A 72,089-nucleotide genomic window follows, 5' to 3' on the forward strand; every position below is an offset into this window, starting at 1 on the left:
TGAAAAAGCATCTGTACGCATCATTTTTTTTTGGCTTGATGAAGTCAAAAGAGTTGCTTTTTAAAATACATTTTATTATGATTATGTCTGGGCACTTTCAAAATAAATGTCCTGTTCTAGTTTAACACCTTGATAAAAAGCATGTACTTGACAGTAAGTTCCAGTAAACTGTTGGTATGTCAATTAAATTGGAACATTATGAAGTACAGTATATTTATATTTGTGACAGAAACCAGATTTCATCAATAATAAATAAATAATAATAATAAATAAATAAATAATAATAAATACATTTATTATTTATTATTTATAATAACCAGACAGACGTCGTTTTTTGTGTCGTACTTTTTATTTTATTCCATTCTTCTTCATAAATTAAATACATTTAATTAAATAAATTAAATTCATAAATTAAATAAATACATTTGGAACATTATGAAGTACAGTATATTTATATTTGTGACAGAAACCAGATTTCATCAGTAATAACCAGACAGACGTTGTTTTTTTGTGTCGTACTTTTTATTTCATACAATTATTCTTCATAAATTAAATAAAATAAATTAAATTCATAAATTAAATAAATTAAATTGGAACATTATGTATTACAGTTTATTTATATTTGTGACAGAAACCAGATTTCATCAGTAATAACCAGACAGACGTCGTTTTTTGTGTCATACTTTTTATTTCATACAATTCTTCTTCATAAAATATATTACTTCTCATACAAACATTATGAAGTCAATCTATCAAGGTTGATATAAAAAACAAAAGTGACAACAAGCAAAACAAACAAAAAACAAGTCAAACCTAAAAATATCTTTGGCTTGATTTAGTGAGCAGTAGAAACCACCTGACTAGTCAATTAAAACCACCTGACCAGTCAGTAGAAACCAACCTGACCCGTCAACATTTCCACGGTGCAATGTGGGGCATGCGCTCTTCTCGCTGCACACAAATGAATATTGATGTTCTGTCTTGGATTTGTTCCTGCAACTTTTCACATTCATATTTGCTCCCTTAGACATTCTGCCTCCGGCTGAAAGTATTGAAACATTGTTTTCTCCTGTGAGTTATTAGAAACATGCCACCATGTCAGTACACAATGATGTAGCTGTTTACTTCGTCAGCTGATGCACGATGCAATTATGCTGGCTGAAATATGCTTCCAATAGTTAGTGGTCATTAGACGCATTAAATAGAGAGCTAGTTAAATAGAGACCGCACATTCACTGCAACTCTTAGAGCACAGACCTCAAACCTAACAAGAACCTTAAATTTGTGTTTATCTGCACTCAGGACACCGCTTCATAGAGGGTGCAAATATCATATAAGAGGTTATGTAAGGCGCACTTAAAATCCCTTATGTACGTATAAATTCTGGTTGTGCTTATTGACCTCGAATCAATTTTTCATGATACATGGTGTAATGATGAGTGTGACCAGTAGATGGCAGTCACACATAAGGGATACGTGTGGACTGCAGGTGGACGCCTGTTCAATAAATGACGCTAGCAAGCAACACTGAAACTTTGATGCGCCTTATGCATGTATTAATTCTGGTTGTGCTTATTGACCTCAAACCAATTTTTCATGGTACATGGTGTAATGACGAGTGTGACCAATAGATGGCAGTCACACATAAGAGATATGTGTGGACTGCAAGTGGACGCCTGTTCAATAAATGACGCTAGCAAGCAACACCGAAACTTTGATGCGCCTTATGCACGTATTAATTCTGGCTGTGTTTATTGACCTCAAACCAATTTTTCATGGTACATGGTGTAATGATGAGTGTGACCGGTAGATGGCAGTCACACATATGAGATACGTGTGGACTGCAGGTTGACGCCTGGCCAATAAATGACGAGAGCAAGCAACACCCAAAACTCTGATGTTTCATTGAGAATATAGCACATTACACATGGCGCTCAAAAATATGTCAGAATGTTTTAGTACGACTTTGGTAAGCTATGAGGTTGCACCGCTTGATGGAACGCAGAGCAGTACGTCTACCATAGTCAGACGTACTGTGCTTCAACATACAGTATTATTATGCTGTGTGTATAGGGACCGCAAAATAGCACCTATTAGCAGACATTATCTGGCGTTTTGTTTCATAATATTATGCAAAACCAACTTTTCTTACCTTCTGGTACCTGCTGATGTGCATTTGAGATCTGCATAAGTCCTGAAAATTTGCACACGTCCGCCACAGTCAATCATTTCTCTATTGTCTCGTTGTGGGACATTCATCCCACGCTGTTGCCATTTCTAATTAAAAAGTAGCGTACAGTTCAAACTTATATCTGTCGGTAGACTCGCTATGGAAGTGCTAAAAACTACCGGCACTCCAAAGATGAAGTCGCTGTCAAAGTGGAGGCACATCAATAAGACCTGAAGAGACTGTCAGAAAGCGACTTGAAGATGATGTATAAAACATCATCTATGCAACATTTTGAGCAAAGAACCACCATTACATGTTATGTAGACCACAAGGAAGTCTTTTGCATGTAGAAATAAATCATAATATGTCCCCTTTAATGCGCCTTATGTTCTGAAAAATAAGGTAATAACAATTTCCTTGAAATATGTGTTGTATTCTTTGGTTGCGCAGCAAGTAAATCCTTTGTAACAAAACAAAGTATTGAATCATCAGCACCCCTGCTGGTGGATCCAAGTAGTGCACTTCAAGACAGGGAAGATCAATCAAAAGCAGTCAGGTCATGTGACACTTTTGCCTGTTTTGCCATAATTACACTTTAGCACTTTAGCATCATCTGCGTAGCTGCGGCCCCAACATGACCTTGTTGATGAAATTGACGATGGCCACGGCCGGTTGCTCCGGGTCCATCTCGGCAAAAAGGTGACACACGTTCTCCGTGCTGCTGCTGGTCCGCCGGGCCACGAAGCCAAACATCCTGCAGCCCACAGCGAAGACACGTTAGAACTCATGTAATGGGTTACAAAACTCATGTAGTGGGTAACAAAACTCATGTCGTGGGTAACAAAACTCATTTAGTGGGTTATACAACTCATGTAGTGGGTAATACAACTCATTTAGTGGGTAATGGTGGTGTGGTGAGGGTTAGTTGCCGTGCGGATTTTGGGAGAAGAAGACAGGAAGTCAAGCACTTACTTGCTGCGAGCATACTTAGTCCACCTGACCACGGAACACGGTGAAGAAGACATGCAGGAAGGTGTGAGAATAAGGAGGTCAGATGTGGAATCATCTTCATATTTTCATCTTACAGAAAGACGGCAAGAGGCTGTTATGGACGTTCGTTTGTCTCTTTAGTTCTTAAGCTATTTTTGGACACTGAATTTATGGAACTGTTTGAATTTTGTGAACTGAATTTTATTTATTATGTTGAAAATTTCTTTGGAAAAAATTCAGTGTTTTAAAATTCAGTGTAAAAAAATTTAGTTTCTAAAAATTCAGTGTATAAAAATGTCATTTTATAAACAATCTGTGAAAAAAATGTAAGTCTTAAAAAATTAGGGTGGAAAAAAATTCTGTTTCTAAAATTCAGTGTAAAAAAATTATATTTGTAAAAATTCAGTGTATAAAAAAATTCAGTGTAAAAAATTCAGTGTAACAAAATTCAGTTCATACAAATTCAATGTAAAAAAAAAAAAGTTTGTAAAAATTCAGTGTAAAAAAATAAAATGTATAGAAATTATGTGAAAAAAAATTAGGTCTTTAAAAAGTAGGGTTAAAAAAATAAATAAATGTATAAATATCAGTGTAAAAAAATTCAGGTTATAAAAATTCAGAGTAAAAAAATGTAGTGGAAAAAAATTCAGTTCCTAAAAATCCAGCGTAAAAAAAAATTCAGTGTAAAATATTAATGTAAAATAATTCAGTCTATGAAAATTCAGGGTAACAAATGCAGTCTTTATAAATTAGGGTGTATACAAATTCAGTGTAAAAAAATTCAGTTTATAAAAATTAATTGTAAAAAATTAAATGTAAAAAATATTCAGTGTAAAAAAAAATCAGTGTATAAAATTTAGTGTGTGTAAAATTTCAGGGTGAAAAAAAATCAGTTTGGGAAATCAGTGTCAAAAAATGTGCTGCTTCAAAAAGCAAGACTCACTTCCGGTAAATTAAGACTGCTGTGTCAGAAGCAGCCAATGAGGTGTCACGCTTGAAGTCACGTGACACGGGTCTTGCAAGACAGCAAATTATTCTGCACTGAATTTTTCAGCACTGAATTTGTTTTACACTGAATTTTTACACCCTGAATTTTTTACACACTGAATTTTAAAGGCCTACTGAAACCCACTACTACCGACCACGCAGTCTGATAGTTTATACATCAATGATGAAATCTTTCAATTGCAACACATGCCAATACGGCCGGGTTAACTTATAAAGTGAAATTTTAAATTTCCCGGGAAATATCCAGCTGAAAACGTCTTGGTATAATGACGTTTGCTCGTGACGTCACGGGTTGAAGCAGACATTTTGGAATAGCACTGTGGCCAGCTTAAGTCGTCTGTTTTCATCGCAAAATTCCACAGTATTCTGGAAATCTGTGTTGGTGAATCTTTTGCAGTTTGTTTAATGGACAATGAAGACAGCAAAGAAGAAAGTTGTAGGTGTGATCGGTGTATTAGCGGCCGGCTGTAGCAACACAACCAGGAGGACTTTGAGTTGGATAGCAGACGCGCTATCTGATGCTAGCCGCCGACCGCACCGATGATCGGGTGAAGTCCTTCGTCGCGCCGTTGATCGCCGGAACGCAGGTGAGCACGGGTGGTGATGAGCAGATGAGGGCTGGCGTAGGTGGAGAGCTATTGTTTTTAGCATAGCTCTGTCGAGGTCCCGTAGCTAAGTTAGCTTCAATGGCGTCATTAGCAACAGCATTGCTAGGCTTCGCCAGGCTGGACAGCATTAACCGTGTGGTTACAGGTCCAGGGTTTGGTTCGGTGTCTCCTGATAGTAGAAGTAATAATAGTATTGTTGATCTTCTGTCTATCCTTCCAGTCAGGGGCTTATTTCTTCTGTTTCTATCCGCAGTTAAGCACGATGCTATCACGTTAGCTCCGAAGCTAAAGTGCTTCACCGATGTATTGTCGTGGAGATAAAAGTCACTGTGAATGTCCATTTCGCGTTCTCGACTCTCATTTTCAAGAGGATATAGTATCCGAGGTGGTTTAAAATACAAATCCGTGATCCACAATAGAAAAAGGAGAAAGTGTGGAATCCAATGAGCCCTGGTACCTAAGTTACGGTCAGAGCGAAAAAAGATACACCCTGGCGTCCTGCACTGCACTCTAATCCTTCACTGTCACTTTCCTCATCCACAAATCTTTCATCCTCGCTCAAATTAATGGGGTAATCATCTCTTTCTCGGTCCGAATCGCTCTCGCTGCTGGTGTAAACAATGTGCAGATGTGAGGAGCTCTTCAACCTGTGACGTCACGCTACTTTCGGTACAGGCAAAGCTTTTTTTATCAGCGACCAAAAGTTGCGAACTTTATCGTCGATGTTCTCTACTAAATCCTTTCAGCAAAAATATGGCAATATCGTGAAATGATCAAGTATGACACATAGAATGGATCTGCTATCCCCGTTTAAATAAGAACATCTCATTTCAGTAGGCCTTTAAACACTGTTTTTTCCCAATGAAATTGTCAGCATAATTTGATGTAAAAAAAATTCAGTTCACAAAATTCAAATGCAAAAAAGTCAGTTACATAAATTCAGTGTAAAAAAATGCAGTCTTTAAAAATTACGGTGTATAAAAATTCAGTGTAAATAAAAATCAGTGTATAAAAATTCAGTGTAAAAAATTCAATGAAAAAATAAAAAATTCAGTGTCAAAAAAATCAGTCTATAAAATTTAGGGTGTGCAAAAATTCAATGTAAAAAAAATTGGTCTATAAAATATAGGGTGTATAAAAATTCAGTGTAAAAAATTAAATGTAAACAAAATTCAGTCTATAAAATTAAGGGTGCCTAAAAATTCAGTGTAAAAAAATTTCAGGGCAAAAAATATTCAGTTTATACAGTGACATTTTATACACTTGAGGTTTTTTTTTTACACTGCATTTTTTATACACTGAAATTTAAAACAATGTTTTTTCTCAATGAAATTGTCAGCATAATTTAGTGACATAAATTAAGTGTCCAAAAAGGTTTGGCAACAAAGAGAACCTCCATGGGTGTGAGCAGCAAGCAAGCCCAGATGTTTGGTGAGAGACAAGTACTATTGCAAGTGACCTCTGGTCTTGGGGGTCCAGACTGCTGAAGGTGACACTGCTGATGGGGTAGTGCCTCCTGAAAAACAACCTGACAAACACAAAGGTGTGAGGGGGGGGGGGCTGGTGGTCCTGATGATGCAGATCTACCTCCTCTTGCTGTCCGTCAGAGTGATGCCCTGACAAGAAACCTTGAAATGGACCACGGTCGCAGACGGACGCGGACTCAGAGCCAGGGTGCACTTGGTGGCCTTGGAGACGGCCTCGGGCCCCGTTAAGGACTCCGTCTCCACAGAGTTCAGGTAGAGGACGCTGCAGGCTTTGGAGAGAAGCAAGTTTAGTGATGTTGGTGATGAGGCTTTGGCAACCTCTGCTGGTCAATAGTAGGAACTGCAACCAACCATGACGTTCCTTTCTGCTACCTGGGACTCGATACCAGGACTTAAAGGCCTACTAAAATGATTTTTTTAATTTAAACGGGGATAGCAGATCCATTCTATGTGTGATACTTGATCATTCCGCGATATTGCCATATTTTTGATGAAAGGATTTAGTAGAGCACAACGACGATAAAGGTCGCAACTTTTGGTCGCTGATAAAAAAAAGCCTTGCCTATACCGGAAGTACCGTGATGTCACTGGAGGAAGGACTCCTCACATTGCCCCATTGTTTACAATGCAGCGAGAGAGATTCGGACCGAGAAAGCGACGATTACCCCATTATTTTGAGCGAGGATGAAAGATTTGTGGATGAGGAAAGTGAGAGTGAAGGACTACAGTGCAGTGCAGGCCGTATCTTTTTTCGCTCTTACCGTAATTTAGGTACAAGGGTTCATTGGATTCCACACTTTCTCCTTTTTCTATTGTGGATCACGGATTTGTATTTTAAACCACCTCGGATACTATATCCTCTTGAAAATGAGAGTCGAGAACGCGAAATGGACATTCACAATGACTTTTATCTCCATGACAATACATCGGCGAAGCTCTTTAGCTACTGAGCTAACGTGATAGCATCGGGCTTGAATGCAGATAGAAACAAAATAAATAAATCCCTGACTGGAAGGATAGACAGAAGATCAACAATACTATTAAACCATGGACATGTAACTACACGGTTAATAATTCCCAGCTTGGCGAAGCTTAAAAATGCGGTTGCTAACGACGCCATTGAAGCTAACTTAGCAACGGGACCTCACAGAGCTATGATAAAAACATTAGCGCTCCACCTACGCCAGCCAGCCCTCATCTGCTCATCAACACCCGTGCTCACCAGCGTTCCAGGGATCGACGGAAGGATGAAGGACTTCACCCGATCATCCGTGCGGTCGGCGGCTAGCGTCGGCTAGCACGTCTGCTATCCAAGTCAAAGTCCTCCTGGTTGTGTTACTACAGCCAGCCGCTAATACACCGATCCCACCTACAACTTTCTTCTTTGCAGTCTTCATTGTTCATTAAACAAATTGCAAAAGATTCACCAACACAGATGTCCAGAATACCGTGGAATTTTGAGATGATAACAGAGCTTTTTTGTATTGGATTCAATGGGGTACCAATACTTCCGTTTCAACGATTGACGTCACGCGCATACGTCATCAAACATAGACGTTTTCAACTGGAAGTTTAGCGGGAAATTTAAAATTGCACTTTATAAGTTAACCAGGCCATATTGGCATGTGTTGCAATGTTAAGATTTCATCATTGATATATAAACTATCAGACTGCGTGGTCGGTAGTAGTGGGTTTCAGTAGGCCTTTAAAAGTACCAATGGTTGGTATATATGTGTGTTCATCTGTTAGTAACTGTTCATTTGTTTTATAATAATAATACAAATAACATTTTACAGTGAGCTGATAATGATAACTGTTATGTATCGACTTCTTACACATGTGCAAGTATGCTATTATAGAGTTTGCTTGCAGGTGCAATTCCAAGACGTTACGTGCAGACATGTGAGGGAAAACAAGAGGGAAATTAAAGAAAAAAAGTCTGCCCAGGAGAACATTTAGAAAAGCAAGACTACATTTCCTGCAATTGGGTGCATTTCTACAATATATTTGACCTTTAGATTTATTACCAACCTCTTTTTGACATGTCTCATGTGATGTACCACACTTTTTTTTAGTTTTTAGTAGGTCATTTGCTAACATAATTATAATTAAAAATGTCATGTCAAATTCTGTAACATGCATGCAAAGAACTGAGAAAATGTTGGCAACTCTATCCTGTTGCCCCGCCCCCTGAGGTAATATACTTCTCTCTGGTTGCTAATGAATATAATAAAATACTTTTTACACCGTGGATTTTTTTATACACTGAATTTTAAACACTGTTTTTTCCAATGAAATTGTCAGCATTATTTGATGTAAAAAAATAAATAATTCAGTTCACAAAATTCAAATGCAAAAAAAGTCTGTTACATAAATTTAGTGTTAAAAAAATGCAGTCTTTAAAAATTAGGGTGTGTAAAAATTCAGCTGATAAAAATTCAGTTTATACAAATTCAGTGTGAAAAAATTCAATGTACAAGAAAAAATGTATTGTAAAAAAAATCAGTCTATAAAATTCAGGGTGTGCAAAAATTCAGTGTAAAAAATTAAATGTAAAAAAAATGTGTCTATAAAATATAGGGTGTATAAAAATACAGTGTAAACAATTCAATTAGGGCAAAACATTAGGGACAGGCCAATCAGAGGCATGATTGGGCGGGTCATGGATTATAAAAACTAGTGGAAGATAACAGAGGGATTCTCTTCCTTAGAATGTTTCTTTTAGCCATGTAGACCACGTCCAGGAAACACACAATTTGTCTACTTGGACACATTTGGACAAATGTATGATAAAACATTCATTTGACTTGTTTACCATGTAAGCCCAAATCTAATGTGTTCTCCACATGGAAGATGTGGAATACACCTTTAAGAACACGTGATTTTGCTACAGTATAGCCTGTCTAAATGCTAACTTTCATTTTCACTGCTGTTTTACAACAAGACAGTAGCTGACACGTTGTTCATTATTTCTACTCTTTAGATTTTGACATTGAATAGTCAAATCATTTTGAAACATAAACAACAAGATATTTGTTATTTCATGCTACAAAGCACACATGGCTTTGCAGATAAAGGAGGTTAGCTCATAGAATACACATTGTTTGTACTCTTTATGACCCCCGGCTTATTTATTAAGTTCAAATCACATGCCTGTTTCACATTCCTGCAGGTGGCAGTAGAATTTGTCAGGAATTTTGTTACACCCAAAAAAGTGTTGATACTGTTAGTATTGTACTTATGACACACCAGCTGATTGATCTTAGTTGTAGTTTTCGTTTCTAAATTTGGAGGCTTTGCAAACGCCATGTAAAATCGCTAATGCTAATCACTAATCAGTAGCACGTGTATGGCAAATCCGATGCATCGGTGCTGGCGCCTTTTGAAAAGGGGAGCCTTACTTTACGTTTGAGTGTTCTCCTACCAGGCAGGCTCGCTTTGTTGGCATGGAAAATTGCAACATTACCTAGAAGCAGTTACTTGTTTACCGACCAAGTGTAGGAGCCCATGCCAAGTCTGCAACCGGACAGTGCGTCACATGCATTAATGGTATCAACATATGGCACCATGAAAGGATACTTGGTAGTACCAACGGAATTCGGACGGTGCCTATTAAAATACAGAATTCGATACCCATCCCTCGTTTCCACCAATCAGTACCGTTGAATTCAGTTAAGTTAAACGTACAGTGCATCCAGAAAGTATTCACAGCGCTTCACTATTTCCTCATTTTACAGCCTTGTTCCATAATGGAATATATTCATTTTGTCCTCAAAATTCTACACACTATACCCCATACTGACAATGTAAACATTTTTTTTTTCATATTTGCAACTTGATTTAAATAAAATAATCACACGCACATAAGTATTGACAGCCTTTGATCAATACTTAGTTGATGCCCCTTTGGCAGCAATTACATCCTCAAGTCTTTTTGAATACCATGCCACAAGCTTGGCACACCTATCTTTGAGCAGTTTACCCCATTCCTCTTTGCAGCACCTCTCAAGCTCCATCAGGTTGGATGGGAAGTGTTGGTTTTCATCCAGGATGTCTCTGTACATAGCTGCATTCATCTTTCCCTCTATCCTGACGAGTCTCCCAGTTAGTTTTCATCCAGGATGTCTCTGTACATTGCTGCATTCATCTTAGTACAGTCAGGGAGGTGACCAAGACCACGGTCACTCTGTCAGAGCTACAACATTCCTCCGTGGAGAGAGGAGAACCTTCCAGAAGGACAACAATCTTTTCTTAGTCAAAAGTTTGCCAAAATGCACCTGAAAGACTCTCAGACCATGAGAAAGTAAATTCTCTGGTCTGATGAGACAAAGATTGAAGTCTTTGGCGTGAATGTTTGGAGGAAACCAGACACCGCTCATCACCACCAATACCATCCCTACAGTGAAGCATGGTGGTGGCAACATCATGGTGTGGGGATGCTTTTCAGCATCAGGAACTGGGAGACTAGTCAGGATAGAGGGAAAGATGAATGCAGTAATGTACAGAGACATCCTGGATGAAAACCAACGCTTTCCATCCAACCTGATGGAGCTTGAGAGGTGCTGCAAAGAGGAATGGGCGGAACTGTTCAAAGATAGGTGTGCCAAGCTGGTGGCATGGTGTTCAAAAAGACTTGAGCCTGTAATTGCTGCCAAAGTTGTATCAACTAAGTATTGAGTAAAGGGTCTGAATACTTATGTACTTGCATTTCTTAGTTTTTCATTTTTAATTCATTTGCAAACATGTAAGTAAACAGCATTTACTTACATGACCCACTGCAAACAACCTTCCCGAATCATGGTGCAAAATAAAAATAAATCAAACCAACACAAAATGCCAACAGACACGGTCACACTTTTCACACAATTTGTGGATATTATGAAAAAACGTCCCCGCAGCATAAAAAAATTCAGGATGAAACCCATTTAAATCCATTACAAAGCATGATGGAAAAATGCAAAACACTCTCTCCACACTTTGGTACATTTTAGCTGCTTGATATTTCTGATTAATTAAAAACTTTCAAAACTTTAAAGAGGTCGTCACGGATGTAAACAAGGTAGGAATCTAACTTTCACATACTCTTAATATACAATTATATATATATATATATATATATATATATATATATATATATATATATATATATATATATATATATATATATATATATATATATATATATATATATATATATATATATATATATATATATATATATATATATATATATATATATATATATATATATACATATATATATATATATATATATATATATAATTGTATATATATATATATATATATATACAATTATATATATATATATATATATATATATATATATATATATATATATATATACAATTATATATATATATATATATATATACAATTATACAGTATGTACATATATATATATATACACAATTATATATGTATTAGAGATGCGCGGAAAGGCTATTATTTCATCCGCAACCGCATCACAAAAGTCGTCATCCACCCGCCATCCACCCGAACCAACATTTTATCAAAACCACACCCACCCGCCACCGGCCCGTTGTTATATATCTAATATAGACGATGCAAGGCATTAGTGAGGTTAAAGAATATATGTATGTCGTCCCTATTTAAACAAAAATAAATAATAACAATAGAATTATAATGAAAATAGACGGTCGCAACGAACAAAGCAAGCTAAATAGCTTTACATTGTAGCCAATCGGAGATGCGCTTCACTTGAAAGCGAGGCCAAATAATTAACACACAGTAGTATATCTCCAATGGAAAAAAAACACAATAAACAACGCAATTGCCTTAATTCCTTTGCATTGTAGTGCGCCCAAACAACACGTAACCATCAAAATTATTCAGCTGACCTAACTCAATATAGGTTAGACATGGGCTTATTTGGTATAGCCTAGGTAACGTAGACTAATTTGTTTAACATATCCAACCGTATGTCTACTTACTTTTTTTTAGCACTATGCAGGAATAAAATGGCATTTACAGTGCCAGGATTCAGGCAAGAGCGCCTGGCCTCTAAAATGCGCCCTGCTGCGCTGAAGGAGCGCTCACTTGCGGCACTTGTTGCTGGGACGCATAGGAAGGATTCTCTTTATACATTTATCTATGTATATATATTTCCCAATTGGTTCAACCGCCACCCGCCCGAATCTATTTAAAATCTATTTAAAATCTATTTTTTTCGTCATTCATCCGCCCGACCCGCGGATTACCCGCGGACACCGCGAGTGTGTCCGCAGACCCCACATCTCTTATATATATATATATGTATGTATATATATGTATGTATATATATGTATGTATATATATATATATATATATATATATATATATATATATATATATATATATATATATATATATATATATATATATATATATATATATATATATATATATATATATATATATATATATATATATATATATATATATATGTATATATATATATATATATATATATATATATGTATGTATATATATATATATATATATATATATATATATATATATATATATATATGTATATATATATATATATATATATATATATATAATTGTATATATATATATATATATATATATATAGTATGTATACTATATATATATATATATATATATATATATATATATATATGTATGTATATATATATATATATATATATATATATATATATATATATATATGTATATATATATATATATATGTATATATATGTATATATATATATATATATATATATATATATATATGTATATATATATATATATGTATATATATATATATATATATATATATATATATATATATATATATATATATATATATATATATATATATATATATATATATATATATATATATATATATATATATATATATATAGTATACATATATACATACTAGACAATTTGATATATATATATATATATAGTATACATATATACATACTAGACAATTTGTCTTTTAGTAGTAAGTAAACAAACAAACACTCCTAATTAGTCTGCTGACGTATGCAGTAACATATTGTGTCATTTATCTACCTATTATTTTGTCTACATTATGAGGGACAAACTGTAAAAATTGATTATTAATCTACTTGTTCATTTACTGTTAATATCTGCTTATTTTCTGTTTTAACATGTTCTATCTACACTTCTGTTAAAATGTAATAATCACTTATTCTTCTGTTTGATACTTTACATTAGTTTTGGATGATACCACACATTTAGGTATCGATCCGATACCAAGTAGTTACAGGATCATACATTGGTCATATTCAAAGTCCTCATGTGTCCAGGGACATATTTACTGAGTTTATAAACATATTATGAATTTTAAAAAAAAGGAACACATTTTTGTGATGCTAAAAAATATCGATGTAATCATAGTAGTATCAACGAGATACACTATTGTACTTGGTATCATTACAATGGATGTCAGGTGTAGATCCACCCATGGCGTTTGTTTACATTGTGACGCCGGTGAGCTATTGTATCCTCCTACGGTGTGTAGTGAAGCCTGTTTAGCTATTCCTCGTCCTCCAGTGATAATGATACTTGTAAAAAACATACTTTATTTGTCACCATGGAGGCCAGGATTAGTGATTTAGAAGTAGCTAAAACACTGCGGATGTACGTTAGCTGCTAGCTGGCTAGCCATGTCTTAAAGCACCTCTTCCTGAGGGTGTTTCAGTGTTATAACTTCACCTTTATCTTTACTTTTTACACCAAAATGCGTCCATTCTCCCTTTTCTGTCTACACACTGTGTCTGCTTGTAAGTACTCTGTGTGTGTGCGCACTGCCGAACATGCTCCTCTGCTTGTAAAACCAGCAATGTCATGACGTGACGACATTAAAAAAATAAACAAATAAAATTAGAGAACCGGTACTTTTCAAACAGAGTACAGTACCAGTTTTGATTCATTAGTACGGCGATATATACTAGTACCGGTATACCGTACAACCCTAGTATACACACATGCATGCAGTTGGCTTTCAGCCCTCGATCAATTTCTTTATCCCAATGCTGTAACAAAACAAAATGTGTAAAAAGGGAAGCGCTGTGAATACTTTCCGGATGTCTGTCCTAACATTTCTCTGTTGTTCATTCCTGGACATGTTCCCAAAGTGGACTGCTCCTCTCGGTGGACTCACCTGCTCCCTGTTTGAGGAGGTCCGCCGCCGTGCTCGCGTTTGTTGCGGTCCGCGTCTCCTGCAGCTCGCCAAGCAGATCTAAAAGGTTGCACACTTGCGTTAGACGACATGGCCTCATAAAGGACTCGTTCTCTTCTGCTGGCATGACCACCTCTCTCTGGGACACGGAGGGCACAGGGCAGAGAGATGGGTGTGATGGAGTGCTGGTACACCAGGGCGGACAGACTCCCTGAAGGCAGAGAGGGCAGGTAAGGTCAGAGAAGATTCTACTGGAGAGCAACTTTGTTTGCATGATGACAGTTATAGCAAAGTACAAATGATAGAACATGACTGACCAAAGTAGGACTCGTTCTGACAACCCTTGATCTTGACCCCCCGGGGCCCTGTCTCGATGAGGAAGTGTCTGACCAGCTGTTCCTGGACATCTGCTGAGAGATGGTCAATAGTGTAAGAACTGGCTCGTTACAAAATACATCCTCCTACTGCCAGGAAGTACTTGATTACACCGTGTATGCTTGCAGTACAACACACGTGTATAATAACAATACACACATCTGTACACTTTACAATGTACAAAAGCAGTGAAGTTGTCACGTTGTGTAAATGGTAAATAAAAAGAGAATACAATGATTTGCAAATCCTTTTCAACTTATATTCAATTGAACAGACTGCAAAGACAAGATATTTAACGTTCGAACTAGTAAACTTTGTTATTTTTTGCAAATATTAGCTCGTTTGGAATTAGATGCCTGCAACATGTTTCAAAGAAGCTCGAAAAATTGGCAAAAAAGACTGAGAAAGTTGAGGAATGTTCATCAAAGACTTATTTGGAACATGCCACAGGTGAACAGGCTAATTGGGAACAGGTGGGTGCCATGATTGGGTATAAAAGCCGCTTCCATGAAAAGCTCAGTCGTTCACAAACAAGGACGGGGCGAGGGTCACCACTTTGTCAACAAATGCTTGAGAAAATTGTTTAAGAACAACATTTCTAAACCAGCTATTGCAAGGAATTTAGGGATTTCACCATTTACGCTCTGTAATATCTTCAAAAGGTTTAGAGAATCTGGAGAAATCACTGCACGTAACAGAGGTGGGACCAAGTCATTGCTTTGCAAGTCACAAGTAAGTCTCAAGTCTTTGCCCTCAAGTCTCGAGTCAAGTCCCGAGTCAAGACAGGCAAGTCCCGAGTCAAGTCCAAAGTCAAGACTAGAAAGTCTCAAGTCAAGTCCCAAGTCCTGCATTTTGAGTTTCGAGTCCTTTCAAGTCCTTTTAACCACAGACTAATATATTTGCACAGATTGTGTATGCTTTTAAAACGCTGTATTTATTTATTAAAACAAGTGCATTTGAAATTGCAGGAAAAAAAATAGTGCTGACATTGCACTTCATAATAACACTAATAACCATTCATTTTAAACATTTAACTCATTCCTTTACAGAATAAACACTTGAAAAAACAAGTGCAACTATACTTATTTGTACAAAAGTGTTAACATTGTACAAACCCCGTTTCCATATGAGTTGGGAAATTGTGTTAGATGTAAATATAAACGGAATACAATGATTTGCAAATCCTTTTCAACCCATATTCAGTTGAATGCACTACAAAGACAAGATATTTGATGTTCAAACTCATAAACTTTATTTTTTTTTGCAAATAATAATTAACTTAGAATTTCATGGCAGCAATACGTGCCAAAGTAGTTGGGAAAGGGCATGTTCACCACTGTGTTACATGGCCTTTCCTTTTAACAACACTCAGTAAATGTTTGGGAACTGAGGAGACACATTTTTTAAGCTTCTCAGGTGGAATTCTTTCCCATTCTTGCTTGATGTACAGCTTAAGTTGTTCAACAGTCTCCGTTGTGGTATTTTAGGCTTCATAATGTGCCACACATTTTCAATGGGAGACAGGTCTGGACTACAGGCAGGCCAGTCTAGTACCCGCACTCTTTTACTATGAAGCCACATTGATGTAACACGTGGCTTGGCATTGTCTTGCTGAAATAAGCAGGGGCGTCCATGGTAACGTTGCTTGGATGGCAACATATGTTGCTCCAAAACCTGTATGTACCTTTCAGCATTAATGGCGCCTTCAAAGATGTGTAAGTTACCCATGTCTTGGGCACTAATACACCCCCATACCATCACAGATGCTGGCTTTTCAACTTTGCGCCTATAACAATCTGGATGGTTCTTTTCCTCTTTGGTCCGGAGGACACGACATCCACAGTTTCCAAAAACAATTTGAAATGTGGACTCGGCAGACCACAGAACACTTTTCCACTTTGTATCAGTTCATCTTAGATGAGCTCAGGCCCAGCGAAGCCGACGGTGTTTCTGGATGTTGTTGATAAACGGTTTTCGCCTTGCATAGGAGAGTTTTAACTTGCACTTACAGATGTAGCGACGAACTGTAGTTACTGACAGTGGGTTTCTGAAGTGTTCCTGAGCCCATGTGGTGATATCCTTTACACACTGATGTCGCTTGTTGATGCAGTACAGCCTGAGGGATCGAAGGTCACGGGCTTAGCTGCTTACGTGCAGTGATTTCTCCAGATTCTCTGAACCCTGTGATGATATTATGGACCGTAGATGGTGAAATCCCTAAATTCCTTGCAAATGCTGGTTGAGAAAGGTTTTTCTTAAACTGTTCAACAATTTGCTCACGCATTTGTTGACAAAGTGGTGACCCTCGCCCCATCCTTGTTTGTGAATGACTGAGCATTTCATGGAATCTACTTTTATACCCAATCATGGCACCCACCTGTTCCCAATTTGCCTGTTCACCTGTGGGATGTTCCAAATAAGTGTTTGATGAGCATTCCTCAACTTTATCAGTATTTATTGCCACCTTTCCCAACTTCTATGTCACGTGTTGCTGGCATCAAATTCTAAAGTTAATGATTATTTGCACAGAAAAAAAAGTTTATCAGTTTGAACATCAAATATGTTGTCTTTGTAGCGTATTCAACTGAATATGGGTTGAAAATGATTTGCAAATCATTGTATTCCGTTTATATTTACATCTAACACAATTTCCCAACTCATATGGAAACGGGGTTTGTATTTCCATGGCATATTGCATTGTAACTAATTCCACAGCAGTTTCTATCCTGTTCTTACCTTATCTCATTGATCTCATCTCATACTGTATGTGTGTTGATGTGTGCGTACACATGAAAAATATAACAAATACATGAACAAAACAATGAACAGAGTTGTACTTTTTAGATGTCAGGGCCCTATGCAATATGTACACATATTCTTAATATAGTATACATTTTAACTGACCTTTATTTGACTATTTGACTATGTTTGTCTTTTTGTAGGTGGCTAAAATATGCGGTGCTGCTGACCGCCGTCTAACGTTACGTTACTGTGTGTGATACAATGACTAACGTAACGTTATTTGTAGGTACCTCATGCAACCTTGCTTAAAAAAAATCACTTGACAAAAAGTATGAATAAGGTAGCGAACTGCAGTGGACGCAACAGATTGTCGTGTTTGCAATGACGTTATAACCATAGACATCTAATAACTAGACGCATCATTGGTTGCTGTGACGCGAGCAATTTGGCTGCCATCTTGAAGTTGTGATGAGGAGCCGGCGAGCAGCCTAAACTGACAGTTAGAAAACAAAGATGTTGTTCAGCGTTTTCCTACTCAAATGAGCGGACTGTTGAAAATAGGAATCGGGGGATTACTTTTCACAAGTAAGATTTAACATTAACGTACTATTGGTTGTATTTTATGAAAATAATATTACCACAGAGTTGAGAAGGAGCAAAGATCTTCAATATTTGTATGTGAACATCACAAAGAAATCTTCTGGGGGAGGATGACGCCCCTACAGGGGTTTGGTTTACAAACTTTCAGCCCCACCTAAAACAAAATTCACCAGCCGCCACTGATTATGATGCATTCTCATTTTAGGCAAAATATAAGACAATACTTTCTTAACAGTATAATTGTAACCAGGAATAAGTCTTCAAGTAACAATATTCAAATACTAACATTATTGGGTAAGACAGCATTTGGTTTTATTCTGAATCCAGTGAAACAGATTGGTGGTTTTAGCTGATATAAAGACTTTCAGGTGTTTATATATGTTTAAGTATTTGGCAGACGCTTTTATCCAAAGCGACATACATAAAAAATACATATATAACAATCACTGTAAAGTGTAAACATTATCATTTAAGGGAAGAATGTAATACAAAATATCAATACAAAGTGTGAAGACAGAATAAACTCTCTGCTGCTGCAGCAACAGAGATACAGTCTATAAGATATATATATATATATCTAATGTATGCATACATTGTTTATGTAGCATATACGCATGCATATATAACCTAATCATATTGTTTCTTCAATTTAAAAATAGCTGACCGTTTTTTTCCCCCTTCTCTGGGATTATATTCCCAGTTTTGATCTCGGACGTCTGGTCACTTATAGCGTATAAGACTATTATATTACTGTTAAGCAAACTATGAATAATAAAACACACCAAAACATGTGTCCTTTATCATAGCTACGCGTATGACAAAAAAGCGCGTGAAAATCAGTGGTATTCAGTGAGGTAAAATTAATTAAATGCGCTGACAGTTCATTGCTCCTGCCAAATAAATTGCGCTGAGTGGAGCGGATCACCACTCCAAGATGGCGGCCCCGCGTCTCGTCTGCGCCAGTAGGCAGTAGCGCTCGATGCTGCGTACCCTTATAAGATGTCTATGGTTATAACGTTAGCAGTGAGTTTGCAGCCTCACTGATTTAACTACACAACAAATAAAAGTCACGTTACTTAGCCAATAAACGTTATCTTACATTCAAAACTTACCCTTCTTTGTGCAACTTCAAATGTCGAACGAAGTTGGAAGTTGTTGCGTCTCCGTCTGTAATATTCGAACTGCGTGATTTGCATACGGAAATTCGTTTTTTTGTTGACCAAGTCGGAGTTTTTATACCCGAACGAAACCAACTTTGGCATACTTGTTTCTCACTGGCGCGTTGTTTGACAACTCTTCTTCATTGGTTCTCCTGCAATTTGATTGGCTGAATGCTGTGTGATGAAAACAACGTAGATCTAATTTGATTGGCTGTTGTACTGAGAGCACACACGCTGACAGGAACAACACGCTGATAGACGCAGGCGAAGAAAATGAAAAATACGGAGCGCTCCCAAATAACTTTTTACGCTTTGGGTTTTGGGGAAAGTAGCAAGTCTTGTCAAGTCAAAAGGCTCAAGTCCAAGTGAAGTCACAAGTCATTGATGTTAAAGTCTAAGTCGAGTTGCAAGTCTCTTTACATTTTGTCAAGTCGAGTCTAAAGTCATCAAATTCATGACTCGAGTCTGACTCGAGTCCAAGTCATGTGACTCGAGTCCACACCTCTGGCACGTAAGCCATGATATTACATACCTTGGATCCCTCAGGCGGTATTGCATTAAAAAGCGACATCAGTGTGTAAAGGATATCACCACATGGGCTCAGGAACACTTCGGAAAACCACTGTCAGTAACTACAGTTGGTCGCTACATCTGTAAGTGCAAGTTAAAACTCTACAATGCAAAGCCAAAGCCATTTATCAACAACACCCAGAAGCGCTTCGCTGGGCCTGAACTCATCTAAAATGGACTGATGCAAAGTGGAAAAGTGTTCTGTGGTCTGATGAGTCCACATTTCAAATTGTTTTTGGAAACTGTGGACGTCGTGTCCTCCGGACCAAAGAGGAAAAGAACCATCCGGACTGTTCTAGGTGCAAAGTGTAAAAGGCAGCATCTGTGATGGTATGGGGGTGTATTAGTGCCCAAGGCATGGATAACTTACACATCTGTGAAGGCGCCATTAATGCTGAAAGGTACATACAGCTTTTGGAGCATCATTTGTTGCCATCCAAGCAACGTTATCATGGACGCCCCTGCTTATTTCAGTAAGACGATGCCAAGTCACGTGTTACAACAGCGTGGCTTCATAGTAAAAGAGTGCGGGTACTAGACTGGCCTGCCTGTAGTCCAGACATTGAAAATGTGTGGTGCAATATGAAGGCTAAAATAGCAGAAGGGAGACTGTTGAACAACTTAAGCTGTACATCAAGCAAGAATGGGAAATAATTCCACTTCAAAAATGTGTCTCCTCAGTTCCCAAACCTTTACTAAAAGGAAAGGCCATGTAACACAGTGGTAAAAATGCTCCTGTGAGAACTTTTTTGCAATGTTTTGCAGCCATTAAATTCTATTTGCAAAAAATAACAAAGTTTCTCAGTGTGAAAATAAAATATCTTGTCTTTGCAGTCTATTCAATTGAATATAAGTTGAAAAGGATTTGAAAATCATTGTATTCTCTTTTTATTTACCATTTACACAATGTGACAACTTCACTGCTTTTGGCTTTTGCAACAATATCCAACACAATAACTTTATGCAGCTTCAATCTGGGCTCTCTCATGTTGTGAAAAAGGGAAACAAAAATATAGAAGTGGGTCATTTGAGAATGTCTACACCCGTGCAAGCTCCAAGTACAATAAGAATATTTTAATCAAGTATCTATCTTTTAGGGCCGGACAATTAATCACATTTTAAGTACGATTATGGCGTCTCACGATTATGGTAACAAAATAATCGAAACAAACGACGGGACTGGTACATTTTAGAGGCGGTATAGTACCGAATAGGATTCATTAGTATCGTGGTACTATACTAGTACCCAGTGACGTGCAGTCAGGGGAGGCAGGTGAGGCGGGGCCTCACGTGCCATCATGGAAAGAAAAAAAATGTAAAAAGAAAAAAAATGAATTAAATTGTTATATGTATCCAGTGATTATACTATAAAGTTATTTTCCATTTAACTTCACCAGTTTTAGATTATTTGTATTCAAAATCGCTGAATTTTCACATTTGCCATTCAAATACTGAGAAGAGACTTGCGGTGAGTCACCAACCAGTTGAGCCTCACATGGATCGCGCAATGACTCGGCTAACTGCTGTGCAGTGAGACCGTATTGCTATATGAATTATATTACACATTTCCATAGTTTAGTTAGCTGAGGTATATAATGTACAGTGCATTTTGTCAACAACTGTATGTGTGTAACGTATTTCTTGTGCTGAGCAATCATAAAACTGCTGCGAAGACGCACTGGCTGAGGCTCGCAGTAATCCCGCCTCCTGGTGGTAGAGGGTGCTAGTGATCCCAGGGATCATTTTGGCGACTACTCGGCTGCAGAATAAGTGACAACAAGCAGCAACAGTTAGCGATCGTTTATTTTTTCCTCTCGCCTGGACTTTTAACATGGAGGATTACATATCTAAAATAAAACAGTTTTCTAAACTGGACTTTCAATCGAAGCAGGAGGTAATAATTAAAGGATCATCTCCATCGAGACAGAGAGACTTTTAAAACTGAAGAAAGATAAGGAAGACTTCTATAAACAAGTTATCGATGCTTTTGTTCAGAAGGAGCAGCGCATGGACTTCTTTTATAAGTAAAGGTAAGATCAAAACTCTACACAAAATACCCCATATTGACAAGGTGATTTATTTCTTTATCTTTTTTTTATTTAAAAAAATAAAATGAAATAATAAATTGTTGTCCACAAAATTCTACACAAAATACCTCATAATGACAACGTGATCCATCCATCCATTTACTACCGCTTGTCCCTTTTGGGGTCGCGGGGGGTGCTGGAGCCTATCTCAGCTGCATTCAGGCGGAAGGTGGGGTACACCCTGGACGCCACCTCATCGCAGGGCCAACACAGACAGACTGTTGCCAATCAACATGATTTTATTTTTATTTTTTATTTCGCATTTAAAAAAATAAAATAAAATAAATCAATTGATGTCCTCAAAATTCTACACAAAATACCCCATAATGACAACGTAATTAATTTTTTAAAATTGATTTCGTATTTAAAAAAATAAAATGAAATAATACATTTTTGTCCTCAAAATTCTACACAAAATACCCCATAATGACAACGTGATTATTTTTTTAAAAATTTATTTTGTATTTAAAAAAATACAATAAAATAATACATTTTTGTCCTCACAATTCTACACAAAATACCCCATATTGACAATGTGATATTTTATGTATTTATTTTGCATTTAAAAACATAAAATTAAATAAATCCATTTTTGTCCTCAAAATTCTACACAAAATACCCCATAATGACAATGTGATTAATTTTTTTTAATTTATTTTGTATTTAAAAAAATTTAATGAAATAATCAATTTTTGTCCTCAGAATTCTACACAAAATACCCCATAATGACAACGTGATTTATTTTTAAAATTTATTTTGTATTTAAAAAAACAAAATGAAATAATCAATTTTTGTCCTCAAAATTCTTCACAAAATACCCCATATTGACAACGTGATATTTTTTAATTTTTTAATTTTGCATTTAAAAAGATAAAATTAAATAAATCCATTTTTGTCCTCAAAATTCTACACAAAATACCCCATATTGACAACGTGATTTATTTTTTAAATTTATTTTATATTTTAAAAAAAATAAAAAAATTAATCCATTTTTGTCCTCAAAATTCTACACAAAATACCCCATAATGACAACGTGATATTTTTTAATTTTTAATTTTGCATTTAAAAAAATAAAATAAATACATTTTCTCCTCAAAATTCTACACAAAATACCCCATATTGACAATGTGCTTGTTTTTATTTTTTACTTTGTACTTAAAAAAACAATAACACATTTATTCCATTTACTTTCCGCATGTACTGTAAGTGTTTTAATGGATTAAAATAGTTTCCTATTGGAACAATTATTTTAGTTTTTTATACGATACGGTTTTCCTTTGGAACGAATAAATAACAAAAACTGAGCAATCTAAAAACAATTTTTGGAACGTGGATCAAATAATTTCGGATAATGAATAGTGGACAAATAATGCACCATCCTAATGATTGAAATAAAAACAAGACTATATCGAAACAAGTTTGGATGAATACCTTTGCTACCTGTGGCGTTGGCACTAGCAGGAGGTGTGGCTACCTTGAGGGCCAGCCCATACGCGCCTTGGAAGGAGGTACTGTCTCTGATGAGGAAGGTTCCTGGTTCCTTGTCCTTCAGCGCTGCAATGGCTGCCGGCAGAGAAGACACGTAGGAAGTGTGATCCAAACTCAGAGGTTTAAACTCACCTTGGTCTCGAGAGATCCTGGCTTTGTACCAGAACTTGGAGCCATCTTGGACAAACTTGCCGTTGACCCCCACGTCCTCCCTGCTGCTAAACTTCCTCAGCTCTCCAGCAGAGGGAGACAAAGTGGCGTTGTGCGTGGGTGAAGGGACGGGAAGCGAGGCGTGCCCGTTGAGGGGTCCCGGCGTTGAAGAAAGTCGTTTCTTCTCAGGGAGTGGCGGCTGGATGGTGACTGCGGTGTAGCCGGTGTACGGCATCTGGGGCACGCTCAGCACGTAGTAGGACGCCGTAGGGAACGTGGGCGTGTGATAGCCGTCGGGAGTGGGCGACGGCGGCTTGATGTCGTCTCTTTCAGGGCTCTGTCTACTTCCCGGGCTCGGTCTACTTCCCGGGGGCTCTGGAGCCGACAGTGAGCGCTTTGTGGAGGAATGATGGTTTGGGGTGGTGTTGGAAGACCCAGGACTGGTACTGGCTGAAAGGTTGACACTTCTCATGTTCTCCGCTGGGTCCTCGCATGGAAGATCTGAGCCCCTGACTTGGTCTTGGACGGGGGTGATGATAATAGTGGTACTCTGAGATCGGTCGGTGTCCTCTTCGCTTCCTTTGACCTTTGCATCAGACGGTGACCTTGAAGGCTGGGTGATGTTGGAACTTCCCACTTCTGTCTTGGCTGCTGGACTTGGAGTGGTAGCAGCATTGACACTGCAAGTCAAACAAAATGTGTTTAGGCATCGCTACAAGGCAGCGGTCTCAAGCTCGTGGCCCTAAGACCATATTTTTTAACTTCATAGTTTAGCGCAATTAAAACCGTGTTAAATGATTTTCTTTTTGAGGAAGTTAGGTTTTGTGTTTTTTTTGTTTTCATTGCTGCTATTTTAACTGCTTTTTTAATACATAAACAATATTAATTGTTGTTTTTTTAGCACATTGTCTTTCTTTTCTTTTAACTGGACAACATTTTAATTATCATTTTAAAGTTTGTAACATTGGAATGATCAGCACAGTTACAGTAGAATTACATATTTATGAATACATTAGTCATCTTTGTTTGTAAGAACATGCCTAAAATAAGTTAAGCTGCATTTAGAAGAAAATGACAGCCATTAAATATGTGTACGCTTTATTATCCGATTAGTCGACTAATCATTAAGATAATTGTTGACTAATTGACTATCAGATAGTCGACTAATCGCTAAGATAGTCATTGACTAATCAACTGTCAGAATAGTCAACTAATTGTTAAGATAGCCGTTGACTAATCGACTATCAAAATAGTAGACAAATCGTTAAAATAGCTGTTGACTAATCATCTATCATAATAGTTGACTAATCGTTAAGATAGTCGTTAACTAATCGACTATCAGATAGCCGACGAATCGTTAAGATAGTCTTTGACTAATCGACTATCAGAATATTCAACTAATCGTTAAGATAGCCGTTGATTAATTGACTATCAGAATAGTCGAATAATTGTTAAGATAGCCGTTGACTAATCGACTATCAAAAAAGTTGACTAATCGTTAAGATAGCCGTTGACTAATCGACTATCAGATACTAGACTAATAGTTAAGATAGTCGACTAATCGTTAAGATAGTCATTGACTAATCGACTATCAGAATAGTCAACTAATTGTTAAGATAGCCGTTGGCTAATCGACTATCAAAATAGTCGACTAATCGTTAAGATATATGTTGACTAATCGACTATCAGATAGTCGACTAATAGTTAAGATAGTCGACTAATTGTTAAGATAGTCGTTAACTAATCGACTATCAGAATAGTCAACTGGTCGTTAAGATAGTCGTTGACTAATCGACTATAAAATTAATCAACTAATCATTAAGATAGCCGTTGAATTATCGACTATCAAAATAGTCGACTAATTGTTAAGATAGTCGTTGACTGATCGACTATCAAAATAGTTGACTAATCATTAAGATAGTCATTCACTAATTGACTATCAGAATAGTCAACTAATCGTTAAGATAGCCGTTCACGAATCGACTATTAAAATAGTCGACTTAACGTTAAGATAGCCGTTGACTAATCAACTATCAAAATATTCGACTAATCGTTAAGATAGCCGTTGACTAATCGACTATCAAAATAGTTGACTAATCGTTAAGATAGCCGTTGACTAATCGACTATCAGATAGCAGACGAATCGTTAAGATAGTTCTTGACTAATCGACTATCAGAATAGTCAACTAATCGTTAAGATAGTTGTAGACTAATCGACTATCAGAATAGTCAACTAATAGTTAAGATAGCCGTTGACTAATTGACTATCAGAATAGTCGACTAATCGTTAAGATAGCCGTTGACTAATCAACTATCAGATAGTCGACTAATCGTTAAGATAGTCGACTAATCGTTAATATAGTCATTGACTAATCAACTATCAGAATAGTGAACTAATTGTTAAGATAGCCGTTGACTAATCAACTATCAGATAGTCGACTAATCGTTAAGATAGTCATTGACAAATCAACTATTAGAATAGTCAACTAATCGTTAAGATAGCCGTTGACTAATCGACTATCAAAATAGGCGACTAATCGTTAAGATATTCCTTTACTAATTGACTATCGGAATAGTCAACTAATCGTTAAGATAGCCGTTGACTAATCGACTATCAAAATAGTTGACTAATTGTTAAGATAGTCGTTGACTAATCGACTATCAGAATAGTCGAGTAATCGTTAAGATAGCCATTGACTAATCGACTATCAACATAGTCAACTAATCGTTAAGCTAATCGTTGACTAATCGACTATCAAAATGGTCTACTAATCGTTAATAAAGTTGTTGACTAATTGACTTTTAAAATAGTCGACTAATCGTTAAGATAGTCATTGACTAATTTGATATCAAAATAGTAGACAAATCGTTAAGATAGTCGTTGACTAATCGACTATCAAAACAGTCGACTAATTGTTAAGATAGTCATTGACTAATCAACTATTAAAATAGTCGACTGATTGTTAAGATAGTCATTGACTAATCGACTATCAAAATAGTCCACTAATCGTTAAGCTAATCGTTGACTAATCGACTATCAAAATAGTATACTGATCGTTAATATAGTTGTTGACTAATCGACTATCAAAATAGTCGACAAATCGTTAAGACAGTCATTGACTAATTGACTATCAAAATAGTAGACAAATCGTTAAGATAGTCGTTGACTAATCGACTATAAAATAGTCGACTAATTGTTAAGATAGTCATTGACTAATCAACTATCAAAATAGTCGACTAATCGTTAAGACAGTCATTGACTAATCAACTATTAAAATAGTCGACTGATCGTTAAGATAGTCATTGACTAATCAACTATTAAAATAGTCTACTAATCGTTAAGATAGTCGTTGACTAATCGACTATCAAAATAATAATCGTTATTTGTAGTACTATACTGTAGGGTAAATTCCTTTTCTTCTGGTGTCACAATCCTACAACGTTTTACCTTCAATCAACAACAACACAACACAATTTCAATCGTTACAACAATTATATACCAATAATACAAATATACATTGTTACAACAATTATATACCAATAATAAAAATTTTAAGTAAAATGTGTGCCTTTGAAAATGAATAAACTAGCTCAGTAACAATTACCCAGCTCAGTTATTCTCAAACTGTGGTACTAGTGGTACGCAGGCTCCATCTGGTGGTACGCCAAACAAGTCTGGAAATATGTATTGTCTTTGTTGATGTTTGTGTAGTGTGTGTAATGATACTATGGCCAAAAGTATTAAATATATGTGTTAAATAAAACATCTGCTTTGGTTTTAATGAATACTTAGGTCTGCTACACTACTATATTTTAATGTTGTCATTATGGTGGTACTTAATGAATAATTAGGTCTACTACACTACTGTATTTTAATGTTGTCATTATGGTGGTACTTAATGAATACTTAGGTCTACTACACTACTGTATTTTAATGTTGTCATTATGGCGGTACTTAATGAATACTTAGGTCTACTACACTACTGTATTTTAATGTTGTCATTATGGCGGTACTTAATGAATACGTAGGTCTACTACACTACTGTATTTAATGTTGTCATTATGGTGGTACTTAATGAATACTTAGGTCTACTACACTACTGTATTTAATGTTGTCATGATGGTGGTACTTAATGAATACTTAGGTCTACTACACTACTGTATTTTAATGTTGTCATTATGGCGGTACATAATGAATACTTAGGTCTACTACACTACTGTATTTAATGTTGTCATGATGGTGGTACTTAATGAATACTTAGGTCTACTACACTACTGTATTTTAATGTTGTCATTATGGCGGTACTTAATGAATACTTAGGTCTACTACACTACTGTATTTTAATGTTGTCATTATGGCGGTACTTAATGAATACGTAGGTCTACTACACTACTGTATTTAATGTTGTCATTATGGTGGTACTTAATGAATACTTAGGTCTACTACACTACTGTATTTTAATGTTGTCATTATGGTGGTACTTAATGAATACTTAAATCTACTACACTACTGTATTTAATGTTGTCATGATGGTGGTACTTAATGAATACTTAGGTCTACTACACTACTGTATTTTAATGTTGTCATTATGGTGGTACTTAATGAATACTTAAATCTACTACACTACTGTATTTAATGTTGTCATGATGGTGGTACTTAATGAATACTTAGGTCTACTACACTACTGTATTTTAATGTTGTCATTATGGCGGTACTTAATGAATACTTAGGTCTACTACACTACTGTATTTTAATGTTGTCATTATGGCGGTACTTAATGAATACGTAGGTCTACTACACTACTGTATTTGATGTTGTCATTATGGTGGTACTTAATGAATACTTAGGTCTACTACACTACTGTATTTAATGTTGTCATTATGGTGGTACTTAATGAATACTTAGGTCTACTACACTACTGTATTTTAATGTTGTCATTATGGTGGTACTTAATGAATACTTAGGTCTACTACACTACTGTATTTAATGTTGTCATTATGGTGGTACTTAATGAATACTTAGGTCTACTACACTACTGTATTTTAATGTTGTCATTATGGTGGTACTTAATAAATACTTACATCTACTACACTACTGTATTTTAATGTTGTCATGATGGTGGTACTTAATGAATACTTAGGTCTACTACACTACTGTATTTTAATATTGTCATTATGGTGGTACTTAATGAATACTTAAATATACTACACAACTGTATTTAATGTTGTCATGATGGTGGTACTTAATGAATACTTAGGTCTACTACACTACTGTATTTTAATGTTGTCATTATGGCGGTACTTAATGAATATGTAGGTTTACTACACTACTGTATTTAATGTTGTCATGATGGTGGTACTTAATGAATACTTAGGTCTACTACACTACTGTATTTTAATGTTGTCATTATGGTGGTACTTAATGAATACTTAAATCTACTACACTACTGTATTTAATGTTGTCATGATGGTGGTACTTAATGAATACTTAGGTCTACTACACTACTGTATTTTAATGTTGTCATTATGGTGGTACTTAATGAATTATTAAATCTACTACACTACTGTATTTAATGTTGTCATGATGGTGGTACTTAATGAATACTTAGGTCTACTACACTACTGTATTTTAATGTTGTCATAATGGTGGTACTTAATGAATACTTAAATCTACTACACTACTGTATTTAATGTTGTCATGATGGTGGTACTTAATGAATACTTAGGTCTACTACACTACTGTATTTAATGTTGTCAATTTGGTGGTACTTAATGAATACTTAGGTCTACTACACTACTGTATTTTAATGTTGTCATTATGGTGGTACTTAATAAATACTTACATCTACTACACTACTGTATTTAATGTTTTTATGATGGTGGTACTTAATGAATACTTAGGTCTACTACACTACTGTATTTTAATATTGTCATTATGGTGGTACTTAATGAATACTTAAATCTACTACACTACTGTATTTAATGTTGTCATGATGGTGGTACTTAATGAATACTTAGGTCTACTACACTACTGTATTTTAATGTTGTCATTATGGTGGTACTTAATGAATACTTAGGTCTACTACACTACTGTATTTTAATGTTGTCATTATGGTGGTACTTAATGAATACTTAGGTCTACTACACTACTGTATTTTAATGTTGTCATTATGGTGGTACTTAATGAATACTTAAATCTACTACACTACTGTATTTAATGTTGTCATGATGGTGGTACTTAATGAATACTTAGGTCTACTACACTATGTCCCATATTGAGATTTGAAGTAGAGGAAATCAGACGTTCCAAACAAAAGTGACAGTTTAGAGAAGATGCACCCACCTGTCTTCTGTGTGCGGGGGGCTGATAAGTGTGTAGTCGTGGTCAGAGTCCAGAGTCTGGGTGCTGGAGCGGTCAGGTTTTCCCTTTGAACCCTGAGACAAGTCAACCTCTGCACTGGGTTTGGACCTCTCTGCGATGTCAAGTGAGATGCATTTAAATGAAGAACAACAACTTTGCTTACTTCTGTTTACCTTTGAGATCAGGATTCTGCTGGTCTCCACACCCCAGAGGGGTCTCTGGAAGTCCGCCTCTCCCAGGCGAGGGGCTGCTGGCAGGCAACCAAGAGAGGTAACCTCGACTCTCGTGGCTCTCCACAGGCGATGCCTGGTGAGGAGAACAAGGGCAAGACTGGCGTGGGAGTGGAGGCGTGTGGTACCCACTGCTCGCACCGTCCCGCATGTCCACCAGACACTGTGGGCTGGGAAAGCTCTGCCGAGGTCCAAGAAAGAACCGTGGCTGCTCAGGGTTTGCACCCTGGTCCAAGGTGGCAGCGTGGCAGATGTGGAATGGCGGCATGGCTGATTGCCAAAAGTCAGGACTTCTGCTTTCCCACAACGCCGCCGCCTGTTCCGGATGCATCGGGTGGAACGCTCTCACCTGGTGCTCCCGCCTGCCGGAACACTCCCGGCAGGGACAGCCGGGGGACGGAGGGCCGAAGAACATCTCTCGGTACGGGCCGGAAGGCAGCGCTTGGTGGGAGACGTGAGTGGGCGGGGCTTGGCCGGAACAATGGAAGACTTGGCGTTCTTCGTGTCTGCCGGGGGCCGGCAGGGTGTGGCTGTGTGGATGCGGCAGTTCAGGAGGGGAGTAAGGGTAGCAGGGTCCATGGAGGCAGGACAGAGAGCGTTGCCATGGTAACTCCGGCAAAGGGTGGAGACTGTGGCGATGACAGAGGTCCAGGCGGGTCAGGTGAGGCGGAGGGGAGATGGGTTCCAAAGGCACTGCGGGAAAGGTTTGACTGTTTTTGCCAGCGTTCAGACATCCTGCACAGTGACTGTTAGACGGGCAGGGCTCCCCCTGGGCCACACCTCCACACCTGGGACCACACCTGTGTTCTCGCCTTAGTCCTCCCACACTTGACAGGTCTCCACCTTCTAAAACCTCCGTCTCTCTCTCCTTTTCTCGCCCTCCCAATTTCTGCCTGGTCTTCGCCATCGGACATTCAGCGTTCTTTCTTTCGGGGTGAGCCGCGGGGGCGGTGGGGTTCTCTGGACGGTCACCGGGGACGCGGCCGGACGTCCCGCCGAGAGGCTCGACCGTGGGGCTGCGGGCGAGGCAACCGTTGGCCGAGGAGGTGCGGCTTGCTCCGCGTCGCTTTCTCACCTGGGCGTACAGACTGCCATCCACAGGGCCTCTTGTGTGAGAGATATCTGTGGGGAACAAAACTGTACGAGTCACCTTATGGCGCTTCACACAGGTAAGTAGAAGATGCATGGCTGCAGACAACCGCAATGTACAAAACCCAAAACCAGTGAAGTTTTCACGTTGTGTAAATGGTAAATAAAAAGAGAATACAATGATTTGCAAATCCTTTTCAACTTGTATTCAATTGAATAGACTGCAAAGACAAGATATTTAATTTGATGCCTGCAACATGTTTCAAAAAAGCTGGCACGAGTGGCAAAAAAGAGTGAGAAAGTTGAGGAATACTCATCAGAGACTTAATTGGAACATTACCACAGGTGAACAGGCTTATTGGGAACAGGTGGGTGCCATGATTGGGTATAAAAGCAGCTTCCATGAAATGCTCAGTCATTCACAAACAAGGACGGGGCGAGGGTCACCACTTTGTCAACAAATGTGTGATCAAATTTTTTAAGAACATTTCTCAACCAGCTATTGCAAGGAATTTAGGGATTTCCCCATCCACGCTCCGTAATATCATCAAAAGGTTCAGAGAATCTGGAGAAATCACTGCACGTAAGCCATGATATTACGGACTTTGGATCCCTCAGGCGGTACTGCATCAAAAACGGACATCAGTGTGTAAAGGATATCACCACATGGGCTCCGGAAAACTTCAGAAAACCACTGTCCTACAATTGGTCGCTACATCTGTTAGTGCAAGTTAAAACTCTCCTATGCAAAGCCAAAGCCATTTATCAACAACACCCAGAAACGCTTCGCTGGGCCCGAGCTCAACTAAGATGGACTGATGCAAAGTGGAAAAATTATCCGTGGTCTGATGAGTCCACATGTCATATTGTTTTTGGAAACTGTGGACGTTGTGTCCTCCGGAACAAAGAGGAAAAGAACCATCCGGACTGTTCTAGGTGCAAAGTGTAAGAGGCAGCATCTGTGATGGTATGGGGGTGTATTAGTGCCCAAGGCATGGGTAACTTACACATCTGTGCAGGCACCATTAATGCTGAAAGGTACACACAGGTTTTGGAGCAACAAATGTTGCCATCCAAGCAACGTTATCATGGACGCCCCTGCTTATTTCAGCAAGACGATGCCTAGCCACATGTTACAACAGCGTGGCTTCATAGTAAAAGAGTGCGGGTACTAGACTGGCCTGCCTGTAGTCCAGACATTGAAAATGTATGGTGCAATATGAAGGCTAAAATATCAGAAGGGAGACTGTTGAACAACTTAAGCTGTACATCAAGCAAGAATGGGAAATAATTCCACTTCAAAAATGTGTCTCCTCAGTTCCCAAACCGTGTGTTGTTAAAGGAAAGGCCATGTAACACAGTGGTAAAAATGCCCCTGTGACAACTTTTTTGGAATGTGTTGCTGCCATTATATTCCAAGTTCATGATTATTTGCAAAAAAAAAAAGAAGTTTCTCAGTGTGAATGTGAAATATCTTGTCTTTGCAGTCTATTCAATTGAATATAAGTTGAAAAGGATTTGCAAATCATTGTATTCTGTTTTTATTGACCATTTACACAACGTGGGTAAAACAAAAACTACAGCATCTTACTTTCTGTGCTGTCTTGGTGGTGAAGGTGAAAGTTCTCATAAGAATCCCATCTGACCACTGGATCTGAGGTGTTGTCGTCCACTTTGACCGAGGCATCCGGCTTCTGGTCTTCTTAAAAGCAGATATTTTGACGTCTCAATCACGAGCAAAAAGACAAAGCGCACTTGAAACAACACAAGACGACTAAAAATAGTCACCGTTTAATTTTTCCGGCCCGCTGGAGAAGATAAACTCCACGGCAGCATCAAGGGGGAACCTGTCATCTGGAGGAAGAAGCTTATGAAATATTGCTGCGACGCCAGGAAATGATAAAATAGTCAGAAATACACAACAGACTTGGGTAAATAGCATCATGTCATGTATGCATTGTAAACAGGAGCGAGCACTTTAAATAACTTTCCAAATGACTGAAACATGCTAAAGAGTCTGAGCTTTACTGCAAGTAGGAATACTGTCCAGTAACAAATACTTGTATATTTGTATCAGCATAGGAAATGACGAGTACAACTTTTCTCCAAAGGAGTTTAGTCACCATACACCAGACCCGGGCAAATTAAGACCCCGGGGCCACATGGACAATGACCCCAAACACACGTCAAAAGTGGTAAAGGAATGGCTAAATCAGGCTAGAATGAAGGTTTTAGAATGGCCTTCCCAAAGTCCTGACTTAAATGTGTGGACAATGCTGAAGAAACAAGTCCATGTCAGAAAACCAACATATTTAGATGAACTGCTGAATTAAGCTTTTCAATCTGGCCCGCCGGACATTCCCAAATATTTTTTTTTAGATGTTTAAGATGGAAAGTGTAGCTGCCATTATGATGTGCAGTGATGTTTTCTAATGAGCCTAAGTCTTCAACTACACTAAGTCTTTCAATGCTTGGAATCTGCATGATATAATAGTTACTATGGTCATCAAATTAGTTACTATGGTAATCTAATGAGTTACTATGGTCATCTAATTAGTTACTATGGTCATCTAAAGAGTTACTATGGTCATCTAATTAGTTACTATGGTCATCTAATTAGTTACTATGGTAATGTAAGTCACAGCAGCTCAGACGAGGCACCAAGCAGTGTGGGTGAGGAGTGTTTCCACAGAGTGTTTCCAGAGCCTGAAATGTGGGTGTCAGGGACAGACGTGGAAGGAGATTTTTACAACAAAGTTTCTAAAGCTTAGTGATATATCTGATGTATCAGATTGTAGGTGGGTTTTTTTTTTTACCCTTCACGTTCATATTTCACTGTTTGTTGCAATTTTGTAGTGTTTCGCGTGATTGTAAAATATGTGGATGGAGAGTGGGTGTGACGTTCATATGTTGTCAATATTCAGTGTTTTATTCTTCATAGTTGATATTGTAAATCCCACTTTCTTTATTTTCATGTACATTCAGGGTGTCTCATTCAGTAAAAAATTTTTTAATTCCATTCCGTTTTTAAGGCGGTCTGTCATAACGTTTTTACATTCAATCAGACATTATTGTGAGGTTTTGTATTAGGACCCAAGCACACATACTGTACAGCAGATTTTCACAGCTTACATATTTCACAGCTTACATATATATATATATATATATATATATATATATATATATATATATATATATATATATATATATATATATATATATATATATATATATATATATATATATATATATATATATTACATATATATTACATATATATTACATATATATATATATATATATATATATATATATATATATTACATATATATTACATATATATTACATATATATATATATATATATATATATATATATATATATATATATATATATATATATATATATATATATATACATATATATATATATATATATATATATATATATACATATATGCATATGTATATATATGTGTATATATACACACACACATATGTATACATATATATATACATACACACACATATTTATACATATATACACACACCCACATATATATATATATATATATATATATATATATATATATATATATATATATATATATATATATATATATATATATATATATATATATATATATATATATATATATATATATATATATATATATATGTGTGTATATATGTATACATATGTGTTTGTATATAGAAGTATATATATATGTATACATACATATACAGTCGCGATCAAAAGTTTACATACACTTGTACGGAACATAATGTCATGGCTGTTTGAAGTATATATATATATATATAACACATTATTTTCCTCTAAATTTGCCCCCCGGAGTGGAAATAACTGCCCAGGCCTGCCATAGCCGCTAGTGGACAAGCGTTGTTCTACCTGAGCAGGCGACGTCCAGTTCATTCTTGCCAAACCAGAGCTGGGCTCCATGGATGGTGCAGGTGTGGAACTGGATCCTGAACACCACCTCCCTCTCTGCTGCTTGGCTGCGTCGATGATAGCACTTCACCTGAGGTGAGGACCAGAAGTGCATGAACACATAACATCCCTGATGATGATAGCGCTTCACCTGAGATGAGGACCAGAAATGCATGAACACATAATATCTCTGATGGACAACTGTAGTGAAACATGTTTCTTTTATTCCTACGCTGGTGAAAGGAAAGTCATTTTAACAATATATCGCCAAACATGTCAGAAGTCATTCATTGGTTTTTGAGCAATCTGCATCATCAGTTTGTTCCTAAATAGCCTGACGTATCAGATCAGACACACGCATTACACGTATAATCCACATGAGGGCAGTAACTGACTTAATAGAGGACTGTCCCAGGTACAGTATGTCACATAGTATTCACGTACATGTACAGTACGTCACATAGTATTTACATCATGTATACATAGAGGTACAGTATGTCACATAGTATTTACATAATTTTTACATACATGTACAGTATGTCACATAGTATTTACATAATGTTTACATACAGGTACAGTATGTCACATAGTATTTACGTACATGTACAGAATGTCACATAGCATTTACATACACGTACTGTATGTCACATAGTATTTACATAAAGTATACACACAGGTACAGTATGTCACATAGTATTTATATAAAGTATACATACAGGTACAGTATGTCACATAGTACTTACATAAAGTATACATACAGGTACAGTATGTCACATAGTATTTACGTACATGTACAGTATGTCACATAGTATTTACATACAGGTAAAGTATGTCACATAGTATTTACATAAAGTATACATACAGGTACAGTATGCCACATAAAATTTACATACATGTACAGTATGTCACACAGTATTTAGATACATGTACAGTATGTCACATAGTATTTACGTACAGGTACAGTATGTCACATAGTATTTACATACATGTACAGTATGTCACGTAGTATTTACGTACAGGTGCAGTATGTCACATAGTATTTACATCACGTATGCATACAGTTACAGTATGTCACATAGTATTTACGTACAGGTACAGTATGTCACATAGTATTTACATACATGTACAGTATGTCACGTAGTATTTACGTACAGGTGCAGTATGTCACATAGTATTTACATCACGTATGCATACAGTTACAGTATGTCACATAGTATTTACATCACATATACGTACAGGTAAAGTATGTCACATAGTATTTACATACAGGTAAAGTATGTCACATAGTATTTACATAAAGTATACATACAGGTACAGTATGCCACATAAAATTTACATACATGTACAGTATGTCACACAGTATTTAGATACATGTACAGTATGTCACATAGTATTTACGTACAGGTACAGTATGTCACATAGTATTTACATACATGTACAGTATGTCACGTAGTATTTACGTACAGGTGCAGTATGTCACATAGTATTTACATCACGTATGCATACAGTTACAGTATGTCACATAGTATTTACGTACAGGTACAGTATGTCACATAGTATTTACATACATGTACAGTATGTCACGTAGTATTTACGTACAGGTGCAGTATGTCACATAGTATTTACATCACGTATGCATACAGTTACAGTATGTCACATAGTATTTACATCACATATACGTACAGGTAAAGTATGTCACATAGTATTTACGTACATGTACAGTATGTCACATAGTATTTACATACAGGTAAAGTATGTCACATAGTATTTACATAAAGTATACATACAGGTACAGTATGCCACATAAAATTTACATACATGTACAGTATGTCACACAGTATTTAGATACATGTACAGTATGTCACATAGTATTTACGTACAGGTACAGTATGTCACATAGTATTTACATACAGTATGTCACATAGTATTTACATCACGTATGCATACAGTTACAGTATGTCACATAGTATTTACGTACAGGTACAGTATGTCACATAGTATTTACATACATGTACAGTATGTCACGTAGTATTTACGTACAGGTGCAGTATGTCACATAGTATTTACATCACGTATGCATACAGTTACAGTATGTCACATAGTATTTACATCACATATACGTACAGGTACAGTATGTCACATAGTATTTACATACATGTACAGTATGTCACATAGTATTTACGTACAGGTGCATTATGTCACATAGTATTTACATCACAAAAACATACATGTACAGTATGTCACATAGTATTTACGTACAGGTGCATTATGTCACATAGTATTTACATCACAAAAACATACAGGTACAGTATGTCACATAGTATTTACATACATGTACAGTATGTCACATAGTATTTACGTACAGGTGCATTATGTCACATAGTATTTGCATCACAAAAACATACAGGTACAGTATGTCACATAGTATTTACAGCATGTTCTCACCATAATGTCCCCCTTCAGCAACAACGCAGGTTCCATTGTCACGCACAACTTTCTTGCCCGAGAAGACTGAGGGTTGCTATGGAAACACACACAAGTGTTAGACCAAACACACCTTTGTCGAGTAAACAATGTGAACGTTGAACATAAGCCCAGCAGATGGAGAAGATGGAGAAAATGGAGACGATAGAGAAGATGGAGACTACTCACTAGACACAGATGGAGAAGATGTAGAAGATGGAAACTACTCACTAGACACAGATGGAGAAGATGGAGACTACTCACTAGACACAGATGGAGAAGATGGAGACTACTCACTAGACACAGATGGAGAAGATGGAGACTACTCACTAGTCACAGATGGAGAAGATAGAGAAGATGGAAACTACTCACTAGACACAGATGGAGAAGATGGAGACTACTCACTAGACACAGATGGAGAAGATGGAGACTACTAACTAGACACAGATGGAGAAGATGAAGACTACTCACTAGTCACAGATGGAGAAGATAGAGAAGATGGAAACTACTCACTAGACACAGATGGAGAAGATGGAGACTACTCACTAGACACAGATGGAGAAGATGGAGACTACTCACTAGACACAGATGAAGAAGATGGAGACTACTCACTAGACACAGATGGAGAAGATGGAGACTACTCACTAGTCACAGATGGAGAAGATAGAGAAGATGGAAACTACTCACTAGACACAGATGGAGAAGATGGAGACAACTCACTAGACACAGATGGAGAAGATGGAGACTACTCACTAGACACAGATGAAGAAGATGGAAACTACTCACTAGACACAGATGGAGAAGATGGAGACTACTCACTAGTCACAGATGGAGAAGATAGAGAAGATGGAAACTACTCACTAGACACAGATGAAGAAGATGGAAACTACTCACTAGACACAGATGGAGAAGATGGAGACTACTCACTAGACACAGATGGAGAAGATGGAAACTACTCACTAGACACAGATGGAGAAGATAGAGAAGATGGAAACTACTCACTAGACACAGATGAAGAAGATGGAAACTACTCACTAGACACAGATGGAGAAGATGGAGACTACTCACTAGACACAGATGGAGAAGATGGAGACTACTCATTAGACACAGATGAAGAAGATAGAAACTACTCACTAGACACAGATGGAGAAGATGGAGACTACTCACTAGTCACAGATGGAGAAGATAGAGAAGATGGAAACTACTCACTAGACACAGATGGAGAAGATGGAGACTACTCACTAGACACAGATGGAGAAGATGGAGACTACTCGCTAGACACAGATGGAGAAGATGGAAACTACTCACTAGACACAGATGGAGAAGATGGAGACTACTCACTAGACACAGATGGAGAAGATGGAGACTACTCACTAGACACAGATGAAGAAGATGGAGACTACTCACTAGACACAGATGAAGAAGATGGAGACTACTCACTAGACACAGATGGAGAAGATGGAGACTACTCACTAGTCACAGATGGAGAAGATAGAGAAGATGGAAACTACTCACTAGACACAGATGGAGAAGATGGAGACAACTCACTAGACACAGATGGAGAAGATGGAGACTACTCACTAGACACAGATGAAGAAGATGGAAACTACTCACTAGACACAGATGGAGAAGATGGAGACTACTCACTAGTCACAGATGGAGAAGATAGAGAAGATGGAAACTACTCACTAGACACAGATGAAGAAGATGGAAACTACTCACTAGACACAGATGGAGAAGATGGAGACTACTCACTAGACACAGATGGAGAAGATGGAGACTACTCACTAGACACAGATGAAGAAGATAGAAACTACTCACTAGACACAGATGGAGAAGATGGAGACTACTCACTAGACACAGATGAAGAAGATGGAAACTACTCACTAGACACAGATGGAGAAGATGGAGACTACTCACTAGACACAGATGGAGAAGATGGAGACTACTCACTAGACACAGATGGAGAAGATGGAAACTACTCACTAGACACAGATGGAGAAGATGGAGACTACTCACTAGACACAGGAGGTGTAGATCAGCTGCAGTGACTGGTAGATCTTTACAAAGGGAAAGTAACCTGCCGAGAGAAAACATTCTCTACCATACAATATTAGTTAACTGTACATAAAACTGACCTCCTCCTGTCTGAAAATTGGTCAGGGATGGAATGAGGATGTGGTGCAGGAACAGAGGACTGCTGTTCATCTTGATGGTGCCTGACAGCAGACCAGCAAAGTAGTAGATGTACCTGAGGTGACACAATGTTGATGCACTTAGGGCCTGCTTAACTACTAAGAAATATTTGGTTTTTCATGGTGAGCAAAACCCAGGAAAAAAAAAATGCTACCGGGAAGACACCAGGAAAGAAAGATAAAATACGGGAAGTATGGGCTTCATGGTGTCCATCTGTACTGTACAACAGTAGTCATAACAGTAATACTATACTATATATATGCAGTCCCTCTTCGTAGTAGCTGCCTCGTACTACAACATAGAAAAGTAATTTGCTGTGAAACTCCCGACGGTTATTATAACTCTATTAAATTAAAGTGATCTAAAACCCCTGATTGCACTTTGACAAACTTATAGGAGGACTAGTGTTAGCTTGCTAGCTGGCTTAAATGCTAACATTAAAGTATTTTCCAATTACGGAACGTCATACCCTAATCTAAACGAGTATGAACACATTACTGTCTAAACCAGGGGTGTCAAACTAATTTCAGCTCGGGGGCCACATGGAGGAAACTCTCTTCCTAAGTGGGCCACACTGGTAAAATCATGGCATGACAAATGAAAAATAAAGACAACTTCAGATTGTCTGCTTTGTTTGAAAATAGAACAAACAACACATACTGAAAATGTACAAATCATAATATATACATGCATATACATATATACATAATATACATATATATAATAATGTATAAACTATGATATACATTATCAAGTAGAAACAGACGGACACAGGCTGCACTCCGTTCAACAGGAAGTGAACTTGCGTGACATCACGTAAAGCGGAAGTGAAACTAATCAACCAATTTGCATTTATTACAAAACGCTCTAAAAGGTTTACAAATGAAAATAGAAGAAGATAGACATATTTAAACACACAAATACAAATGGTATGGCTTAATATTTCCTCTGCCAAGAAAGGATAAAATACTTTAGTACATTCAGAGCACATTTAACATTTAATTTTGGTCACAATAACTTGATTTAGCCATTTTATTCATTGTTTTGGTTGACAGAAACATAAACTATTGTATTGCTTTCGGTTGTGATGTTTATTCACGTGCAACATTTTGCTAATAGAGAATATTTATTGATTTTATTTCACTTGGATATTTAAAAGTTTACGTTCACGTTAAGATAAAGAAGAAATACATATACATATTGCATTTGAAAAGGGTATACTTGCATTGTTGTTATGTTTTATCATTTGGTCTCCAAAAAATAATGTCAATAATATCGTTTATGGGCATTAATTAGTAGGTGACTTCAAGGCAAGTGATAAAATAATGTCAATAATATAGTTTATGGGCAATAATTTGTAGGTGACTTCAAGGCAAGTGATAAAATAATGTCAATAATATAGTTTATGGGCAATAATTAGTAGGTGACTTCAAGGCAAGTGATAAAATAATGTCAATAACATAGTTTATGGGCAATAATTAGTATGTGACTTCAAGTTGTATCAAAGACCTTCTCTGAGAGGGCTGCAGGGAAGATGAAACTTTGTCCTCACAGAACTTCCTCATGGCCAAGGTGGTGAGGGCCTGGTCCACACTGTACACACAATCATACAATCATCATACATTCTTATGGTGGCTATGCAAAATCATTTTTGTTAATCAGATTAATTACTCTTTTAAATCTGGATTCATCACTCGCATAATTCAAATTCACTTAAAAAAAAGGACTTGGACACAAATGTTAAAATGTTATACAAGAACACTTTTTTAAATGTTTTACTTGAATGTTATTTGCTCAAAAAGTTTGCTCTAAAGTCCCGTCACAGTTTATTTTGGTTTAAGCTTTGTAGGGCTGCACACCATTGGATTTGATTCAGTATTGATTATTGATTCAAACTGATTCTCAATTCAAAATCCATCCATTTCTGGTACATTTTTATATTACTTAAAAGAAAACTTTGTTCAACTAAATGCTACCAAAACATGAAATAAAGTCAAATACAAATAAGACAACAAGATAAGAATCCAACACTTCTCTTTTCTAAAGTAAATGTGTACAACAGATATAGATCATCTACATCTACTATATGATTTGTCTGAGTGGCTGGACAGGACAGATTTAAAAAAAAAAAAAAAAAGAGAAAAAAAAAAAAAAATAATATATATATATATATATATATATATATATATATATATATATATATATATATATATATATATATATATATATATATATATATATATATATATATATATTATTGATTAAGAATCGCTACAAAAAAATAATTACGATTCATTTGAATGTTGTTTTTTTTGACGCCCCTAAAAATAAGGCAACAAGAGAAGTATACAACACTTCTATTCTGTAAATGTAAACATGTACAGCAGATATACAGTCGTGGTCAAAAGTTGACATACACTTGTAAAGAACATAATGTCATGGCTGTCTTGAGTTTCCAATAATTTTTACAACTCTTATTTTTTTGTGATAGAGTGATTGGAGCACATACTTGTTGGTCACAAAAACATTCATGAAGTTTGGTTCTTTTATGAATTTATTATGGGTCTACTGAAAATGTGAGCAAATCTGCTGGGTCAAAAGTATACATACAGCAATGTTAATATTTGTTTACATGTCCCTTGGCAAGTTTCACAGCAATAAGGCGCTTTTGGTAGCCATCCACAAGCTTCTGCTTGAATTTTTGACCACAATCTTGGTGCAGTTCAGCTAAATGTGTTGGTTTTCTGACATGGACTTGTTTCTTCAGCATTGTCCACACGTTTAAGTCAGGACTCTGGGAAGGCCGTTCTAAAACCTTCTTTCTAGCCTGATTTAGCCATTATTTTACCACTTTTGACGTGTGTTTGGGGTCATTGTCCTGTTGGAACACCCAACTGCGCCCAAGACCCAACCTTCGGGCTGATGACTTTAGGTTGTCCTGAAGAATTTGGAGGTAGGTAACCTTCTTTTTTTCATTGTCCCATTTAAAGCCCCAGTTCCATTGGCAGCAAAATAGGCCCAGAGTATAATACTACCACCACCATGCTTGACGGTAGGGATGGTGTTCCTGGGATTCCTGGGATTAAAGGCCTCACCTTTTCTCCTCCAATCCATTTTTGTTTCATCTGACCACAGAACTTTCCTCTTATCTTTGTCCATGTAATGTCAGATAAAACAAAAATGGAGCTGTTTGGCCACAATACCCAGCAATATGTTTGGAGGAGAAAAGGTGAGGCCTTTAATCCCAGGAACACCATGCCTACCGTTAGACACATTTAACTTGTTTACCTCTCTTTCATGAATAAAGCAACATAAATGATATATATGAATGATCCCCTCCACTTGGTACATTAAAAAGTAGCTGGCCTGTAGAAATAGTCTACTTGCTATTTATTGACAGTGGTGAGAAAAGATGAGAAGACGAGACAAATGTGAGTGGACTGTGACTACAAGACTTGATGACTTCTTCAGCTTAAGACGAAAGATAGTTGACTTACCCTGCTGAGATCCTGTTGTAGTGCATGAAAGCTGCCACAATCACGGCCGTCTTCCCTGGGTGACCCTGTCATAGGACGAGCAGACCATGAGGTGACCTTCACCGCCTGCACCTTCAGCTGCCACCGACCTTACAGTGGAGGACCACCACGTTGTGAGGGTCAGCGCCCAGCCAGGTCTCCATGGTCTTACACACGCTACAGATCCCGTCCAGAGGCGGAGCGTGAAGGTCAGGCCAGCCCAAGTCTTGGACCTGCAGCAGAGGAGGAGACCACGGTGTGGACTTTCCCCAATGCACCGTGGTAATGTCGAACAAAACCTACCTTCGGGTTGAGTCTGGTGATGTCGTGTCTCTTCTCCGATAAATTCAACAGCTAGAAAAGAAACGTAAGAAACCACTAAATTCAATGAGCGATACCAGGGGTGTCCAAACTCCCCCCCCCCCATTTTTTAATTTTCAAAACCGATACAATATATTTTGCATTGGTGTTAAAGGTCCAGGAGACCCAGAAGGGTCTCAGTCATTGAAGTGTTTTAATAACTCATATATATATATATATATATTTAATTATCTATCCATCAACTTTATCAGTTGAAATAAAGTTACAAATTGTCTTATGTTTTATGCCCTTTTTGTCAAAGAAAACCCAGTTTTTTATGAAAGAAACACATAAGAAGTTCTATAATATCTATTTTTACTTTCAACACTTAAATATCCAAAGATAAACTTCAGACCTATCCGTTGACATAAAGTTGAAAATGTTCTTACCTTTTATGCCCTTTTTTTGTCAAATAAAATCCTGTTTTTTATGGCAAAAACACAAAATATGCAACATTTTCAACAAAAAAATTTCAAAATGAAATATTTGATGTGAAGTAAATAGAGCCCAAAATAGGTAAATATTCCACTCATAAAAGTGTTGAAAATAAGTCATATGTATTTTATTTTTACTTTCAACACTTGAATCTCTAGATCAACTTCAGATCTATCCGTCGATTACAAGTTTTTATTTATTCATCTATGTTTTCTTATGTTTTATTACATTTTTGTCAAAGAACACTCTGTATTTCATGACAAAAACACAAAATTTGTCCTATATTAATATTTATTTGTACTTCCAACACTTAAATATCCAAAGATAAACTTCAAACCTATCCGTTGACATAAAGTTGAACATTTTCTTACCTTTTATGCCCTTTTTTTGTCAAATAAAATCCTGTTTTTTATAGCAAAAACACAAAATATGCAACATTTTCCCCCCCAAATTTTTTAAAGGTTAATATTTGATGTGAAGTAAATGGAGCCCAAAATAGGTAAATATTTCATAACAACATTGATTTTGGTTAATTAGTGTTTTTTGAGCAATGACAGTTAAAAAATAAATCAAACTGAAGTTCTGGAGGATCCAAAAGAGATCCACTTATAAAAGTGTTGAAAATAAGTCAAACATATTTAATGCCTGAATCTCTAGATCAACTTCAGATCCATCCGTCGATTGTAAGTTTTTATTTATTCATCTATGTTTTATGTTTTAGGCACTTTTTGTCAAAGTAAACTCAGTATTTTATGACAAAAACACAAATTAAGTTCTATATTAATATCTATTTTTACTTTCACCACTTAAATATCCAAAGATAAACTTCAAACCTATCCGTTGACATAAAGTTGAACATTTTCTTACCTTTTATGCCCTTTTTTTGTCAAATAAAATCCTGTTTTTTATAGCAAAAACACAAAATATGCAACATTTTCCCCCCCAAATTTTTTAAAGGTTAATATTTGATGTGAAGTAAATGGAGCCCAAAATAGGTAAATATTTCATAACAACATTGATTTTGGTTGATTAGTGTTTTTTGAGCAATGACAGTTAAAAAATAAATCAAACTGAAGTTCTGGAGGATCCAAAAGAGATCCACTTATAAAAGTGTTGAAAATAAGTCAAACATATTTAATGCCTGAATCTCTAGATCAACTTCAGATCCATCCGTCGATTGTAAGTTTTTATTTATTCATCTATGTTTTATGTTTTAGGCACTTTTTGTCAAAGTAAACTCAGTATTTTATGACAAAAACACAAATTAAGTTCTATATTAATATCTATTTTTACTTTCACCACTTAAATATCCAAAGATAAACTTCAGACCTATACGTTCAACATTTTCTTATGTTTTTTGCCCTTCTTGTCAGAGAAAATCTTCTTTTATTTATATGGCAAAAACACAAAATATGCAATATTTTCCCCAAAACATTTTTTCAAAGTGGAATATTTGATGTTGAATTGCTGCATAATTTATACCAACATTGATTTGAATGATCATTTTGTGAGAACTTAGAGTTTTAAAGTAAAAAACTGCCTGTATGGCAACTTTGTGTTATTAGTATCCGTATTTGCAACATTTTCTGGTTACCCGTTAGCTCTTTAATTCCACTTAATATCGTAACAGTATTTCTAAAATGTGCCGCGGGACGTTAACAAATGAACTTTGGACACCCCTGATTGAAACACCTCAGCCAAGCATATGATGATAAAAACACAGCATTAATGTGTGTATTGTACATATAATACAGGTATGCTGGTATTATTGTCATATTTGTGTATGACCCACCAGGAACTTGTCTTGGTGCTTGGATTTCAGCATGGACGCCATCTCCTGCAAATGGCTGCCATAGCGCGGCTCCTCCAGCTCGGGCATGAAGAAGACGGAGATGATCCTCTCGGTGATGTAGGTGAGGTCCAGGTCGTAGTGGCGCTCCATGACTTGGTCCATCACTCGCTCCTCGCTTTTACTCCTGCACACCAAAACCATTTCAGCCCATGGAAGGTGGCATCCTGACTTGGAAAGGTGAACATGTGACTGAGTGGGTCACCTCGGCATGGAGCCTCGTTTCTTCAGGGAAGTCGATGTCACGGAATTGTGCTGTGAAGCGTAAAAGAAACGTGGGAGAAAAAATGAGAAAAGGCAATTGTGTATGAGGGGCCGTTAGGGACATCATTCGGAATTACTTGTTATACACACTACTGAAATGCTCTCATGTAAACAACTGAAATGTTTTTCTCTCACACACACACTACTGAAACACTCTTACACACACTACTGAAACATTCTTATACACACTACTGAAACACTCTTATACAAACTACTGAAATGCTCTCACATAAACAACTAAAATCTTTTTCTCACACACACTACTGAAACACTCTTATACACACTATTGAAACACTCTTATACATACTACTGAAACACTCTTATACACACTACTGTAATGCTCTCACATAAACAACTAAAATATTTTCCTCACACACACCCTACTGAAACACTCTTATACACACTACTGAAACACTCTTATACATACTACTGAAACACTCTTATACACACTACTGAAATGCTCTCACATAAACAACTAAAATATTTTTCTCACACACACACTACTGAAACACTCTTATACACACTACTGTAATGCTCTCACATAAACAACTAAAATATTTTCCTCACACACACCCTACTGAAACACTCTTATACACACTACTGAAACACTCTTATACATACTACTGAAACACTCTTATACACACTACTGAAATGCTCTCACATAAACAACTAAAATCTTTTTCTCACACACACACACTACTGAAACACTCTTATACACACTACTGAAACACTCTTATACACACTTCTGAAACACACTTATACACACTATTGAAACACTATTATACACACTGGTGAAATGCTATCATACACATAACTGAAATCCTTGCACACATACTACTGAAATTGTTTTCTCTCACACGCACGTGTAAAAAGCTTACACACACACAGGTGAAATCCGTTTATACATGCTAGTGAAAAATAATTCCAGGTGTGTGTGTGCGTGTGTGTATGTGTGTGTGTGTGTGTGTGTGCGTGAGAGAAAAAAAAATCAGTAGTGTTTATGAGAGTGTTTCAGTAGGGTGTGTGAGAGAAAAACATTTTAGTTGTTTATGTGTGAGCATTTCAGTAGTGTATGTAAGAGTATTCCAGTAGTGTGTATAAGAGTGTTTCAGTAGTGTGTATAAGAGTGTTTCAGTAGTGTGTGTGTGAGAAAAAAATGTCAGTTGTTTATGTGAGAGCATTTCAGTAGTGTGTATAAGAGTGTTTCAGTAGTGTGTGTGAGAAAAAAAATTCAGTTGTTTATGTGAGAGCATTTCAGTAGTGTGTATAAGAGTGTTTCAGTAGTGTGTGAGAGTGTTTCAGTAGTGTGTATAAGAGTGTTTCAGTAGTGTGTGTGTGAGAAAAAAATGTCAGTTGTTTATGTGAGAGCATTTCAGTAGTGTGTATAAGAGTGTTTCAGTAGTGTGTGTGAGAGTGTTTCAGTAGTGTGTGTGAGAGTGTTTCAGTAGTGTGTGTGAGAGAAAAACATTTCAGTTGTTTATGTGAGAGCATTTCAGTAGTGTATGTAAGAGGTAATTCGGAATAATGTCCCTAACGGCCCCTCATAAATGTGTGTGCACACGTACCTGCTCGGGGGTTGAGGCGCAGGTGGGGGACACCTGGGAAGAAAGGGCGCAAGTTATTTCATGGCAAAATAAGAGCTCATGTAAATAAACATGATCTTGATCCTCAATGGTCACAAGGAGGGTTTCATCCATCCATCCATTTTCTGCCGCTTGTCCCTTTAGGCGCGGCGGGGCACATGGAGGGTTGATGTTCCAAATCTAAATGTGGCCATTTTTTGGAGTAATCCAATAAACTATTGACACGTTCCATTCATCAAGCTATGGAATAAAACACACTTTGTAGCCTCAATGTGCAATTTAGTTGAAATAAACAATAATTTTTCTGATGAGACTTGTTATTTTCCTCTCATAAACGCACATCAAATTCTGTGTTTCTTAACTGTAGGGCCGAGCCCCATTGTTGGACCGCCGCCCCCCCAAAAATATCGGTTTCTCAGCCGCAACGGTACTTAGTTGTAATACACATTCCCACCACTTGTGGCAGTAATGACAGTAGCAAAAAAACTAGAGCAAAAGTTAGAGAGAAGTTATTGCAGCGCAAAAATTATGACTAAAGTAGTAAAGCTGGATTTTTATTTGAACTTTAATTTGAGTGACAGTCTAGTTAAGAAACATATTTATTGTTTATTTCAGTGGTCCCCAACCTTTTTGTAGCTGCAGACCGGTCAACGCTTGAAAATTTGTCCCACGGACCGGGGGGGGTTATTTATTTATTTATTTATTTATTTTTCATAAAGAAATACAATCATGTGTGCTTACGGACTGTATCCATGCAGACTGTATTGATCTATATTGATATATAATGTATATATTGTGTTTTTTATGTTGATTTTGATTTAAAAAAATAAATATATATATATATATATATATATATATATATATATATATATATATATATATATATATATATATATATATATATATATATATATATATATATATATATATATATATATATATATATATCTTGTGCGGCCTGGTACCAACCAGTGGTTGGGGACCACTGGTTTATTTAGTTTATATGTATATGTAGTTTTCATCAGTTATGAGTGCCTTCCTAAGCACTTTATTTGATTTGTACTTATTTTTGTAATCAGCCTGACCAAAGCCTAAAGTTTGTGTTGAATAAATAATCATCTTTGTGATGAACACATGCTTTCATATCATTTGATCTGTTCAACTGGAAGTAGGTTGGATAGAATGATTGACTTAATTTCAAGAGTAAAACTGTTAAGGTTAAGACCCCCTGATATTGAAGTAAAAAAAAACAACAACAAAAAAACAAGGCAGTAGACAATAATGATCAAAACTAAATAAAAAAGACTGAACTTCTTCTACCACGGGCCACGTATTGAAAAGTCATAACATGCTGGGGCAATTTTGATATTTTTGCATTCTGTAAAAAAATGCTAAAAACAAAAATGAAATATATTTAAAGATATAACTTTATGTCTGCTTCGTATTATAGGCGACGTTATTACTCTTATGCGGTATCAGAGCCTTTAGTATTGGCCGATACCAATATTAACCCGATACGATATCAGCGCAAATACTTTTATTTTGTAGTGAGAAATGTTAGAAAAGGTTTGACCAAGTCAAACAGAGAACAATTGTAGACATGAAAAACACTAAACTGTTTATTATTGACCGTCTGGAATGTATTTCTGCTGTCTTTAAGTTGAAGTGAAGTGGAAACAGTTTTTTTTTATGATAAACATGCTTCACTACACACCGTAGGAGGATACAATAGCTCACCGCTAACAAAAGATAGCGGTCCTAAATGTAAACAAACTCCATGGGTGGATCTACACCTGACATCCACTGTAATGATACCAAGTACAAGAACTATGATTACATCAATATTTTTTATTGTCACAAAATATTGTTTTCCTTTTAAAAAAAAATCATATTATGTTTATAAACTCAGGAAATACGTCCCTGGACACATGAGGACTTTGAATATGACCAATGCATGATCCTGTAACTACTTGGTATCGGATCGATACCTAAATGTGTGGTATCATCCAAAACTAATGTAACGTATCAAACAAGAGAAGAATAAGTGATTATTACATTTTAACAGAAGTGTAAATAGAACCTGTTAAAACAGAAAATAAGCGGATATTAACAGTAAATGAACAAGTAGATTAATAATCAATTTTTACAGTTTGTCCCTTATAATGTAGACAACATAATAGAATGATAAATGACACAATATGTTACTGCATACGTCAGCAGACTAATTAGGAGTATTTGTTTGTTTACTTACTACTAAAAGACAAGTTGTCTAGTATGTTTACTGTTTTATTTAAGAACTAAATTACAATAATAAACATATGTTTCATGTACAAAAAGATTTTATTTTACAATAAAGACAATAATGACATTTTCTGTGGTCCCCTTTATTTAAAAAAGTATCAAAATACATTTTGGTACCGGTACCAAAATATTGGTACGGGGACCACGCTAATGTGTATATATGGATCAATCAATCAATCAGTGTTTACTTACTGTATATAGCCCTAAATCAGGGGTGTCAAACTCAAATACAGAGTGGGCAAAAATGTCAAACTAAACAAAGCCGTGGGCCAAGGTTGAACAAAGTAACCTTTTAATAGGGACCCAAACAAGTTTTGCATTGAATATTGAACAAACAAGGCTTATATAACTTTATAGTGACATGCAAAATCGAGTTTCAAATAATAATAATAATAAAAAAATATCAATGGCATATCAAATACAATTTAAATAAAAATGTAATGCCTCTTTTCTATTTGCAGCCTTCTGAGGTAAATATCAACATTAACTTTTTCCGCAGGCTAATAAATTTGAAAATAAATTAAGAATGAATAAACCAACCATTCAGGACTTTAAACTGCTCAGTTTGCAACACACTGATCTAATCTGATGTGCCCAAGCCAGATACCTGCCATCTTTTCTTGGATGCTAGTTAATTAATGTCGGGGCTCAGACTTTGAGCTGAGGCAACCTTCATTATCGAACGAAGGTGTTCATCAGTCATTATATCTCGTAGTCCACCCGGACCACAGTCTTGGGGGCGTGCCTTAAAGGCACCGCCTTTAACGTCAGCTTTTCATCCATTCTAACAATGTGCCGGCCCAGTCACAAGATATGTGCGGCTTCTGTACGCACACACACCTGAATGCAACACATACTTGATCAACAGCGATACAGGTTACACTGAGGGTAGCCGTATAAACAACTGTAACACTGTTAGAAATATATGCCACACTGTGAATCCACACCAAACAAGAATGACAAACACATTTCGGGAGAACATCCGCACCGTAACACAACATAAACACAACAGAACAAATACCCAGAACCCTTTGCAGCACTAACTCTTCCAGGACGCTATAAGGTGTGTGGGGGTGGGGGTGGAGGGGGGGGGGGGGGGTGTTGGTGGTAGCGGGGGTGTATTTTGTAGCGTCCCGGAAGAGTTAGTGCTGCAAACGGTTCTAGGTATTTGTACTGTTGTGTTTATGTTGTGTTACGGTGCGGATGTTCTCCCGAAATGTGTTTTTCATTCTTGTTTGGTGTGGATTCACAGTGTGGCGTATATTTCTAACAGTGTTAAAGTTGTTTATACGGCTACCCTCAGTGTAACCTGTATCGCTGTTGATGAAATATGCGTTGCATTCACTTGTGTGTGCGTGCAGAAGCCGCAGATATCTTGTGACTGGGCCAGCACTTGATGGACTGGATGAAAAGCGGACGTGACGATTTTCGGGAGGGGCACTGGGAGTCTCCCGGGAGGGTTGGCAAGTATAAGAATTAGCGGTGAATGCGATGTTACCGCGGCACCGCCGCTGTATATAATCAGCGGGCCAGCTCTAGTGTTAATTTGATATCGCCTCAAGGGCCAAGTGAAATCACACGGCGGGCCAATTTTGGCTCGCGGGCCAGAGTTTGACACCCATGCCCTAAATCATGAGTGTCTCAAAGGACTGCACAAGCCACAATGACAATATGTATGTATCTATGTGTACTGAAACTAATGGCGATGTGCATGTGGAGATATTTGCTTTATGCTGCATTGGTACTAAAGCAAGGAGACGTCTTAATCATGACCACTTCCAACACACATCAACACCTTCAGGATGAATTAGAAAGGGTATTGCGAGGTATCATCAGAATAAACGGACAACAACTTCCTGCAGACACATTCCAACAGTCTTCCCAGAATAGCTCCAGTCAGCTGTTGCAGAGAGTAGACCCAGGCCTGACTCCAACACACATCTAAACGTCTCCTGTGCGTTTTATCCCATTATATTGTACTTTCCTAACTATAAGCCGCATCAGCATATAAGACACACACACCACATTTTAGAAGAGAAATGTTTTTGGTATATTAGTCGCAGATATATACCTATATATATATACCTATACTGGCTCACCTGCACTGGCTTCCTGTGCACTTAAGATGTGACTTTAAGGTTTTACTACCTGTATAAAATACCAAAGGGTCTAGCTCCAGCCTATCTTGCTGATTGTATTGTACCATAAGTCCCGGCAAGAAATCTGCGTTCAAAGAACTCCGGCTTATTAGTGATTCCCAGAGCCCCAAAAAAGTCTGCGGGCTATAGAGCGTTTTCTATTGGGGCTCCAGTACCCTGGAATGTTCTGGCAGTAACAGTTAGAGATGCTACCTCGGTAGAAGCATTTAAGTCCCATCTTAAAACTCATTTGTATACTCTAGCCTTTAAATAGACCCCCCTTTTAGACCAGTTGATCTGCCATTTCTTTTGGGGGGCACAAATTCGGTGACCACTGATAAGGCGCTAGCTTTCCAAAGTCAGGACCCAAGTTGGACCACTCATCTGTGCATCAGTTGGGGACGTCTCTGCACTGCTGACCTGTCTCCACTCAAGATGATCTCCTGCTGGCTTAACTAAATCCACTCCTGTTGGTCCCACTATGGACTGGACTCTAACACTATCAACTAGATCCACTATGGACTGGACTCTCACACTATTAAATAGATCCACTATGGACTGGACTCTCACACTATTAACTAGATCCACTATGGACTGGACTATCACACTATTATGTTAGATCCACTATGGACTGGACTCTCACACTATGAACTAGATCCACTATGAACTGGACTCTCACACTATTATGCTAGATCCACTATGGACTGGACTCTCACAATATTATGTGAGATCCACTATGGACTGGACTCTCACACTATGAACTAGATCCACTATGGACAGGACTCTCACACTATGAACTAGATCCACTATGGACAGGACTCTCACACTATTACGTTAGATCCACTATGGACTGGACTTTCACACTATTAACTAGATCCCCTATGGACTGGACTCTCAGACTATTAACTCAATCCACTATGGACTGGACACTCACACTATTATGTTAGATCCACTATGGACTGGACTCTCACTATTATGTTAGATCCACTATGGACTAGACTCTCACTATTATGTTAGATCCACTATAGGCTGGACTCTCACACTAGTATGTTAGATCCACTATAGACTGGACTCTCAAACTATTATGTTAGATCCACTATGGACTGGACTCGCACACTATTATGTTAGATCCACTATGGACTGGACTCTCACACTATTAACTAGATCCACTATGGACTGGACTCTCAGACTATTAACTCGATCAACTATGGACTGGACTCTCACACTATTATGTTGGATCCACTATGGACTGGACTCTCACACTATTATGTTAGATCCACTATGGACTGGACTCTCACAATATGAACTAGATCCGCTATGAACTGCACTCTCACACGATTATGTTAGATCCACTATGGACTGGTCTCTCAAACTATTATGTTAGATCCACTATGGACTGGACTCTCACACTACTATGTTCAATGCACTATGGACTGGTCTCTCAAACTATTATGTTAGATCCACTATGGACTGGACTCTCACTATTATGTTAGATCCACTATGGACTAGACTCTCACACTATTAACTAGATCCACTATGGACTGGACTCTCACACTATTAACTAGATCCACTATGGACTGGACTCTCACACTATTAACTAGATCCACTATGGACTGGACTCTCACACTATTAACTACAAACCCCGTTTCCATATGAGTTAGGAAATTGTGTTAGATGTAAATATAAACGGAATACAATGATTTGCAAATCCTTTTTTAACCCATATTCAATTGAATGCACTATAAAGACAAGATATTTGATTTTCAAACTCATAAACTTTTTTTTTTTTTTGCAAATAATTATTAACTTAGAATTTCATGGCTGCAACACGTGCCAAAGTAGTTGGAAAAGGGCATGTTCACCACTGTGTTACATGGCCTTTCCTTTTAACAACACTCAGTAAATGTTTGGGAACTGAGGAGACACATTTTTTAAGCTTCTCAGGTGGAATTCTTTCCCATTCTTGCTTGATGTACAGCTTAAGTTGTTCAACAGTCCGGGGGTCTCCGTTGTGGTATTTTAGGCTTCATAATGCGCCACACATTTTCAATGGGAAACGGGTCTGGACTACAGGCAGGCCAGCCTAGTACCCGCCCTCTTTTACTATGAAGCCACGTTGATGTAACATGTGGCTTGGCATTGTCTTGCTGAAATAAGCAGGGGCGTCCATGGTAACGTTGCTTGGATGGCAACATATGTTGCTCCAAAACCTGTATGTAACTTTCAGCATTAATGGCGCCTTCACAGATGTGCAAGTGTGGAGAGGGGCGTGGTTCACGCGTTCCCTGCGGGCGGGGTGTGTGCAGGGGCCGGCCATGAAGCAGCAGACAGGTGAGTGGATAGCTCAGCTGGAACGAGTTATCTAATCACCTGTTCTTTTATTAGCAGCGTCGGAGACCATGAGGGGAGGCGAGCTGGAGAACACGGAAGCGAAGCCGCCTGAGTGAGAGGGTGCTGAAAAGCTAAAGGGACTTTGTATAGAGATAATTAAAACAATTGTAAACGCTGGGCTGAAAAGCCAAAGATACTTTGTATAGAAATAATTAAAACCATTGTAAACGCTGCCTCAGAGTGTTGTGCCATTTCCTGTGGTCCCAGAAGAACCTGAGTAAAGAGACATCTTCACAGTAAGTTACCATGTCTTGGGCACTAATACACCCCCATACCATCACAGATGCTGGCTTTTCAACTTTGCGCCTATAACAATCCGGATGGTTCTTTTCCTCTTTGCAAATAATCATGAACTTAGAATTTAATGGCTGCAAAACATTGCAAAAAAGTTGTCACAGGAGCATTTTTACCACTGTGTTACATGGCCTTTCCTTTTAGTAAAGGTTTGGGAACTGAGGAGACACATTTTTGAAGTGGAATTATTTCCCATTCTTGCTTGATGTACAGCTTAAGTTGTTCAACAGTCTCCCTTCTGATATTTTAGCCTTCATATTGCACCACACATTTTCAATGTCTGGACTACAGGCAGGCCAGTCTAGTACCCGCACTCTTTTACTATGAAGCCACGCTGTTGTAACACGTGACTTGGCATCGTCTTACTGAAATAAGCAGGGGCGTCCATGATAACGTTGCTTGGATGGCAACATATGTTGCTCCAAAAGCTGTATGTACCTTTCAGCATTAATGGCGCCTTCACAGATGTGTAAGTTACCCATGTCTTGGGCACTAATACACCCCCATACCATCACAGATGCTGCCTTTTACACTTTGCACCTAGAACAGTCCGGATGGTTCTTTTCCTCTTTGGTCCGGAGGACACGACGTCCACAGTTTCCAAAAACAATTTGAAATGTGGACTCGTCAGACCACAGAACACTTTTCCACTTTGTATCAGTCCATCTTAGATGAGCTCAGGCCCAGCGAAGCCGACAGCGTTTCTGGGTGTTGTTGATAAACTGTTTTCGCCTTGCATAGGAGAGTTTTAACTTGCACTTACAGATGTAGCGACCAACTGAAGTGTTCCTGAGCCCATGTGGTGATATCCTTTACACACTGATGTCGCTTGTTGATGCAGTACAGCCTGAGGGATCGAAGGTCACGGGCTTAGCTGCTTACGTGCAGTGATTTCTCCAGATTCTCTGAACCCTTTGATGATATTACGGACCGTAGATGGTGGAATCCCTAAATTCCTTGCAATAACTGGTTCAAAAAGGTTTTTCTTAAACTGTTCAACAATTTGCTCACGCATTTGTTGACAAAGTGGTGACCCTCGCCCCATCCTTGTTTGTGAATGACTGAGCATTTCATGGAATCTCCTTTTATACCCAATCATGGCACCCACCTGTTCCCTATTATGTTAGATCCACTATGGACTGGACTCTCACACTATTAACTAGATCCACTATGGACTGGACTCTCACACTATTAACTAGATCCACTATGGATTGGACTCTCACACTATTAACTAGATCCCCTATGGACTGGACTCTCACACTATTAACTAGATCCACTATGGACTGGACTCTCACACTATTATGTTAGATCCACTATGGACTGGACTCTCACACTATTAACTAGATCCACTATGGACTGGACTCTCACACTATTAACTAGATCCACTATGTACTGGACTCTCACACTATTATGTTAGATCCACTATGGACTGGACTCTCACACTATTAACTAGATCCACTATGGATTGGACTCTCACACTATTAACTAGATCCGCTATGGACTGGACTCTCACACTATTAACTAGATCCACTATGGACTGGACTCTCACACTATTATGTTAGATCCACTATGGACTGGACTCTCACACTATTAACTAGATCCGCTATGGACTGGACTCTCACACTATTAACTAGATCCACTATGGACTGGACTCTCACACTATTATGTTAGATCCACTATGGACTGGACTCTCACACTATTAACTAGATCCACTATGGATTGGACTCTCACACTATTAACTAGATCCGCTATGGACTGGACTCTCACACTATTAACTAGATCCACTATGGACTGGACTCTCACACTATTAACTAGATCCACTGTGGACTGGACTCTCACACTATTATGTTAGATCCACTATGGACTGGACTCTCACAATATCATGCTAGATCCACTTGACGTCCATTGCACCGGTCGCCCGGGGGGAAGGGGTTCCCCACATCTGCGGTTCTCTCCAAGGTTTCTCATTGTTATCACATTGGGTTGAGTTTTTTCTTGCCCTGATGTGGGATCTGAGCCGAGGCTGTCGTTGTGGCTTGTGCAGCCCTTTGAGACACTCGTGATTTAGGGCTATATAAATACATTTTGATTGATTGATGATTAATATGTTGAACAATAAGATATTTGCATTTTGTAAATATTTATTTACATAACCTAATTGTTTCCAAACAGTGTGTATTGGCAGTAAAACGGATGATCAAACAAAACAGAAGTCATTGACATCTTTAGTTTGCCTTTATGGACGAATACGAGCAGCTGAGATAGGCTCCAGCACCCCCTGCAACCCCAAAAAGGGACAAGCGGTAGAAAATGGATGGATGGATAAATATGATTTTCTTCTTTTTCGATAAGGTTCAAGATGTTTATCGGGATTCTTCTTCTTTGTACTTTGAACATTTTCTTAAACAGGATCATTTGAGTAAATTGTTTGCGTTCTTTGCTTAATCCATGCCGTAATTCGGACGTCAAATAAGAAAAATCCACAGATTAGCCGCGTCTTTGTATAAACCGCAGGGTTCAAAGCTTGGGACAAAAGTAAAATCGTCTGGAAAGTAAGGTATTTTCTCGGGGTGTCCCCACTGTCCTGATCCAATATTGGCATCAGATATCGGTCGTACTGTACACAAAGCAAACATGTGAAATCTCCAGTCTAAGCTCCTACACACCCAGTCCTGTAGGGCAGTGGTCCCCAACCACCGGGCCGCGGCCCGGTACCGGTCCGTGGATCGATTGGTACCGGGCCGCACAAGAAATTAAAAAAAAAAGATATATAATTTTTTTTTTTTTTAAATAAATTAAATCATTCTGTTATTAATATTTCTGGTTCCTACATTATATATCAATATAGATCAATACAGTCTGCAGGCATACAGTCCATAAGCACACATGATTGTATTTTTTTATGACAAAAAAACAAAAAAAACATGAGTGTAAATGGGGGAGGGAGGTTTTTTGGGTTGGTGCACTAATTGTAAGTGTATCTTGTGTTTTTTATGTTGATTTAATTAAAAAAATATATATTATTATTATTTTTTTTAATTTCTTGTGCGGCCCGGTACCAATCGATCCACAGACCAGTACCGGGCTGCGGCCCGGTGGTTGGGGACCACTGCATTAAACCATATCCAATTGCATTTACAATACGCAAAGTATGTGAAAATACTGTCGAAACATCACAAAATGCCACAAATTCAGTCAGCCATTTTGAATATTTCGCTCTCAACAACTTCGGTAATTTCCGTAGATTCTACGTCACTGTAGTAACGCTTCTGCACGCTGACCATATTATTAGGTCAGTTATACTGGAAATATGCACAACTTAGAAAGAGATGTGCTGTTTATCATTCACAATCCTATGTAAGTTAAGAACACATATGTTTGGCTTTTTATTATGCATTGTAAAAGGTAAATAAATATCTAACAATTGAGTCAACAGATAGAAGGTCCTCTCATTATACTATATATATATATATATATATATATATATATATATATATATATATATATATATATATATATATATATATATATATATATATATATATATATATATATTTTTTTTTTTTTTTTCAATTTGTCGCACTTTTATTATTTCATTATTTGTAACTTGCAATTTTACTTTTTATTCGAACCATTTTACTGTATTGCTTTTGCACTATCTTGTTTAGCTCATTCATTGTTTATGTTCTTTGTTTGTTTTTGTTTTTTTGGGTTTTTTTGCTCTATGCTTTCTAACCTGTAAAGCACTTTGGTCCAATTCAAAAATTGTTGTAAACGTGGTATATAAATAAAGTTGCCTTGCCTTGCCTTGCCTACTCTCTAAAAACATCCAGAAACAATACTCCATTTACATGTCCTGACCTGAAAATTAACCAAATATGAGTGATATTGTTATTATAAGCGCTAACGCAGACAGACTATTTTAGCGGCGCATTGATAGCAGTGAGCTATTGTTGACACACTATAAACCGGCGGCTGCTTCTGTTCGGTCTCAAACTTGCTAAAAGTAAATTGTAGATTATAATTAATGCATCGCTCACCTCCTAGTAGACAAATGTGGCCATGGACCGACAGGCTGGTCCACTTTCACATCCTCCGAGATGGCGAAAAAGACACAAAAAGACGCTTCCTGCAGGAAAAAAATGTTTAACCCTTTGTGAGGATTGCGATTGATTCTTCATCTAAACGGAAGTATGTGAGCGTCCCGTCGGTCGGCATTCCAGTGAGAGTGGAAATATTACAGTAAGTGGTATTCTGGTTTATCATGATTAGTTTGTATGTTTAGCACCTAGCAAAACTGCTAATGCTATAGTGTCACAAAAAAGCTGCATCTTCTAAAACATATTGCTCATCCTCTTTGTGTTCGGGCTCAAAAATATAAGGTTCTGGATTTTAATTTCCCCCAAAGTAATCGTTGTTGGCTCTCACAAAGTCTACTTGATTAGCATTGTTGTTGATGGGGAAGGGATCTGTGGTTCCTCCATTATCTCTCAAAATGGCTGGGGAATCTCTGTGAGATTGATACTATTTTGATCATATCTATTTATCCACAAATCAGATATTTTTGACAATAGTTTCAATATCGAGGCCACTTGTTTTTCCACTCTACTGCTACTTTAAGTCTCCAATATAGGTCTGGTATCGGGACACCTGTACTAATTACAAGGAAACAGCAAACCCTCCAACAGCTCCAGCAATAAACAACAGAAGGTTAAGACACCTCGTCAACTTTTCACCTTTCAACCCTTGCGACGGGGTTGATTGCCACCCGGGCTTGACAGGTGTCGAGCAGCAAGTTAACACTCCCGACAATCACAGCTATGTAGGAGTTAGAGCGCCCTGGTGCATGTTCCTTTGTACAACTGTTAGCATGTTGTCGGTACAACATTGTTATTTTTACAACCTTTTTTTTTTTTTGGAGACAAGTAAAATGGTAAACGGTAGGGAAGACATAACTCTGCTATGGAACTGAACAATTCCTTCTTTCTAGCGTGCACAGAGATAGTGTAAGCTAAGCTAAGTTACTCTCCATTAAATGTAACTAAGCTACAAGTTACTCTCCATTAAATGTAACTAAGCTATAGGGAAAGTTATCCCCGGAGAATTGTAGCAAGCTACACAACAAACTGCACCGATCCGCCTGTCGATCTCACCATCCACTCTTCCCTCACTCGTGAACAAGACTCTGAGGTACTTGAACTCCTCCACTTGGGGCAAGATCTCCACCCCAACCTGGAGATGGCACTCCACCCTTTTCCCGGGCGAGAGCCATGGACTCGGACTTGGAGGTGCCGATTCCCATCCCAGGGCAAGATCTCCACCCTAACCTGGAGATGGCACTCCACCCTTTTTCCGGGCGAGAACCATGGACTCGGACTTGGAGGTGCCGATTCCCATTCCAATCGCCTCACACTCGGCTGCGAACCGATCCAGTGATAGCTGAAGATCCTGGCCGGATGAAGCCATCGGGACCGCATTATCTGCAAAAAGCAAAGACCTAATCCTGCAGCCACCAAACCGGATCCCCTCAACGCCCTGACTGCTATAAAAGTTATGAACAGAATCGGTGACAAAGGGCAGCCTTGGCGGAGTCCAACCCTCACTGGAAACAGGTCCCACTTACTGCCGGCAATGCCGACCAAGCTCTGACACTGATCATACAGGGAGCGGACCACCACAATCAGACAGTCCGATACCCCATACTCTCTGAGCCAGGGGTCACCAACGTGGTGCCCGCGGGCTCCAGGTAGCCCGTAAGGACCACATGAGTAGCCCGCTGGCCTGTTCTGAAAATAGCTCAAATAGCAGCACTTACCAGTGAGTTGCCTCTATTTTTTCAAATTGTATTTATTTACTAGCAAGCTGGTCTCGCTTTGCTCGACATTTTTAATTCTAAGAGAGACAAAACTCAAATAGAATTTGAAAATCCAAGAAAATATTTTAAAGACTAGGTCTTCACTAACTGACAAAGAAACAGATAACAGATTTGGTGTCCAGTTCAAAGTGTGACATGATTTATTTAAAAACTTGAGAGTTGACTTTTGTATTTTACATGAGGTATTTGTACAAACATGGTGCAAAAAGTAATTCATGATTTGTTAAAAAATGTTAGTGGCTAGCTAGTTAAAATGGGATATTGTGATTTCATAAGACTGTCTTAGAAGTTATCATTTGAAAATGTTCATTTTGAAAAATGTGCACTTAGAGAAAAAATAAAAAATAAAGTGTTGCATATTGATATTTATCTGTTTCTATATATATTTATTGTGAGAAATCATTAAGATGATCAGTGTTTCCACAAAGATAAATATCATTAATTATTAATAATAACATAGAGTTAAAGGTAAATTGAGCCAATTGGCTATTTCTGGTAATTTATTTAAGTGTGTATCAAACTGGTAGCCCTTCGCATTAATCAGTACCCAAGAAGTAGCTCTTGGTTTCAAAAAGGTTGGTGACCCCTGCTCTGAGCACACTCCCCACAGGACTTCCTGGGTGACACGGTTGAATGCCTTCTCCAAGTCCACAAAGCACAGTAGACTGTTTGGGCAAACTCCCATGCACCCTCAAGGACCCCGCCGAGAGTATAGAGCTGGTCCACTGTTCCACTACCAGGAGGAAAACCACACTATTCCTCCTGAATCCGAGGTTTGACTGTATCGATTCGTTGTGGTGAAGAAGGAGCTGAGCCGGAAGGCAAAGCTCTCAATTTACCGGTCGATCTTCGTTCCCATCCTCACCTATGGTCATGAGCTTTGGGTTATGACCGAAAGGACAAGCGGCCAAAATGAGTTTCCTCTGCCGGGTGGCGGGACCTTAGAGATAGGGTGAGAAGCTCTGTCATTCAGGAAGATCTCAAAGTAAAGCCACTGCTCCTCCACATGGAGAGGAGCCAGATGAGGTGGTTCGGCCATCTGGTCAGGATGCCACCCGAACGCCTCCCTAGGGAGGTGTTTAGAGCACGTCCGACCAGTAGGAGGCCACGGGGAAGACCCAGGAAACGTTGGGAAGACTATGACTATGTCTCCCGGCTGGCCTGGGAACGCCTCGGGATCCCCCGGGAGGAGCTGGACAAAGTGGCTGGGGAGAGGGAAGTCTGGGCTTCTCTGCTTAGGCTGCCGCCTCCGCGACCCAACCTTGGATAAGCGGAAGAAAAGGATGGATGGATACACTACAAGCTACACGACAAAAGTAGCTAGATAAATCAAAGCTACATTTAACAGCATTTCTATCTATGGTCCACATGTATAATATCAATGTTCCTGTAACCGTACAAATATTACTATTAACTATCTGTGACACCCTACAACAGACCTGGGCAAATTAAGGCCCCGGGGCCACATGCGGCCCGTTAAGCTTTTCAATCTGGCCCGCCGGACATTCCCAAATAATTTTTTTAGATCTTTCAGATGGAAACTGTCGCTGCCATTATGATGTGCAGTCATGTTTTTAAATGACCGTAAGTCTTGTACTATAAAAAGTATTTCAATGGTTGGAATCTGCGCTTTTGCATGATATACTAGTTACTATGGTAATCTAATTAGTTACTATGGTAATCTAAATTAGTTACTATGGTAATCTTAGTCACAGCAGCTCAGACGAGGCACCAAGCAGTGTGGGTGGGGAGTGTTTCCACAGAGTGTCAGCCTGAAATGTGGGTGTCAGGGACAGATGCGGAAGGAGATTTTTACAACAAAGTTCTAAAGCTTAGTGATATATCAGATATATCAGATTGTAGGTGGGGTTTTTTTTTACCCCTCGCTTTCATATTTCGTGGTGTTTGTTACATTTTTGTTGCGTTTTGCTTGATTGTAAAATATGCCGATCGAGAGGGTAGGTGACATTCATATGTTGTCAATATTCAGTGTTTTATTGCTCATAGTTAATATTGTAAATCCCACATTCTTTATTTTCAGTACATTCTGGGTGCCTCATTCAGTAAACAAATTTTAAATTCCATTCTGTTTTTTTAAGGCGGTCTGTCATAACGTTTTTATCATTCAATCAGACATTATTGTGAGGTTTGGTACTAGTGTTCCTAAAAATAGTTATACCGGCCCCCAGACACATTGTTGTCTCTAAATTTGGCCCCCGAGTCAAAATAATTGCCCAGGCCTGCCCTACAACTACCTCTACTGTATGTGTTTATTTTAGTTTGCCTTTTCTCTGGCACACCCCTATTATGTTATTAATTTTCTCTGCCTACAATAAAAAAACAGCGTCTATCTATACCAGATGAAGAGAGCAGTTATGATTGTGGTTTACAGAGTCAACAACTAAAAACTAAGGCATTGTTTTCTCTAAAGGCATACATTTATGTAAATATGGCAAAGGACACACATTATTGTGGGTTTCATCTTCATCGCTAAAGGACAAATCTCATCTGTGGGAGAGAATTCTTTTTTTTTTTTTTGATTGGTCAGCTTGAAGCGTCCCTCTGTCTCTGACTCCCTCCTGGTCATGTGACATGAGTGTCTGTTCGGATTGTGCTTGTGTAAAACCCACAGTAGTAAAGAAGGACATGGAAATGTTGCCTTTGGGGAAGAACTAATTGGTTAAATCCTGGTTTATAGGAGCTAGGTTCCAGGAAGGCAAGGTAACAGACAGGTACACGTGTGTGTGACCATGCATAAAACAACAAGACCAGGACTGAACCTGGAGACAGAAGGTCTTGACATAAAAACCCCCACATGTGTGGTTGGTAGGCTCTTCATTAATGCGTGCAGACTGGAGCCATTGGGGGCCCAGGCCATCTGGTCCAGCTTGTCTTCATCATCAGTGCGCTTTACTGAGGCGCCAATGACTGCGCTCCGCCACAGCCTCGGGGACCGACTCGGTGCCCACCAGCTGATTTGGATTTGGATCTTGTTCAGTAGCACCTCTCGCCTCCCTTTCCTTTTTACAGCAAAGTTGGTTTCCTGTCTCCATTATAGCAAGAAAAAAACAGAAGAACTTTCCATCAAGGGACTGGTTCCACCATCAAAGTTGAGTCTGGACTTGACCAAGATATTATTGGCAACACAAGGGAGTAGGTCTGTGTACCTTCCCTTCATTCTATTTCCAATTCTTCAATGCAAATCAAAAAACACGTTCCGGGCCATTTTTTCTATTTTCAACTATTTCATGAGACTTTTTTAAAAACGATAATAGGACTCCTGCTGGGCAAAGATGCTAAAAACATGCTAAACACAAAGGAAAAGCTAAAATACTGCTTCCGGTACATTTTGTCATCACCCAGATGAACAAGCATTTTTGCATTTTGGATGAACATTTTTTTTTTTTTTTGTGTTTATCTGGAAAAATTCAAATCCATGAAAAGAAAACAGCACATAATCCAATTTGATGGCAATATTTTTATTCAAATCAACCTTTTTTGTTTGTTTTAAAATCTGCCATACAGTCCTGGTCAAAAGTGTACATACACTTGTAAAGAACATAATGTCATGGCTGTCTTTCAATCATTTCTACAACTCTTATTTTTTTTGTGATAAAGTGATTGGAGCACATACTTGTTGGTCACCAAAAAAAATCATGAAGTTTGGTTCTTTTATGAATTTATTATGGGTCTACTGAAAATGTGAGCAAATCTGCTGGGTCAAAAGTATACATACAGCAATGTTAATATTAGCTTACATGTCCCTTGGCAAGTTTCACTGCAATAAGGTGCTTTTGGTAGCCATCCACAAGCTTCTGCTTGAATTTTTTACCACTTCTCTTGATAAAATTGGTGCAATTCAGCTAAATGTGTTGGTTTTCTGACATGGACTCTTTTCTTCAGCATTGTCCACACGTTTAAGTCAGGACTTTGGGAAAGCCATTCTAAAACCTTCATTCTAGCCTGATTTAGCCATTCCTTTACCACTTTTGACGTGTGTTTGGGGTCATTGTCCTGTTGGAACACCCAACTGCGCCCAAGACCCAACCTCCGGGCTGATGATTTTAGATTGTCCTGAAGAATTTGGAGGTAATCCTCCTTTTTCATTGTCCCACTTAAAGCACCAGTTCCATTGGCAGCCAAACAGGCCCAGAGCATAATACTACCACCACCATGTTTGACGGTAGGCCTGGTGTTCCTGGGATTACAGGCCTCACCTTTTCTCCTCCAAACATATTGCTGGGTATTGTGGCCAAACAGCTAATTTTTTGTTTCATCTGACATCACATGGACAAAGATAAGACCTTCTGGAGGAAAGTTCTGTGGTCAGATGAAACAAAAATGGAGCTGTTTGGCCACAATACCCAGCAATATGTTTGGAGGAGAAAAGGTGAGGCCTTTAATCCCAGGAACACCATGCCTACCGTCACGCATGGTGGTGGTAGTATTATGCTCTGGGCCTGTTTTGCTGCCAATGGAACTGGTGCTTTACAGAGAGTAAATGGGACAATAAAAAAGGAGGATTACCTCCAAATTCTTCAGGACAATCTAAAATCATCAGCCCGGAGGTTGGGTCTTGGGCGCAGTTGGGTGTTCCAACAGGACAATGACCCTAAACACACGTCAAAAGTGGTAAAGGAATGGCTAAATCAGGCTAGAATGAAGGTTTTAGAATGACCTTCCCAAAGTCCTGACTTAAACGTGTGGACAATGCTGAAGAAACAAATCCATGTCAGAAAATCAACCAATTTAGCTGAACTGCACCAATTGTTTCAAGAGGAGTGGTCAAAATTTCAAGCAGAAGCTTGTGGATGGCTACCAAAAGTGCCTTATTGCAGTGAAACTTGCCAAGGGACATGTAAGCAATTATTAACATTGCTGTATGTATACTTTTGACCCAGCAGATTTGCTCACATTTTCAGTAGACCCATAATAAATTCATAAAAGAATCAAACTTCATGAATGTTTTTTGTGACCAACAAGTATGTGCTCCAATCACTCTATCACAAAAATTTAAGAAATGTAGAAATGATTGGAAACTCAAGACAGCCATGACATAATGTTCTTTACAAGCGTATGTAAACTTTTGACCACGACTGTATATAATACAAATCATAAAATCTAAAAAAAATTTCACAAAAGATGAATTCTACGAATTTTTAAACATTTTAATACAAATTACAGAGATCATTCAAAAAAAGGTTTTTCTTTCATGTGATCAAAAACTAGTATAATGAAATGACACTGCATATTACTTTTAGCAAAATTCTAATTTGAATAAAAAATTTATTTTTAGACCAGATAAAAATGTTTACTTTTTATGGAACTAAATGAAGGACTTCCTATGGGAAGCAATACTTCTGACCTGAATAAAATGCTTCCGTTCACAAAAATGTAGCATTGCATGCAAATGAATAATACTATCAAAATATCTAAAGTGTATACCTGCTAAATTTGCTAAAAAGCTAGCATGCTAAAATGCTAACTGTAACATGTGTCAACTTTGTCAAGTACCAAAATATATTACTCTGAGGTGTGTACCTGAAAAGGTTGCTTAAAATGCTAGCATGCTAATTTTAGCATGCATCAAGTACCAAAATATGACTGACGTGTACGCCTACAAAATGAGCTAAAAAAAAAAAAAAGCTTGCATACTAACGTTAGCATGCTAATAGGTATCACTCGTCGAGTATCAAAATATCTAAAGCGTATACCTGCTAAATAAGCTCAAAAGCTAGCATGCTAAAATGCTAATTGTAACATGTGTCAACTTTGTCGAGTACCAACATATTTTACTCTGAGGTGTGTACCTGAAAATGTGTTTATAATTTCAGCATGCTAAAGTAACATGCTAACAGTATTATGCTAACAGGCTAATCATAGCAGCTTACAGTTAACATTAGTGAAATAGAGAAACAAATGACACTGAGGTGTACACCTGCTAAATTAGCTAAAAAGATAGCATGCTAAAATGCTAACTGTAACATGTGTCAACTTTGTCAAGTACCAAAATATATAGCACTGAGGTGTGTACCTGGAACAAGTTGTTTAAAATGCTAGCATGCTCATTTTAGCATGCATCAAGTACCAAAATGATTCCCGAGCGCGGCCGCCGCTGCTGCTCACTGCTCCCCTCACCTCCCAGGGGGTGGGACGAGGGGATGGGTCAAATGCATAGAGTAATTTCACCACACCTAGTGTTTGTGTGACTATCAGTGGTACTTTAACTTTAACTTTTTTTTAAATATGATCGACGTGTACACCTAAAAAATAAGCTAAAACAAAGCTAGCATACTAAAGTTAGCATGTTAACAGGTATCATTCGTCGAGTATCAAAATATCTGAGGTGTATACCTGCACAATTAGCAAACAAACCTAGCATGCTGATATCAAATAGCTCTGGGCCGCAAATGGCTGATCCAGACCCTAAAGAAGAAACCACAGCTCCCAAGTGCTGGCAGCACTCATGCCACCTCACACCAACACACTCGACTGCAGGCATCATCTTCCTAATCACTCGTGCGGCTTCACGTCGAGTCATTTTCAGTGGATAGTAAATTTATCAATTTTAGTTTTTGAGTAGTCTCAGTTATTATATGGCTCAGCTATGCGCAAAACAAAACAAAAAAAGTCAGTTTTCCCGGGTGTCATTCCACAGAATCCAATCCAACATGCCCTCCAGGAGGAGCGTAAGTGAGTAAACCTTTCCATTTGGATCTGGAGCAGGCAAAAATAAGCAAGAGCTTCTCCCATCTTCTAAAACGCACAACAAGTAAAGAACAGAAAGGGCGATGAGGTAATGAAATAGTTGGAATAAATGATTCATCCTAACTCTTCTTTTTTTCCTCTTCCATTATCCCTTCCTACCCCCTGCAGTTTGTCACCAACCCTCCTCTCTGAAGGGAAGAACAAGTTAGGGGAAACGAGACTTGGAAGGGAAATAAAGTGAGCTCTTGGATGGAGAGACATGTCGACAGCTGAACACGCAGCTATTTTCATCAGGCTGCCTTAATTTAGACTCACTCGTTTGTTTCTCGGACAATCGTCGCTGCATTTGTTGTCATGACAACAGCCTTGACAACAGCCTTGTCTCCGATGAAATATATATTCAACCCTTTTTATATCTACTGTGTATCCTGTGTCGAGTACCGGAGTGTATAATGTCATAAATGCGGAGGGAAATGAGTGTTTCCTTGGGCACAGCCGGTAGTACGCGCAAAAAACCTTGTTTAAATAAGGCGGTCTGCACCACTTTTGCACTTAGATCACCCGAAAAAAAGGTGAACACGCCCACTAATACGTACACACCAGCCTTGTCCCGTACCTGTACCGGTATAGGGTTGTACGTTATACCGGTACTAGTATAGTATTGCGGTACTAATGAATCAAAAATGGTACTATACTCTGTTTGAAAAGTATCACTTCCAAATTAGTCTTATTATTTTATTTTTTTTTCAACGGGCATGTTGTCACTTGGTGACATTGCTGGTTTTACGAGTAGAGGAGCGTGTTCGGCAGCGCACACACACCGAGTACTTACAAGCAGACACAGTGTGTAGACAGAAAAGGGAGAAAGGACGCATTTTGGTGTAAAAAGTAAAGATAAAGGAGAAGTTATAACACTGAAACGCTCTCAGGAAGAGGTGCTTTAAGACATGGCTAGCTAGCTAGCAGCTAATCGGCAGTGTTTTAGCTTCTTCCCAATCACTAATCCTTGTCTCTATTGCGACAAACAAAGTAAGTTTCTTACAAGTAGTATTATCACTAGGGATGTCCGATAACGGCTTTTTGCCGATATCCGAAATCCCGATATTGTCCAACTCTTAATTACCGATACCAATATCAACCGATACCGATATCGACCGATATATACAGTCGTGGAATTAACACATTATTATGCCTAATTTGGACAACCAGGTATGGTGAAGATAAGGTCATTTAAAAAAAAAAATTAATACAATAAGATAAATAAATTAAAAACATTTTCTTGAATAAAAAAGAAATTAAAACAATACAAAAACAGTTACATAGAGACTAGTAATGAATGAAAATGAGTAAAATTAACTGTTAAAGGTTAGTACTATTAGTGGACCAGCAGCACGCACAATCATGTGTGCTTACGGACTGTATCCCTTGCAGACTGTATTGATCTCAATTGTTATATAATGTAGGGACCAGAATATTAATAACAGAAAGAAACAACCCTTTTGTGTGAATGAGTGTGAATGAGTGTAAATGAGGGAGGGAGGTTTTTTGGGTAGGTGTACTAATTGTAAGTGTATCTTGTGTTTTTTATGTTGATTTAATAAAAAATAAATAAATAAATAAAATTAAAAAAAATAAAAATAAACGATACCGATAATAAAAAAAACGATACCGATCATTTCCGATATTACATTTTAAAGCATTTATCGGCCGATATCGGACATCTCTAATTATCACTGGAGGACAAGGAATTGCTAAACATGCTTCACTACACACCGTAGGAGGATACAATAGCTCACCGGCGTCACAATGTAAACAAACGCCATGGGTGGATCTACACCTGACATCCACTGTAATGATACCAAGTACAGGAGCGTATCTAGTCGATACTACTATGATTACATCGATATGTTTTGGTATCACAGCATCTTGAATGATAAAATGATAAATGGGTTATACTTGTATAGCGCTTTTCTACCTTCAAGGTACTTAAAGCGCTTTGACAGTATTTCCACATTTACCCATTCACACACACATTCACACACTGATGGCGGGAGCTGCCATGCAAGGCGCTAACCAGCACCCATCAGGAGCAAGGGTGAAGTGTCTTGCCCAAGGACACAACGGACGTGACTAGGATGGTAGAAGGTGGGGATTGAACCCCAGTAACCAGCAATCCTCCGATTGCTGACACGGCCACTCTACCAACTTCGCCACGCCCTCTTCTTTCCTTTTTAAAAAAATCATATTATGTTTATAAACTCTGGACACATGAGGACTATGAATATGACCAATGTATGATCCTGTAACTACTTGGTATCGGATGGATACCCAAATGTGTGGTATCATCCAAAACTAATGTAAAGTATCAAAGAAGAGAAGAATAAATGATTATTACATTTTAACAGATGTGTAGATAGAACATGTTAAAACAGAAAATAAGCAGATATAACGGTCATGTCCACCAGGGAGGTTTTTCCTTCATAATGTCATAACATTTTTTACTTCAGTCGGCCTTTTGTGTTTCTCACCAAAAGTGCTGGTAAAAAGTCTTCAGGAACATCATTTAGAAGTCATAGGACAGCCTAGACTTTCACTAGAAGTCATTGCATTGTATTATATATACCAAGGTACTTAACCTCAGGGCCGGGGGCCACCAAAGCTGTGGTCCGTATGTTGTTGTAATACACTTTTCCACCACGTGTGGCAGTAATGACAATCTCAAACAAACAGAAGAAGTCTGGAGCTAAAGTTTCTTAGGCACAAAAATTAAGGCGATTAATTAAAGTCATAGAGAAGTTTCTTAAGCACAACAATTTAATTAAATGCAATTAAATGTAATTAACTAAATGTATTTATTTATTTATTTTTAAAATGTTTTAATTACCTTTAAATTAAATGTAATTAAAAATAAATTAAGGCGATTAATTAAAGTCATAGAGAAGTTTCTTAAGCACAAAAATTAAGACTAAAGCGGTGAAGCTGTATTTTCATTTGCACTTGCATTTATCGACAGCAACATTCATTATGAATTTGTTTTATTTATTCTAGCACAACGTACTGCAACTGTGTGTAAAAGGATTTTTCATCAGTTATTTATGAGTCTTATGTTTTGGTGAGTACTTATTCTTCTAGTCAGCCTGACCTAAGCCTGAGGTTTATGTGTTAAATAAGTAATAATCTTTGTGATTAATACATGCTTTCACATCGTCTGACAAGGTTGTACACTGTAAGTAGGATAGATATCAATTTTGGATTTTGATTAAAATCAAGACAAAAAATTTGGTGTTAACATTTGAGTGGGGCCCCCACTTTTCCCCTTTGTAGTGGAAAAGTCGGGCTGAAAAAGGTTACTGTAGAATAAACACGATAGGATATTAAACAAACCACACAGACGTTATTGCTCGTTGGTTGATAGGAGGAAATGAAATAAATGAAAGTAAACATCAAGGGTGGTCAGCCGTGTGTGTGTGTGTGTGTGTGCGTTTGTGTGTGTGTGTTTGTGTGTGTGTACTCTGTCACTTTAGATAAGACTAAGAAATCATGTTAAATTAGTGTTAGTTTGCCCGTCACCACTAAAAATACGCAAGAGGTAAATGGGTTGTACTTGTATAGCGCTTTCCTACCTTTTTTTTTAAAGAACTCAAAGCGCTTTGACACTATTTCCACATTCACCCATTCACACACACACATTCACACACTGATGGCAGGAGCTGCCATGCACAGCGCTAACCATGCCCAACAGGCGCAAGGGTGAAATGTCTTGCTCAAGGACACAACAGCCATGACTAGGATGGTAGAAGATGGGGATTGAACCAGCGACCCTCAGATTGCTGGCACGGCCACTCTCCCAACTTCGCCACACCGTCCCCAGGCGCCGAGGTGATGCGTCAACATCCTGATCTGGCAACACAGATGTTCACCCCCATCCTAGTGACTTTGTCACCGTCTGTTTCCCACCTAACCCTTCAGTGATGTCCCACTTCAATAAATGCCTCTCAAAATAAAATGTCTGTCCCCACATGAGCACGACTGGAGAAATACTACACATAAACACACAAACGCATCAAAAATTAAAACGTATCTTTCGTGACACCGTCAAAGTTACAATAATTGTAAAACACATTAAACGCGAAATAAAATATTTGAACCCACAATTTGTAGCACCCGTCTGACGCCGTATAAGCCAGCGGTACCGCTCGGAGTTGCTTCGATAGCTTAGCTAGCTTCCGGGGTTGTCGCCTCGTCTCACACGATGTACGTTTGTAGTTTCTCTTTAAATATCCTTCTTGAAAATGGCCTTGCAAATATATATCAGCCACCTAATCAACGTGTTCTCTTAAAAAAGTGAGTGCCGCTGATTTCCCCCGCTGTCCGGGTGTGGCTCCTTGTGCCACTTCCTGCTTTCGCAAAGTGCAACTCGTGAATGGATACTCACCTGGGAGTGACAAGTG

The 72,089-nt window shown here is 37.8% G+C and overlaps 1 protein-coding gene across 4 annotated transcripts; it reads right to left on the reverse strand.

Annotated features, from left to right (window-relative positions):
* Nucleotides 1-662: 662 nt before the first annotated feature.
* LOC133655902 (tensin-2-like) lies at nucleotides 663-47,943 on the reverse strand. 4 transcript variants are annotated; one of them, XM_062056526.1, is made up of 24 exons: nucleotides 47,914-47,943; nucleotides 46,290-46,339; nucleotides 46,028-46,211; nucleotides 43,744-43,794; nucleotides 43,551-43,673; nucleotides 43,423-43,487; nucleotides 41,435-41,518; nucleotides 39,868-39,980; nucleotides 39,749-39,809; nucleotides 37,712-37,787; nucleotides 35,228-35,357; nucleotides 33,107-33,172; nucleotides 32,910-33,017; nucleotides 30,173-31,351; nucleotides 29,982-30,111; nucleotides 23,621-24,318; nucleotides 23,432-23,563; nucleotides 14,784-14,876; nucleotides 14,600-14,677; nucleotides 14,449-14,526; nucleotides 6,364-6,532; nucleotides 6,236-6,304; nucleotides 3,143-3,166; nucleotides 663-2,924 (listed from the first exon to the last, which is right to left on the reverse strand). In XM_062056526.1, exons 2-24 carry the CDS (start codon nucleotides 46,295-46,297, stop codon nucleotides 2,780-2,782), a joined length of 3,864 nt encoding a protein of 1,287 aa, XP_061912510.1. In that variant the 5' UTR covers nucleotides 46,298-46,339; nucleotides 47,914-47,943; the 3' UTR covers nucleotides 663-2,779. The 4 variants fall into 4 exon arrangements, with proteins under 4 accessions (XP_061912510.1, XP_061912519.1, XP_061912500.1 ...); XM_062056535.1 differs by having other exon boundaries at nucleotides 14,784-14,873; nucleotides 32,910-33,020; XM_062056516.1 differs by having other exon boundaries at nucleotides 32,910-33,020.
* Between the last annotated feature and the right edge of the window lie 24,146 nt (nucleotides 47,944-72,089).

This window comes from Entelurus aequoreus, linkage group LG01 (genome assembly GCF_033978785.1).
Source record: "Entelurus aequoreus isolate RoL-2023_Sb linkage group LG01, RoL_Eaeq_v1.1, whole genome shotgun sequence".
In the NCBI taxonomy this organism is placed as follows: Eukaryota; Metazoa; Chordata; class Actinopteri; order Syngnathiformes; family Syngnathidae; genus Entelurus; species Entelurus aequoreus.

Excerpts from the sequence above, each read along its gene's own strand:
- LOC133655902 (XM_062056516.1), bottom strand. Across the intron at positions 35,358-37,711 it reads TGCTGAAGGGGGACATTATG|GTGAAGTGCTATCATCGACG; the intron begins GTGAGAACATGC and ends TCCTCACCTCAG. Across the intron at positions 33,021-33,106 it reads CGGGCCGGAAAAATTAAACG|AAGACCAGAAGCCGGATGCC; the intron begins GTGACTATTTTT and ends TCTGCTTTTAAG.